This window comes from Jaculus jaculus, chromosome 17 (genome assembly GCF_020740685.1).
Source record: "Jaculus jaculus isolate mJacJac1 chromosome 17, mJacJac1.mat.Y.cur, whole genome shotgun sequence".
In the NCBI taxonomy this organism is placed as follows: domain Eukaryota; kingdom Metazoa; phylum Chordata; class Mammalia; order Rodentia; family Dipodidae; genus Jaculus; species Jaculus jaculus.
In genome coordinates this window covers 37,323,299-37,395,387 of record NC_059118.1, presented here as the reverse complement: position 1 = coordinate 37,395,387, position 72,089 = coordinate 37,323,299, and the positions used below count along the sequence as shown (strand labels likewise).

The 72,089-nt window shown below is 40.8% G+C and overlaps 1 protein-coding gene and 1 pseudogene across 1 annotated transcript; both read right to left on the bottom strand.

Moving 5' to 3' along the window:
* Positions 1-45,120: 45,120 nt before the first annotated feature.
* Positions 45,121-54,157, bottom strand: LOC123455523. Its single transcript, XM_045136351.1, is given in 3 exon segments — positions 45,121-46,634; positions 46,636-49,669; positions 54,103-54,157. Coding segments are annotated over 3 exon segments (3,630 nt in total). The 3' UTR covers positions 45,121-46,093.
* An 8,286-nt stretch (positions 54,158-62,443) lies between these two features.
* On the bottom strand, positions 62,444-64,117 carry LOC101600952 (annotated as a pseudogene).
* Positions 64,118-72,089: the final 7,972 nt, after the last annotated feature.

The following is a 72,089-nucleotide window of genomic DNA, read 5'->3' as shown; positions in this document are numbered from 1 at the left end:
CTTTTGTGTTTGGACATGTAATAATTTCCTCAATATTACTCAGAAGACTGTTCCTTCCTCTTTGCTAATATGTCAGGTGCATTTGAGTGATTTCTCTCAGGTTCTTTAGTCAGTTCCTCTTCTCTATAAGTCTATGTCTTCATCAGAAATGGACTATGGTCTTGATGAATGTTCCTTTGAAGAAAAGTATGAAAAAGTAGAAGTGTGAGTTAAATTTTGAATCACCCTGCATACTTGGACTCAATCTCATTTATTCATCATGTATAATTCTTTTTTATTTATTTTTGGATTCAACTTGACAATGTGTTTTGAAGACTTTCACATGTCTGTGAGATATATTAGTTTTTCTTTCTCCTTTCTTTTTGTTTTTATTTAGTTAGTGTAATTAACACTTTAGAAATTTCCTCAATTTGTATGGAAGATATAGTAGAATTTCAGTCTCAGTTTTTCAATCACTTAATTTTGGTGCTTTATGTTTTGACTCCTGATGATGAGCTTTTATAATAAATATAAGCCTGCACAAATTATGTTTTTTTTTCCTGTAATGAGTTGTTAAATTATAAGAACTGAACCATTGCAATTGAGTGATTTTCTGCACAAGCCCAAATCAGGACATTGCTATCATATTAGTTGACTCTCCATGGACTCGGTAGTTATAGCTACATTTCATTTGTGTTATTGATAAATGTGTTTAACTATATTTTTCATTTGGTGCCTGTGATGGTTTAAGTATAAATGGTTCCACTAATTCAGCTTTTATTTCATCTTTAGCAGGTAGAACAGGGTACTGTTGGTTGAGTCACTGGGGAAGGATCTTGAGTCCAGCAGAAGATATGTGTGGAGAGACAGTGTGAGCTCTGGCTGTTCACTCTTGCTCTGGCTGGAGCAAAGAAAGGGCTGCTGCTGAGGGCAGTTTCTTATCTGCAATGGATGAATGGTGGAGTGAGCCAGCATATCCCACCATGATGGAGCTTCCCTGAAATCATAAACCTTAAATCAACCCTTTCTGTGATAAAATGCTTCTTCTCAGGTGTTTGTTCCAGTGATGAGAAGGTAATTATAGCATGATACCCAGAGTGGAGTTGTTATAGCAATGAATCTGACCTTGTGGTCTTTTTGAATGTGTTTGCAGGATAAATGTGGAAACAGTTGGTACTTTGGACTAGAAAGTGCATGCAGTGATGTAAGCATATTTTTATTGGCTATTCTGGTGAGAGTTTGAAAATATTTAATGCAGAGAGAATTGTAGACTATAAATTCTTGGCTTATGAAAGGAAAGAGATAACTGTTGGAAATGGGCTACTGGAAGAAAGACTCCTGACATTCTTCCACCCATGCCCTAAGAATTTGAGCAAAGCTAAATTTAAAACTAATGGACTAGTGTACTTGGCAGATACAGTTTACCAAAGCAAAAATTGAAGCAAGTTTAAAGTTATAGTCATGGATACTGACTTTAAGTTAATTAAACTAAAATTGGTAAGCGTATTGCCATCATTAAAGATTGATCCTTCTGTTTTGCATTAGGCAATGGAAAAGATATGTCCTGAGGGTAAGCCAAGCCGTGCTCAAGTTAGTTAAGAATACAAATTCTTTTGAAAGGAGGAGGCTTGATAAAATACTGGTGAAGAAGTATCCTGTTCTTTAAGGTCAAGCTTTATTTCTCCCTGGACTTACAAATTTCACTTATAGTTGGTTTGGGAAGCCTGAAAAATGTAGGAAAGTAGGTTATGTGGGGTACCAACAATTCCAGGAGCTGAGTATATGTGGAAATGTTATTTGCATAGACATTCTGTTTCTTTTCATGCAGGTTCCTTCACTATTACCAATATTTCTGATTGCATCTTGGACAAAAACCCTCATGGCACATCGTCTATGCTTGCTAACCTATAGCCCACCTAGAATATGGCATGTTTAAGAAGGCATCATTAACTGTCATGATTTCCCATATGGAAATTTGGTTAGCTTTTCACATAAAATTTCCAAGCACATTACAATAAAATGTCAGGATGGTGGAGGAAGCTTTATGATTCCTACCTTGGAAAGTACCTTCAGCACCAGCAACATGTTTCATGTTCTTGACTTCAACTGAGGATTGAAAGAAGTCCTCTGCAGTACTATGATCACAAGTCTACCTAGTCATGCTACCTACTGCATTGGGCTTCTGTCACTAAGTCTGAAGGCAATTGCCATTCTAGTTGTACTTATTTAGAAATAATGTTCTTCAAGGTCACTTTTCATAGAGTGGGACAAGGTTGTTCTGAAAAACGAACTTGTGACTCTTTTTAAAATGGCTATTTTCTAGAAGTATTTCAAAATTATGATTGGGGTGTTTTTAAAAGCATAATATCATTCTAAGAATATTGATAATTTATCATTTCTGTAATGATTAAAAACTGGTATGTAGAAAGAAATAGATTTTTCATGTTATTATTCTCCTTCTCTTTAAGGGCTACAGTTTTCATTCTTCTTGTTGGTGGCTCTTAATTTTAAGAGTTAAACAGAGTCATTCAGACATTCTGTTCTTTGGAAAGATGTTGGTTCTAATTACAAATATCCATATGAGGCTGAATAACCCTTGAAAAATATTTACTAGGACAAAAATTTCATAGGCTTAGCAAAACTATGAAGATGTGGCCATTCATCAGATTTAGATGGAAATGCCTCTTTCAATTGCTATTGTACATTGCACATTGAATAATTGATCTTTAGTTTTTGTTTGTGCCCATTCTCTCTCTCCCCCTTGCAATAAATAAGTAAAATATTTAAAGTAAGAAAAATTGTACATTCCAGAAACTAGGACCCTGATCTTCTATTTTCATCAATTTTAACAATATAATACAAAAAGATAAGTATCATTTCATGTAAAAAGATCAGTTCCTGTTTTAGCAATGATAGTAAATGTTTAGATAAATCCTAATCCATTTCTTAATGCCAGATCAAATGTACAAATCTAATGTGGACAATTAAGAGTAATGTTTCATGAAAAGCTATCACATTGACAAATAAGTAAAAATACAAATTATTAAATTCTATACTTGACACCTGGATTTTACAATGATTATGAAGAATTATGAATCATGCTTAAAATATGGGTATGCATTTACTAATAGTGTGCTATGGTATATTAGCAAATCAAAATGTAGAAATGATATGATTGGGTAAGTCACCTTTCTGTTTTGTTCCCTATGGTTTGAAACTAATATTGTGAGACTAGTTCTAGTCCATTGTTGACAACTTAGCAAAGCAGGCGCCTTCAAGGGCAAACTTCTGTGTTAATGCCCTTTGAGGTACCTTTTCATTATTTTAATTTATGGTACAATTTGAACATGCCTAAAGGCAATTCTTTCATATATGTGCTCTATATCTTTGAACTAAGCATGCCTCAAAATAAGTCTGTCATCTTCTTTTAAATCATTATTTTAAGCTTATCATGCTTACAATTGCACTTCTTAACTGAGCATGCTAAAGAATGGGAAAAACCCACATGAATATGTATAGTCTATCTGAATAAAAGACAGGAAGGAAATACTTTTAAAATGTCTCTGGTGTTTTCCTTGTCTGCTGTAAGTAACAAAGCTGTGTTTACTCTTTTATGTCTTGGCTATGTTTATTTTGGTTTTGTACTCACCAAGATGCGAAACCATTGTGTTAGATTACACCAGACAAAGGTAAATTAAAAATCAGATGGTAGTAAACCTAATGGTGTGTATTACCAAATATGATGATTAAGATATCTGTCAGTATTATTTAACACTGTTTCTCATGATATCCACAAGACATGTCTTCTCTTATAATGAAGATGAATGAAACCTTTGAACTCTCGATTTAGCACAGCTTACTCTGCATCTTATTTCCAGATTTCTCCAGGACTGCTGTTTCCCAGTCACAACAACTGCCCAGCTCTGAAACTTCATCTCTATCACCACAGATGATGTGATGCAATGTAACTGTTTTCATAATTGTGCTCAGAGTAATGGCACATTGCTTTTCACACAGGTCATGGCAAATTAAATGACAATATGAGATGCCAACCAAGTGCACAATCTTGAAATCTCAAAATATTTTCATCAAATGCATTTTTAAATGGTTATAGCTTTTAAAAATATATGAAATTTTCTATCTTAAATTGGTCTCAAAGTCATAAAAACTTAAAAACTTTTGTATACTTCATCAAATATAAGTAAAATGTTTTCTTTGGTGTGTGGTTTACAAATATTTTATTCCTAAGATCAATTGCAAACAAACCCTAATTCTGCTGAAGTCCAATATGTTCCATATTCACTTTGAGGTTGGGTCTTATAGAACGGCCATGTAATAGGAAATATGAGAAAGACAGCCCCATTTTGAAGACAGCTAGTCGGGAATGCTGACTCCCAAGCATATTGGCTGGAAATTCAAAGACTCTTTCTAAACTCAAGCTAACAGCAGCCCTTTTATACATCCAAAGTAACCAATCCTCCACCTAGTTCATTAGCCTATCAGGAGTCCTGACATACATTCAAAGTAACTAATCCAATCCATCTCAACTCAGTACTTAAGTCCCATGCCTAAGGCTGTAAAAAGCCCCCATCCAAGTCACTGGGTAGCAGCCCATTCCACAGAGCCTTGCCAGTGTGAAATCTGTTCTATATATGTTTTCACTTCCTGTTTTGCTGACAAACTCTTGTTTAACTTGCACTTTTAACTTGCACTGAGTCTATACTTCTTATTTTTCACATATTGCAAGAGAAAAAGCTCAACAGCCATTGGCTTGGATAGTTTTAGTGACTGTTGAGTATCCTGCACTCTGATTCCTAAGTTAAGCCCATCAGGAGCTGAGAAAGGCTCCATTGCTCTCAAAACTGGTAACATATACTTCTAACTTCAAGTCTCACACAATGCCTCAGGTGTTTACTAAATGTTTGTATTATTTAACATTTTACTCTCAGTAAAATGTTGTGAAGTTTTAAATCTTGCCAATTCTGTGCAACTTCGATTAATTTGTAAGCATTTTTTAAACAAAATATATGATCAAAGACTTGGGTCTTCATAGACATGAAAATAAAGGTAAGTGTTTCAACTTTGTCAAAAAGTCTAAATTTTATATTCAACTTTAATGTAACATTTTGTCTTTAAGCTTTAAATGTACACTTTAAATTATTATCAAACCAGCAAATTTTATGATTGCATGCTGCTTACATAACTTGTCATAGAGGTGTCTTCCCTGGAATAACACAAACAAGAGTCTGTTCACCTTAAATAGGGCACAGATGACAGATCAAAGCGTGACTTCACCAAAGTAAGTATTTGTAAGCCAGTGAGTTTATTTGCATTACTTACAGTTCAGGGTGAGGGGTTGCTTACAGGAACAATGGATGACTGAAAGGTAGCTGCATCACCAAAGAGCCTACTCTGTGTCACCTATGGGTGACAACTCACAGAAGCTGCCTCTCTGGAGTTCACTTCTGCATGCACACTGCACACACAACCCGAAGGCAGCGTGGCTGATCAGAGAGCGCCAGCACACTACAGGATTTACAGGCAGCTTAGCAGGACAGTGTCCCGCCAAGCACTTGTTGTCCCTTTACACAAGGTGAGGCAGGGACTTGGAACCTTCTCCGAAGACTTGTTGACTTCCTGAAACTTTCTTTAAAGTGTTTCTAAATTTTCTAAACTTTCTTTAGTTTCCAACCCCTTGCCCTCCAGAAGGGAGTGTTTCAATTGCTATACAACATGGTCAAAGTGTCCACCTCAACAGTCCTTTACTGCTCCTACAACCTGGGAAAATAGTCATGTGACCTTTAAGTTTCAATTCTTCCAAACATTTTGATCCATTGCCTCCTTCCTTCCTCCAGGAGTGAATATTTTAATTGCAGGAATCTGCTATAAAAATTAATTGATTGGGCTGGAGAGATGGCTTAACGGTTAAGCGCTTGCCTGTGAAGCCTAAGGACCCGGTTCGAGGCTCGGATCCCCAGGTCCCACGTTAGCCAGATGCATAAGGGGGCTCACGCGTCTGGAGTTCGTTTGCAGAGGCTGGAAGCCCTGGTGTGCCCATTCTCTCTCTTCCACTATCTGTCTTTCTCTCTATGTCTGTCGCTCTCAAATAAATAAATTAATTAATTAATTCAAAAAAATTAATTGATTTAAAATATGTGGGTAAAAGATGAAGACATTTTCACATAGAATTATTTTATGTTCTATGATAATATATCAATTTTTCTCCATAAACTGATTTTTATATGAAGAAGAGCTTAAAACTCAAATGATAATCTTTACACTTTGATTGTCAGATTTTTTTTTAAATATTGATTTGAAAAGATTAGCTTCACATGTTACAAAATTATCTAAAACCACTAAATGATTATTTCTTGTCAAAATAACATAAAGCAATTGTACATTTATATATTTTATTTTGTAACTCGAACCAGATTTGTATAATTCATCTTTTACTGTTTATTTTACAGTTTCAAAGACAGGGGATGAAAAAGGCAACTAAAATGATTAATTATGAACATGAAGTAAGGATATCCCACTCATATAAATCACAGTCGTAGTTAATATTCAAAGCAACATAAGTATAAGTTTGGGCTCATTTTTAAATTAAACAATTAATTTTCAGAGAAATTAGGTACACTGATAGATTGTCAGTAAGTAACCTTACCAATATTTTAATGAATTCTATGATATTCTTGGGACTTTTGCTATTTAATATGTTAAATAATTTTGAAGTGTATTGAAACTAATATATTGTAGTGATAATATAGCAAATCATGATAGATGAATAAAAAAACAAGATAGAATATCTATTGCTGTCTATATCTTTGACATTTTTAGTTCATTAATAATTGACAACCAGTCCTTTGGAAACTTATATTAAACTTAAATTAAAACTTATGAATAAATAAAGAAAAATAGCAAAATAAAATGGAAAATTCAGAGGCCATTCATAAAATGAGATATAAAATGAATAGGCACATGAACTATGTTTAATATTTTTGGCTATAAAAATGAAATTAATTGGAGCGATGAGTCCACTAATGTACAGAAATATAACTGAGGGTTGAGTTAATCACTGTCAAGTTGAAGGGTTTCTGGGGCTTGGTTTTTTTGGAGCTTTATATGTTTTCATGTCTGTTATAGCTTTATTACTTTTTCTTTCCTGTATCTTCTGTAGTATCTTTGTTCAACTCTTCTTTGTGTAATAGTCAATGCAGCATTCTCTGTAGGATTTTCTTAGTGCTCTTTTGTTCATAAAGCTGCCTTTCATCATGGAATGTTTTTCTTTTACCTTTTACAATGAGGGATAATTTTGCTGTGTATAGTAGTTTGGGTTGGTAGACAGTCTTTTAAATTTTAAAATACTCCATATCAACCCCTGCTGGGTCTTTTTTTTTTTTTTCTTAGTTTATACTGAAAATTCAGAGGTAATTCTGATTGGCTTACCTTTGTATGTAATGACCTGCTTTGTTCTTGCAGCCTTTATAACTCTCTCTTTGTAGTTGGTGTTTTAACATGTTTAATGTGACATGGAGAATTTTTCTTCCTCTGGTCTTAACTGTTTGGTGTTCTGTGGTCCTCTGTACCTTGATGGGTCTCTATTTTATAATATTAGGAAATTTATTTTGATAATTTTGATGAAGATAGTCTCCATGCATTCGATCTGTACCTCTTCCCCTTCCCATATGCTGATGCTCTGAATATTTTGTAGTTTTAAAGTGTTCCATATTTCCCTCATATTCTGTTTACTCTTTTTGAACTTGCCATTATTTTGAGACTTGCAATCTGTTTCCTCTCATGTCCTAAAGTTATATTCTGTTAACAACATGGTCTATTCTGTGAGTGAGACTTTCTTGGGAGCCTTTTAAAAGAGTTACTTCATATTTGTTTTCCATTATGTTTTAATTTAGACTCATCATCTAATTATTCAATTCTGTTTACATTTCCTGTTTTAACTTTCTCATTGTCCCTTGAAATTCTTGCATTTGACCATGTTCTCTTTGAGTTTGCTCCATTGACCACTGAGTTTATTTTTTTTGTTGTTGCTTCTCATCCACTTTATTTGTCTTTTGAGATCTTTTTTATTCTCTTGAGCCTTTTAATCTGTTGGGCCATTTATTGAAGACTTTTTGTTGATCTTCTTCCATTTCCTCTAGCAGTCTTTGAGGTCTTTTTAAAATTATATTTATTTCTTTAACGTTCTTCCTTTTAAGTCAATCATCCCTTGAGTTCTTATGGTTGATTCTCTTCCATTTCATCCATCCATTTGTTCATGGTCTAATTATTTATTTAATATGCTTAATTTAATTTAATTTTTGGATTCAATATCTGCACTTGTCTCTACATTAACATTGGATGATTTCATTATGCAACTAGGCATTCTTGGTAGGGACATCTTGGTTTAATGTCATGCATTATTTGTTTGTGTTGAGGTTTGCCCTTCTCAAGGTAGTCCTGTTTTCCTAAGAATGCAGTAGAAATAGAACTGCTTGTGGAGCCTGTTTTACATAGACTGTCAGCTTTAATTACGTGATAAATGGGATGCTGTTGTATCTACTGGTTTGGGTGGGTGCATGTGAGTTTGAGTAAGGTCTTCCTTGTGTATGTATCCTGCAGGTGGGTCTGAGTAAGATGGTGGAAGTCCTGACCTTCAATGTCCGAGCATGGCTCTATTCTCCCAGTACTACTCACTGCCTGGGACTTTGGAATCAGATCAGCCCGGGACACTCCTGTGGGCCACAGTGGCTGGTGAAAAACTAATGTTGGGAAGGGAGATCCGTGCTCATGGTCTGGTCCATAATTCCACTGCGTGGTTGGCTGGGTACAAGCATTTAGATGCTAGCTCCTCCTGTATTCCTCATTGCCTGGTGCTTTGGAATGCAATCAGTCTCAGGATCCTCCTGTGGCCTGTGGTTTCTGGTGGTCACCAACAGTGTGAACAAGCAGGGGGTCCTACAACCTATGAAATCTTTCAACAAGGTAAGTTGTATATCTGTGTAATCATGGCATATAGCCTATGTAGCTTACCAGTGGCTTTATGATTGGGCATGAAACTGGATCAGTGGGAGAGAGCTCATACCTGGTTCTGAGAACCAAGTTAGAATCAAATGGACAGAAAGATAATAGACTCCAGACAAAAGTTCACAAAGGCTTTTGGCTAAGAAGAGTGGCCATACCCATCAAAATTCTTTTAAATAATTGCTTATCCCCTTTAGTCCATGCTTCTCTCATTCTTGGTTGGCTGGAGAGAGAATCTGGTGGTGCTATTGATGTCGTTATTGTTTTTACAAGATGATAGTGAAAACCAAAACCTATCAGTATGATAAGCAAAGTTAGCTAATTGCCTTGTATGAGATAAGCCACCTGTATCACATCAGATAAGGTTCAGGAGACACTACAGAAAAAAATGGCTATTTAAACAAGGGTGTTTTTCTCACTGCTATCCTGACACCTAGCTCCTCTGTGTTCATGGTGCCACAATAGACATTGAGAACACTCAAAACACATCAAAGAAAAAAATTCATAGGCTTCAAAGTGTTCAACATTAAAGTAGACTTACATTCACCAAGGCACAGGGAACATTATAGAAGAGGGGGTAGAAAAAAATTTAAGATTGTCCACTTACAGATTTGGCTGCTCAGCTTCCAGTATAATGGGACCAGATCATGGATACACCACCATCCCACACTTACTCAGATCAGGTTTCACCAGGTACATACAAAAGAGTGCAATACACCTCTATTATCACATTTTCAGCAACAGAAGATATTACATCTGAATGGTAAATTTCAAACAAACAAACAAACAAAAAAAAAAACAAAACAAGAAACCAAGGCAAGAAACTACATAGAGAAAACTGAAGATAAAGAATTCCATAATGCAATTATATTAAGCATATTCAACAAATTTAATGAGACTGTGCTCAAACAGATGAATAAGATGGAAGTCAGTAGACACCAGAATCAACTAAAAGATGGCATCATGAAATGCGTGAATGAATTCCAAAAGAAGCACAATGAACTAAAAGCAATAAAATAGTCAAATCAAAAATAAGAATGGAATTCAATAAAGAGCTGGAAATACTAAGAAAAAGAACATAATGGAAATCAAAGATATAACTCATTTAAAGGCTCCCAAGAAAGACTTGACAACAGAATAGATCATGTGGAAAACAGACTATCAGGGGCTTGAGGATAAAAATTTGAATAGATAAAAAAGACCAAATTCAGTGACAGGTTCAAAATAACATACAAAACATGAAAAACTTGTGGGTCACATTATAAAGGCCAAACATTTGAATCATAAGTATACATGATGGAAATAACTACAGGCTAAGGGCATAGAGAATATCTTCAATAAAATTAAAGCAGAAATTTTTTGGAACCTTATGAAAGACAAGCCTATTCAAGTACAAAGACAGAACATTAAATCAACAGTACAAGAGGAGAAATTCCCCACATCATATTAGAGTTAAAACACTAAGCAAAGAAAACAAAGTGAGAATATAGAAAACAGGAAAACAGCTGCAAGAGAAAAACAGCTCCTAATTTACAAAGGCCACCTCTTCAAAATTATATCTAATTGTTCAATGAAAACTACTCTAAAACCTCAAAGGCTAGGAATGGTGGATTTCAAATTTTGAAAGAGTTACTGCTACTTACCCAAACTACTATACCCAGAAAAATGATCCTTCATAATAGAAGATGCATATAAAATGTTCCACAATAAAAAGGCAGGTTTGTAAATATATGAACATCCAGAGAGTACTAGATGGACTACTTTGCACAGAAGAGAAGAAAAAACAATCTTAAGAGGTTACAGGATGGAATAAAACATGATCAAAAGTAGAACCAACATGAAAGCACATGAAGATCAAGATTCACACTCTCCAACTTCATCATCTTGAGAAAGATCAACACACACTTCTAAATTTTAACTCTGAATATCAATGGATCAGCTCCCTAATCAAGACATGTTTATAAGCTGAATCAGAGAACTGCCCCCCAGCTCCACTTGCAGCCTGAAAGAAACCTAGCTTACCATAGGTTTCATAAATGATAGCCACCACACTGGGCTTAAAGGATGGAAAAACATATTACAAATAAATGGAAATAAGAAACAAACAGGTGTGACTATACAAATATCTAACAAAATTGACTTTAAAACAAAAATAATTAAAAGAGATAAAGAAGACCCCTTTATATTCATCAAGGAAATGACTCACCAAAAGTATATGACAATCATAAACATATACATACCAAAATAGATATACCAAATTATATGAAGCAAAATCTACGAGATATTAAATTAGAACTAATTTCCAACACAATAATAGTGGGACACTACAATATTCCATTATTGTCAATACATAGAACGTCTAAACAGAAAACAGAAAAAATAAAATGGAGTTAAGCAACAGCATGTATAAAATGGGCTCAGCAGCCTTCTATAGAACAGTCCTTCCAAACTCTACAGAATCAGCAGCTTATGGAGCCTTCTCTGAAATAGATCCTACAATATGACACAAAGGAAATCTGCACAAATTTAGAAAAGTTGGCATAACTATCTGTATTATTTCTGACCACAATATAATAAAGTTATAAATAATAGATTATTGAAATAAGGCTATAACAGCTACCAATATCAAAGGAGTATTTTATAGCTTTCCAACCCAATATGCCCAGGCCTAAATAGATTTATCAGAATTCTACCAAACCTCTACAGAACTAAAACCATTACTTTTCCAATTATTTCACAAAATGTAAAAGAAGTGAATGTTCCCTATCTCCATCCATGATGCCAGTATTACACTAATATAAAAAATAAGATAGAGCACTGGAGAGATGTTTAAGTAGTTAAGGCATTTGTTTGTAAAAACTAATGACCCAGGTTCAGTTTCTCAGTACTCATGTAAAGCCAGATGCACAAAGTGGCACATGCTTCTGGAGTTGTTGTTGTTTCTATTTTTTACTTATTTTTGTAGTGGTTAGAGACCCTAGTGCTGTCTCTCTCTCCCTCTCTCTCTCTCTCTCTCTCTCTCTCTCTCTCTCTCTCTCTCTCTTTCTCCTTGAAAATAAACAAATAAAATTAGAAAAAATGTGTATACACAAGAAAGGTAAATTATATACCCCTAATAAGTTTAAACCCCAAAATTCTCAACAAAATACTTCAAAATTAAATCCAAAAACACAACACAAGGATCACCCACCTCAGTTAAGTAAGTTTGATCCCAGGGCTGCAGGAATTTTTAAGCATATAGAAAATGTAATACAACACATAAGCATACTTAAAGACAGAAATCACATGATAATCTCAATAATTAAAGAGAAATACTTCAACAAAATAGAAGGCCCTTTATGACAAAACACTAAGGAGAGGGCTGGAGAGATAGCTTAGTGGTTAAGCGCTTGCCTGTGAAGCCTAAGGACCCCGGTTTGAGGCTCGGTTCCCCAGGTCCCACGTTAGCCAGATGCACAAGGGGGCGCACGCGCCTGGAGTTCGTTTGCAGAGGCTGGAAGCCCTGGCGCGCCCATTCTCTCTCTCTCCCTCTATCTGTCTTTCTCTCTGTGTCTGTCGCTCTCAAATAAATAAATAAAAAATTAAAAAAAAAAAACACTAAGGAGACTACGATTTCAAGGATCATATATCAATATAAAAAATGTTTTATATACCTGATAGAAAGCCCATATCATTGTAAATGGGGAAAAACATGAAGTATTCCCACTAAGATCAGGAACAAGACAGGGGTGCCCACCATCACCACGGCTCTTCAGTAAAATACTTAAAGTCTTCACTCAAGCAATAAGGCAATAGAAAGAAGTAAAATAGATACAAGTTGGAAAGGAAGAAGTCAAACTAGCCTTTTTTGCACACGATATGATTCTATACTTAACAGACCCCCCCAAAATTTTCTAAAGCTGAAAAATAATTTTTAGCAAAGTGGCGGGATATGAAATTAATGTACAAAAATGAAGAAAGCAGTCCCCATTTGCAATGGATATAAAAAACAAATATATTTTAATATTTCTAACCAAGGTAGTGGAAGAACTCTACAAAGAAAAAAACTAAAATATTGGTGAGTAAAACTGGAGAAGTATGTAGAAGATGGAAAGGTCTTCCATGCTCATAAATTACAAAAATTTATATTGTGAAAATGGTCATCCTGCCACAAGCAATAGACAGCCACAATACAATTACAATCAAATTCTCAAGAAAATTCTTCACAGCTAGAAAAGATAGTCTCAAAATTAATATGGATACACAAAAGGCACTGGATAGTCAAAAATGTCTTCAGCAAAAAGAATACCCCTAGTGACATCACCATATCTTATTTCAAGATAAACTATGAAGACATATTAACAAAACCAACATGGTACAGCAATGAGAACAGAAACATAGATCAATGGAATAGAATAGAAGATCCACATATTAAGTTATAATAATTACAGCCATCTGATCTTTGACAAAGAGGACAAAAATATGCACTGGAGAAAAGACAAGCTTTTCAACAAGTAGTGCTGGAAAAAGTGAGTGAATTTTCCATAGGTGGAAAATTTCCACAGGTGGAAGAATTACACCTTTTTTTTTTTTTTTTTTTTTTTTTTTTGCCCAGCACAGAAACCAACTCTCAGTGGAATAAGGACTTCAGTGTAAGACCAGAAACTGTGAAACAAGGAAAGGGAAAAATAAGGAGAACTCTCCAAGATACAGGTATAAGGAAAGACCTCTGAATAGGTTCTAGTAGCACAGGGAGTAAGACAAACATTTACCCCTTGGGAATCTCATGACACTAAAGAGGTATTGTACAACTAAAAATAACATTGACACATAACCTACAGAATGGGAGAAATACATATCTGACAGATGTCTAATGTCAAGTATATCAAAATAACTCAAAAAACTAACTAACTAAATCAATCAATCAAGGCCAGAGAAGATTACTCAATGGTTAAAAGCACTTTCTTGCAAACCCTGCCAACCTGGATTTGATTCTCCAGTACACACATGAAACTATAGGTACAAAGTTGTGCATGCATCTAGTTTTCATTTCCAGTGGCAAGAGGCCTATTGTGCCCATTCTTTCCTCTCAACTTGCAAATAAATAAATAAAAATATTTTAAAAATAAATCAACCAATTCAGAAAATGAGGCAAGGAACTGAACAGTGAGCTCTCAAAGAAAAAAATATAAATGACCAATAAACATCTAAAAACAAATTTAACTTCTTTAGCCATCAGAGAAATACAAATTAAATCTATTTTGAGATTATCTTTTTTTTTTTTTAATGCTCAAGGTTCAAATTGTCCCAATTATGCAGAGTATACCTGAAAGGTGAAACCCTAGGAATCAAAGAGGAATAAGGATCAGGGACACTCTCTCTGTCTGCCTTTCTCTCCTCCATATAAATAAATATAAATACATTTTTTGAAAAAGATGTTAACTATGTCATAATAATATAGCAATTTTTATTACATACAAACAAGCTTATCTAGATTCTGGATGTTGTTTATTGGGGAATTGCATCACCTGTAAATTTTTTATTGTGAAAAGGACTTTTAATGTACATATTTTGGACACGTGCATATACTAAAACAAACACATATTTGAGACTTCTGTATTAATAATATTTTTGAAAAAGGAAGCCATCTAATAACCAATGTTAAATTGTAATAGCTTAATGAATATTTTGTCTTAAGATTCTATTGAATGTTTACTATAAACAAATAATATTATAAGGTTTATGAAACATTTAATAGACCCAAAGATGTATTTGGTAGGTAGGTTACAAGAAGTTAAGCATTTTTGTTTATAAATACTTAATTATCAAGTATTTAACATATCCTCAACACTTATATTCACATGTATTCATACACCTGATGTTGGTATGTCAAGGAATTAAGATCAAGGAAAAATAAATAAAAATAATGATGTTAGCATGCAATAGAGATGAATGTAAAATGATGTGACTATACATTTTCTCATTAAATTGTTTTGGAAATTCTAAGATGCTGAATGAGTTTTGTACTATATTGTGTTAACATAGAATGTCATAAATTTAAATGAATATAATTATGAACACACATGAAACACATTAATGTGGTAAAAGGTTATCCATGTTCCTCTTTGGAGGGAACAAGTTTAACTACTGGAGGATCAGCTAGGCTCTCTTTTGTTTTTATTTCATTCATCAGTCTGTGGTTAGGTACTATTCATTTTGTAAGACAGGGACTGGCTATTTATCTAGCTCTAACTGTTGATTCATAGGGTAAACATTCTTGTATCATTGAGAAATTTTAAATGATAGTGTTTTTTCTCAGGACACCTGTGTGAGAACTGAAATTCTCCATATCTTTCATTAGACCTTCTATGAAAGAAGACAAACCCACACTGCTTTGGCCTCAATATCTTCCATCACATTGACTTGGATCATGGAAATCTGTTCACTCCCTTTATTTTAGTTTGCCTTTCCCAAATTGGAAATGCATGCCCCATCTCCTTCCCATTTTTTACCCATAACTCTAGTGATTTTTGTCACGTTAGCACTCAGCATATCATGTTCTTTTTTAGAATATTTTTTTCTTGACAACTTCCAAAATTATAAAAAATATCCCATGGTAATTCCCTCCTTCCACCCACTTTTTCCTTTGAAGCTCCACTCTCAATCATATCCCCTCCCCCACTCAATCAGTCTCTCTCTTTTTTGATGTCACCATCTTTTCTTCCTGTTATGATGGTCTTATGCAGGTAGTGCCAGGCACTGTGAGGCCATGGATATCCAGGCCATTTTGTGTCTAGAGGAGCAGGTTGTAAGGAGTCCTGCCCTTCCTTTGGTTCTAACATTCTTTCCACCACATCTTCCACAATGGACCCTGAGGCATGGAAGGTATGATTGAGATATTTCAGAGCTGAGCACTCCTCTGTCACCTCTTCTGAGTACCATGATGTCTTCTGAGTCATCCAAGGTCACTGCCATCTGAAAAGAGAATGTTCTCTACCAAAAGAGTAGCATTAATATATGGGTATAAGCATTAAGAGACATGCTTACTGGGCACTTTGGTGAGCATAGTATATACTTTTAGCCAGACATCAGCAGACATTACACTCCTAGGGCTCATGACTAACCCTGTTGTAGGTTTTCAGTATCAGAGATATATTTCCTCCCATGTAGCAGGAACTCCAGTCAAAGTAGAGGGTGGTTGTTTTCCTCCATAACAGATGTGCCACTATTGTACCAGTAGGCTCATTTGGCCTGGCTGGCCAAATAGAAGGCTTGCATTGTCCACTGTTGTGTATCTTCACTAGTGATTTCTCTCTCTCCCATTGAATTGCATGCAGCATGGCCTTTTCTGGCTTTCTGTCAGTTGGTCTACATGGAGGAGGTTTTCAGCTCAGCTCCAGCAGGGTTTCCCAGTGATGTTAAAGCCCAATTATGTAGAGTCTTCAGCAATAGGGTCTTACCATCTATTCCTGGTGGGAAACCAAGGGCCTCGGCAATGGCATGTAGTGTTTGGGGGTGTAGCAGGACCTCCCTGGCTAACAACTCACTGGAAGGTATCCCATCCCTGGCACTGAAAATTTTGTAGTAACAATCTGTCTCCTGTGTGTTCCATTGTCCAAAAATGCAGGTTTCCATATGACTTATTTATATCCTCTTAGATTTGGGTTAGCCCTCCTTCCACCTTTCCTTACTCATCATAAATTTTTTCTTCTATCACTTTCATGATAACAAGTCTCCTTAAAGAAATGCTCCTCTTTTTTAATGAGAGGGGAAGATTGATTGAAACCTGTCCCAAAAATGTGGTGTTTGCTTCCCATTATCTTACATATTATACAACATCTTGCCCCAGCTGTTCATCTAATCCTGTAAGAAGTATTGAGAAAACCTGTTTTTCTTTGTGTGTGTGTGTTGTTTTTTGTTTTGTTTTAAAAAAAATAGGAAACATATCTGAAATTCAGATATGGTGGAACTTAAATGAAAAATATGTTGAGGAAATAGTGTTATCAAAAATAGGAAGACTGGGCTGGAGAAATGGCTCAATGGTTAAGTGCTTGCCTGTGAAGCCTAAGGATCTGGTTCAAGGCTCGACTCCCCAGGATTCACGTTAGCCAGATGTACAAGGTGGCACATGTATCTGGAGTTCATTTGCAGTGGCTGGAGGCCCTGGTGTGCCCATTCTCTCTCTATCTGTTTTTGCCTCTTTCTCTCTCTGTTTGTCACTCTCAAATAAATAAATAAAAGTAAAAATAAGCAAACTTTTTTTTTAAATATTAAGACCAATACATGTAACAAATATTTAATGATTTATACAGAAAGTGAAGGAACATCAAACAAACCCTATTCCTATATCCAAAGCCACAGTTAGTAAATACCATTCAAAATGTTTCAGCATGAAGTCACAGGATGCTACACACAAGTACAGGCATTGGACTAAGCACTGTGCTGGCTGCCTCCCTGCCATGGACCTGACTCAGAGAACTGCAACACTAAGCTTGTCAAGTAGGCTGATCTTACTAAGTGGCTTAATGCTTAGAATTTACTTAAGTCTCAAGATTCTCCCAGCTCTCTATTTTCCATTTATGCAATGAATTAATGATGATGGTGATGATGGAAATCTGTTGTGAAAAGTATTTTTGATGTATATGTCATAAATGTGAGAAGAATCAAAGAGTCATTAACAGTAGGCTGTGGATGCCTCATCTTGAGCCCTATTTCCCTGCATTATGCTTACATATATATAAGCACAGAGTTGAAAGATCTGAAGGAACCAGCTATAGAGGTGTGTGGAGATACAAGCATGTACCATGAGGGAACATAGGTGGAAGGGTGCTCTATGAGGCTTTTCAATGTAAATAAATTGGCACATTTCATACCATCTTGTAAGAGCTGCAGATGTCCACTCTGATTATCTTCTTACCATGCATGACCTATTTCACATCATGATGCAGGGCTAGAGAGATGGCTTGGCAGTTAAGCTCTTGCCTGTGAAGCCTAAGGACCCCAGTTTGAGGCTTGGTTCCCCAGGACCCATGTTAGCCAGATGCATGGAGAGGGGCATGCATCTGGATTATGTTTGCAGTGGCTGGAAGCCCTGGTATGCACATTCTCTCTCTCTCTGTCTCTCCCTCTCCCTCTTTCCCTCTCTTTCTGTCACTCTCAAATAAATAAATAATGAACAAATCATGATTCAATGTATGCTTGTACATTGTTACTCATTTGTGGCTTTAGAATATTTAATAATACAATTATGTTAACCTCTTATAGAAATAATTTTCCTTTCAAATGTTGTAGTATTCCATGTCTACCAAGAGCATGTGAATGAATTCAAAGCAGCTTTCACCAAACATATTTTATAATATAAACATTTTGGCTTCTATATCCTCTATATCCTCTACTTAAATAGGTATAAAGCATCTCTGAGGAAATAAACTTAAGAAAAAACCTTGTATATCATATGTTTTAAACCTTTTTCCAATGTACAATTTGTCTTTTAGTTTTTGTAACACACTTTATTAGACAGCAAATTATGTTTTTCAAGAACTCAGAAAGTCCAGTTTTATTACCTTTAATTTTATGTACTGCAAATCTGTGAAAAGGGTTTTGTTTGCAGCTTTTTAAAGTTTTCAGTTTGGCTAAAATATTCAGGTATTAGAAAAGGAATATATGTAGTTTGTTGTGGATTTTTTTTCAATCAAATTATAGAAGAAAGTATGCCAAAATTAAGCAAGTAGATATCAATAGAAATACAGAACACTAGAAAAGAATCTTTCTTCAACATATTATAATTGAACAAACAAACTTTAAAAAACATATTGTAAATAGTGAGAGGGAAACATCCAGTCACCAACAGACAAGCCTGTCAAAATAACAGCAGATTTCTCAATAGAAACAAAAGGTCGAAGAACTTGGAATGATATATTTCAACCTCTGAAGGACAATAACTCCCAACCCAGACTACTATATCCAGCAACATGATTTCACATAGCTAAAGGAAAAGGAATAACTTTCCCTGATTTTGTTTTAAAAGTCTAGAGAAATACATGACCACTAAGCAAACACTACAGAATATGCTTGAATGAATTATTTAAACTGAAGAGATGGCAAAGCACATACATGAGACCAAAGGAAAGATTACAACTTGCTTGAATAATACCAAATACAAGAGAGGAATAGAAAAATATCAAGCACTAAAAATCAATAAGAATTATAAGAATTTAAAAAACTTCTCAATACTAATAACTGTAATATTAATGGTCACTATTCTCTAATCATAAGACACAGGTAAGCAGAATGGATTAGTACGTGTTGCCTTTAAGATACTTGTCTCTTTACCAAAGGCAGATGCTACCTTAGGGTAAGATGATGGAAAATGTTATTTCAAGCAAATGGGCCTAGGGACCAAACAAGTGTTGCTTCTTGTTTATCCCATAGGATAGAATTCAAAGCAACATGAATCAGAAGGGATGAAGAAGGTTATTTTATACTAATAAAAGGCAAAACTCAAAAAGAGGACATTCCAATTCTAATTACATATGTACTGAACCTGTATGTACAAAATTTTATTTATAAATCACTCTTAGATATAAGGGCACAGAGCTTAACCCAATAGTGATGGAGGACTTCAATAACACACTCCCAACAATTGTCAGGTCTTATCAGAAAAAACAAACAAACAAACAAAAAAACCCACAGAGAAGCACCTGCATTAAATGACATTAGAGAACAAATGGACTTTTTATACAACATTGCATCCAAATGTTTCAGAATACCCATTCATTTCAGCAGCACATAATACTGTCTTTTAAATAGATCATATATTGGGACACAAAGCAAATCTTAGCAAAGATAGGAAAATGTATCATAATGGGACAAAATTACTAATAAAAAGCAAGAAATCCAGAGCATGCACAAGCTCATGGACACTGAACAGTACACTACTGAACAAGGAATGCAGCATGAAAGAAGTCAAGAACAAAATAAAAAACAATTCTACAATCAAATTAAAATAAAAATACTATATAAAAAAATCTATGGGAAAGAGACCATGTGTACACAGGCAAATGCAGCACATAGTGAGTAGTCCATACCCCAGTTTCTCGACTCCTCCCAGCTACCTGGTCTGGGATCCATGCACTTGACTGTGTGTAAGCAGGCAGTTCCCTGTTTCCAGCTCCATCCAGCTTCCTAGTCTAGGTATCTGGGGCAGGAGGGTGTGTTGTCAGCCACAGTGAGAATAAGTAGGCCAGATCGCTGTTCTTTGGCTCCTCCCAGTCCCCTAGCTCTAGGAGGTGCCATTGTACCTTGCTTGGGGAGGCTAAGTCTCTGAGTGAGCTATGGAATCAGGTTTTTTGCTCTGGTATCCTGAATGGCCACTGAGTACCAACATCTCTGCTCACCTGAATCAGAGGATGCATGGGCCAAAGAACAAAAACCTGCTTCCTCAACAATAAAATAGTCTCCCTAAAATGTGTAGACAACAGTGCAAAAAGGCCAACAAAACCCAGAAAACAGAGATCTACACCAATGATGCCTACTCCCACAATGGAAGCCTGCCCCCAACCTGCGGGACCAATGTTACGCGGGGTGGTGGAGGAGGGCTGAAACCTGAAAGAATGGGTGGAAAAGAAGAAGGAAACCAAGCAGAGGTTTTGTCAAGGTCTCGTTTAATGTTGGATTTTTTAGCTCTTTTATAATCAACCAGCAGGTAGGGCAATAAGGGGGGAAAAGGGGGAGGGGTACAAGGAAGGAGGAAGTAGGGCCACCTGGCCGTAATCTTCTCTGGAGCATCTTCTCAGAATCTCTCTTGTGTGTCTCCCAGAGCAGCTGTTTGTTCTTGGGGGAGGGGCTGCATGAGAGCTGCTAGTTCTCTTTTGTCCTCAGGGCAGCCAGGTCATGGTCTCTGACATTTCTTCCCTCTTTATATAATTGAAATGGGTAAAGTACCCTGTCTTAGGCTATATGGCATGCTTCCAATCACAGCACCAGTTAATGAAGATGGCCCTCCTGTCTTAAGCTATGAGGGCTGCCTCCACTCCTGGATCCACAATAATCCCGTCATTGGCCGCGATCACAGGTCATGGAAGGTGATCCACCTGTCTTAGGCTATGTGGATGGCCTCCAGTGAATGGGCCCTACAATCTTCTCATCTCTGGCTGTGGCCATAGCTTAGTGGTGTGCTCCTGGGCTTGGTACCATAATAATCCCATCATTGGGAGCCTCGCAGCCATTTAAGGAATTGAAACCATGACCTATTGTTAGCCAAGGAAGAAAAATCAAGTCAGGCCGAAGGAGAGCCAAGGGGTGCCTCATGTGTTTGGCCCTCTTCTTCTTGTGGCTGCAATCTGTGGTAATGGACAGACACCGAATTTCTGGTGGCAGAATCAACCTGTTCTTTGACAAAAGAAGTTAGTTGTTTAAATGCCCAAGGTCCAAAAGAAAGAAGAAGGAGGAGTCCTGTGAAGGAACCAAGAATAGAGGGGAGTAATGTGGAAAACAGAGGAGAATCAGTTTTGGTACCATGACTCCTGCTTTTCCCGGTTACGCTTTCGTTCCTCCAAAGTGGAATGGACCTTGTCAATACTATTTTGAACTAGGCCAGTTTTGTCCGTATAAAAACAACATTCTTCCTTAAGTGCAGCACAGAGTCCCCCCTCTTGTAGAAAGACTAGGTCTAGCCCACGTCTGTTTTGGAGGACTACTTCAGACAAAGATACCATAGAGTCCTTTAAGTCTTGAAGACCCTTTTGTAATTCCTGCAAGTCCTTATCTATTGCCAAAGAGGGTTGATTATATTGTTGTTGTGAGGTGACTAATGAAGCGATGCCTGTGCCTGCTCCGGCGGCACCCAACCCCAGGATAACAGCAAGAGTGATGGCAGTGATAGGCTCCCGTTTGGCAAGTGACGGAGATGTTCCTCCCTCCCAAAAATGGCGAGCTCATCTTTGGAATGTATTGTTAGCTTGGGGAAGAGTTGTACAAGGACACAATAATCTTTGTGAGCTAAGAAGGTGGAAGTTACAACGTAAGGAGTGAGACCAGTAGAGCATGCAAAGTAAGTGCCAGCAGGGGCAACAATATAGAGAAAGCTAGAGTTAACAACATGAGTGAGATTGCAGGTTGTTTGAAACTCTATAGGGGGAAGCATGGATGGACCCAGGAGGCACACCCCACACCCAGATACCTGGGCGACCGTGAGGCCAACCCCATCTTGCCGTTGCCACCATAAAGCCATGGTGTCATTGGTCACAGTTAGTTCTGCATATAAGGCTATCCCTTCATAAAAAGGGGGTTGAGGTGAATAACATACCCAGCATTCCTGAAATTCAGATATATTGGTCTGATGTATGGCTTCTATAGAGGCGTTAACCATGGTCAGAATAAGGTCTGCCGATGAAGGCAATCCTAACGGTAGGGTAGGTTGAAATAGAGTGACATCAGTAACAGCTTGTGGGGGGGGGGGTGTATGTTTTTAGCCTCACTGGGAGGGGGCTGATGAATAATGGGATTTGGTCCTATAGCAACTTTAGAGAATTGAGGGGGATTTTTAAGAAGTTTAATTTTAAAAGTGAGGCCAGGGTCTGTCCCAGAAACATATAACCTAAGGCCCCACTCAAATCCTCTATGGTTTTCCCATTGTGCTTCCTTTCCCTTTTCCGTGAAGGATATCAGTATGGGGTTGTACCAATTGTTACATTTTTTCAGGGGAAGTATCCTAATTCCTCCTTGCCTCCCAAGGAAGGTCCTGGGTAAGTCTTTTTCCTCTGTTGGGTATTTTCTTTTTACTGTACCCATCTCCAATAGTCTCACATCCCCAGGAAGCACAAAAATAATCTTTATTATAGCCGCAATAATTTGATGTTCTTGGCCCATGGGAAGGTCCAGGGCAGACATAAATTGGGGCCGTGGTGAGAAGGGTTCTATCAACCGCGCTGCTACACCCATACTGGGGAAGGTCTTGACCTCCAGTATTTATGGGTTTGTTTGTGGCCAGAAATGGTTTGGGGTGCCCCACAGTGGGTTGGCTCCTAAGGCAAGGGCACACAGGTCCACTTCTAGAGTGATCCAGGGGGTTTGATGACTTACCTGAGAGGTGGCGGTAACAACCTCATTGGCCTCATTTATTATTTGCCACGTGTAGTTAAATACCTGATATATTGTTCTTGTGGCATTAGTCAGTGAATGTAAGGTTGTCAATAGTAGGACCAGTATGTTGGTGGTCTCCATTGTTCTGACTTTCCTGTAACAGAGCACAATTAAGGAATTTCTCAGGGTTTTCCCTGGGTGGGTTATATAACTTTATTAATCTCTCAGGTAGCCACCTGGCATTGCTGCTTTGTGTATCATAGACACATGCGTGTCCTTTGCCCCAGATAAGCACAGGGTCAGGTCCCTGCCATTTGAGTGTCAAGGGGTCCTTCCAAAGGGCTTGTGCATAGTTATCAATAGTGGAGGGGTGCCATAGATGGGCTGCAGCAGATCTCCATTCTTGATCTAATGTAAGGAAGTTTATTACAAATAATGCATGATCAAGCAGATTTTTATAGTTTCCTGTAAGTGGGTATACTATTCCCCCACTTGACTGTAGTTTGGTAGTGGTATTTTTGAGAGTTTGGTGAGCTCTTTCAACAGTTCCTTGTCCCTGTGGATTATAGGGAATGCCTGTGATGTGTCTGATGCCGAGCTGTGAGCAAAATTGTTTAAATGTGTTACTTATGTACCTGGGCCCATTATCTGTCTTTATTGTTTTAGGTTGAGGGAGGACTGTTAGACAAGTGAGAACATGATTAATTACATTTTTTGTGGCGTCCCCAGATTGGAGGGAGGCAAAGATAAATCCACTATATGTATCAATGGTGACATGGATAAGCTTTAGTTTGCCAAAAGTTGGCATGTGGGTAACATCCATTTGCCATAGGTCCCCAGGAATAAGCCCGTGGGGTTTATGCCTAAATGTGCCTCAGGTAAGAAGATTAAACATCCTTTGCATTGATGGACTATTTGTCTGGCTTGTTCCCTAGTGATGTGGAATTTTTGCCTAAGTGTCTGAGAATTGAGATGGTGTAAATTATGGGCGGCCTGTGCTTATTGCAGGGGGTCTGGTGACTTAAGGTCAGGATTCTGCATGAGACCTATAAGTTGTGTAGCTTGGTCCACCTGTCTATTGCCTTGAGTCAGGGGTCCTGGCAACCCAGTGTGTGCCCTTATGTGTCCTATAAAAAATTGGTGGTGGGCTGGAGAGATGGCTTAGCGGTTAAGCACTTGCCTGTGAAGCCTAAGGACCCCGGTTTGAGGCTCGGTTCCCCAGGTCCCACGTTAGCCAGATGCACAAGGGGGCACACGCATCTGGAGTTCGTTTGCAGAGGCTGGAAGCCCTGGCATGCCCGTTCTCAATCTCTCTCTCTCTCTGTCTCTTTCTCTCTCTCTGTCACTCTCAAATAAATAAAAAATGAACAAAAAAAATTAAAAAAAAAATGGGTGGATACGGTTATGAATGAGAGACTGAAGAGTGGAAAACAGGGGGGCGGCATTGGTTGTGGGCTTAATATAGGGGGCTGTTTCTAAGAGGGTAACAGAGTAGGCTAGATAAGAGCTGTCAGTGTACAGATTAAAAGGCGAATGTGGTAACACCCTAAAGACTTCAATAATGGCTTGTAACTCGACTAATTGAGCTGAGGAATATGGTGTAATCAGTGGAGTATCTTTACCATTAATAGAATAAGCGGCCCTGCCATTGGAAGAGCCATCAGTGAAGAGCAGATCAACACCCGGGATTGGAAGATGTTTGGTAATATTTGGAAAAATAATAGGTGTTTTATGTAGAAATTGGATTAATTTATCTGTTGGGTAATGATTATCCATCCTTCCCTGGAAGGACACACAACTTATTGCCCATTGATCATCCTTCTGAAGTAACCAGGATAATTGGGATGTATTGTAGGGGGTTATTATAACTTCTGGATCCTTCCCAAATAGTTTTCGAGATTGTTCCCTACCCAAGCAATTCAGTTGTGCTACTAAGGACGTATGGGTGGGGAGGACCTTGGGAGGGGTGGCGGGTAAATGAACCCATAAAAGGGGGTTGCCTTGCCAGAAGAGTGCAGAAGGAGAAAAGAGGGTGGGAGGATTATGAAATGTAAAGGCTTGTCAGGGGAAAATTAGGTAATGAACTGGGCAGAGATAGCTTGCTCCACCAGACCCAAGGCATTAATGGTTTCTGGGGTAAAATGTCGAGGGGAGGAAGGATAGATTCTCCTTTAAGGAGATCAAACAGAGGTCTTAATTCGCCAGTGGTTAGTTGTAAATAGGGGCGTAGCCAGTTGAATTCCCCTAGGAGTGGCTGGAAGGCATTTAAGGTATGAAAGGAGTCTCTTCTTAGTTGCATCTTTTGAGAGACAATCTTATGTGGAAATAATTCAAAGCCTAAAAACAAATGTGGGGAATTTACTTGAACCTTATCAGGAGAAATTTGAAGGCCTCTCTGCTGTAAAGCTTTTATAAGCTGTTGTGAAACAGCATGAAGTTGGGAGGCATCAGGTCCTGCTAGTAAAATATCATCCATATAATGAATAATATAGAGAGAAGGCCAACGGAGGCAAAATGGGTCAATGGTTTGGGCGACATATTTTTGACAGAGTGTAGGGCTATTAGCCATACCTTGAGGTAGGACCCTCCATTGAAATCTAGGCATAGGTCCAACAAAGTTAGTAACAGGAAGGCTGAAGGCAAAGCGTTTACAGTCTTCTGGGTGTAGGGGAATGGAGAAGAAGCAATCCTTGAGATCAATGACTATTTTTTGTTACCCTTTAGGAATAGCCACAGGGGAGGGCAAGCCTGGCTGTAGAGCCCCCATGGGGACCATAGTTTTATTAATTTCCCTGAGATCTTGGAGTAGTCTCCATTTTCCTGTCTTTTTTTTTTATAACAAAAATAGGAGTATTCCATGGGGAAGTAGATGGCTCGATATGACCAATGGCTAACTGTTCCTGCACTAACTGTGTAGCCGCAGCCAACTTGACTGAGGAGAGGGACCATTGATCTAACCAAACAGGAGAGTCATTCTTCCAAGTGATTTTATCTGCCTGCTGTGCAGGAGGTGCAATGGCCCTTAATAAAAATGGTGACACCCCAAGCCTGAGCGAGTAGGTCTTTGTTGCTGAATAATAGGCTGCATAATGCCTTGATTATTTTTTCCTAGTCCAGTCCCTGGTATAAAGCCCTGAGATAGCATTTGATGAGTGATTGTCTTATTTGGGCTGTAAATAATGACCTTAATTTGGTCTAGTATATCACGCCCCCACAAATTTATAGGCAAGGCATCAACCACAAACGGTTTGACTGTCCCTGAGTTTCCTTCTTGATCCTCCCATGTTAGAAATTTAGAGCTCTGTAAAGTGTTCTGAGATTGACCAATTCCTTGTAAGTGGGTAACGGAGGACTGAAGAGGCCAAGCCGAGGGCCAATGATCTTTTGAAATTACAGTGGCATCGGCTTCTGTATCAATGATGCCTAGAAACCATTTTTTATCTAGTTGGAGGTGAAGGGTGGGCCGGTTGCGGGTGATAGCCTGGACCCAGTAGATATCAGAGGAGCCTGGGTTGGTGTTTCCACGAAGACCGTGAAGGGAAGGGCCATTGGTCTGTAAGGGTAGGGGGAGGGCTTGTGCCACTCTTTGGCCCCTGGATATAACTAAGGGTCCCAGGGTGGCACTGGCCAGGATTTTTATTTCCCCTGTATAATCATTGTCCACTATGGAAGGATGAATGGTGAGCCCCTTAAGGGTGAAGGACGCTCTTCCCAAGATTAAAAAGAACATATCAGGAAGGGGGGTCCAAAGGTTCCTGTGGGGAGGACCTGGACTCCATCCCCTGGTGTTAATATTGTTTCGTGGAGGAGCACAAGTCCAATCCTGTGCTTCCTGCTGTGGCTCGATAGAGGTGGGGGGGGGGGGTTGAGTAACTGCTGTCTGTTCCCCGAGGCCTGGCAGGAAATGGATGGGTTGAGGGGCCCAGGGCTGGCCCCTCAGCCCGTTTCCCTGGAGAGGAGGTAGGGGTTTCCTGAGATATCTGTCTTAGAACGGCAGGTATTGGTCCAGTGTTTGCCCTTTTTACAATGAGGGCAAAGAGTAGCAGGTTGGAGGGGGTGTGTTTGTGGCCCTGCGGACTGCAAGGAGGTCACGGCTGTCATGTTAGAATTATTGGGTCATTGTCTGGAAAAATGCCAATTTGGCCGCATTTAAAGCAGGCTTTGTTGGAAAAGGGTTGCTGAATAGTGGCCCCAATCACAAAATTGACAGCTTGAGAAATTATGTGGGTGAAGGTATCAACAGCTTTGCAAAGTTGAGTCATGTCCTCAAGAGAGGCTATCCTAACTTTGCTGTGCAGGACTGACCTGCATGCTGAGTTTGCATTTTCATAAGCTAATTGTTTTAGGAATTTAGATTCGGGGCCTCCTGGGCCAAGAATACGTTCTGCTGCTTCAGTGAGTCTGGCCACAAAATCAGTATAATTTTCTTGGGTACCCTGGGTGATTCTTGACAAGGGGGAGGTAACCTAGTTCCTTGTAGGGATCACAGGCCAGGCAGCAAGAGCCTCATTAGCGGTTTGCACCAGGAGGCCAGGGAGAAAGCCCCGTTGGCGAACCTCAGTGGCATACCTGCCTTGACCCGTTAGTTTATCAAGGGTCCAAGTTGCTGTGGGTGAGTTGGGGTCCCTTAGATTAACTGAAGCAATTGATTGGCATCTATCCATAAAGTCTGCCTTCCATGACAAAAAAATGTCCTCGGGTTAGAACTGACTGAACAACTCGGGTCCACTCTCCCAGGGTTAAATGACCTCCCCCAGAGAGATCCTCGAGAAGGGAGAGAGTAAAGGGGGCTGTTGGGCCATAAGCCTGTACTGCAGAGTTGAATTCTTTAACCTTTTTAAAGCACAGGGGGCGATAGTGAGTCTCTGGGGATTGGGCACCCAGAGTAGCGGTGGGAATTCTAACAGGGGGCACTAAGAGTTCCTCAGGCCCTTCCTCTGCCTCTGAGGTTTCCTCATTATCGGAGACCAGAGGAGAATATTCTAATGGGGCATCCGAGGAGGAAATCTGGGGTGTGGCAGTGGAGCGCGTTATCACTGGGAAAGCCAAGGGACGGCATAGGGCAAGAGATTTTTTAACTTTTTTTTGGAGACTGTTTAGGGGGCTTTAATATAGCCTCATTAATTGAATTTTGCAGTAAGTTTAAATCTGAAGAGAGTAGGGCAAAATCCTTTTGTAGTTTAAGAACATCCTGTAATTCAGTTATTTGTTTAGTGAGATTTTCCTTAGCGCCAGTGAGGGCAGAGGGAAAAAACCCCGAGGCTAACAAGGTGGGAGCGCAAATTGGAGAGGGATAAGGAGGGGGTCTAAAAGGGAGTGCTGATGCAGTCGGAGGCCAGTTGGAATTGTGGTATTTAGCAACCTCATCTTCAAGAGAAGCAGCATCACCCGGATCGAGTGGCTCGGGATCACAGTTTTTTGAAAAAACTGGGTTAATGAGGGGCCTACACCGAGAAGCAGTCTCTGGGTGAGCGGGCTCGGGCAAGGGCGGGTACAACCTTTCTATTGCTTGGGGAACACCAGAGTTATTGGAGTTAGAACCCATATCGATAATGACTGATGGGCAAGGGGATTTTCCAGGAGGAGAAGAAAGCAAAACTAAAGAAACGCCGTGCGAGAGAGGGCGGAGGCAGTACTCAGCGACAGAAAGTTGTTGTTTATCTGGATCTGAATGCGCTTCCTCCACTATGTCTCTTATGAGTCCCCAGTAGGAAAAAATCGTGGAAGGAACGGAATCAGGTCCCTCCTCTAGAATACGGCAATTTAGGTCTTTACCAACCTTTTGCCATTTTTCAGGATGAATATCAGGACCAGAAATAATGAACCAGGGACACACTTTTTCAATGAAAACAAAACAATTAACGAGGTCCTTTTTTCTTAACTCTAGTTCCTCTTTCCCTGAGTGAGCTCTTTAAATCCTTAAGAAAAAGAGCCTCTTTACTAAGCTTTTGGCCCATTCTGAAAATCGGACGAGAATGAAAAATAAGGGCCCTGACTTACCGTGTCCCGTAGCCGAAATCGCGAGCGACGAAATGGCCGGGCACTCTTCAAAATGTCTCTCGACCTCCCGAGGAGATCTCCAGTGCGGTTAGTCATACGGTTGAGACCTGTGCCTTGAGCCCCACGTTGGGCGCCACTTGCCTCCGACCGGCGGGGCCAGTGTTACACGGGGTGGTCGAGGAGGGCTGCAACCTGAAAGAATGGGCAGAAAAGAAGAAGGAGACCAAGCGGAGGTTTTGTCAAGGTATAGTTTAATGTATTTTTTTAGCTCTTTTATAATCAACCAGCTGGTAGGGCAGTAAGGGGGGAAAAACGAGGAGGGGGTACAAGGAAGGAGGAAGTAGGGCCACCTGGCTGTAGTCTTCTGGAGCATCTTCTAGGAATCTCTCTTGTGACGTCTCCCAGAGCAGCTGTTTGTTCTCGGGGGAGGGGCTGCATGAGAGCTGCTAGTTCTCTTTTGTCTTCAGGGCAGCCAGGTCATGGTCTCTGACAGAAGCCTCAAATAAAATCATAGAGGAATCAACAGAAATTCATTCCTAAAATGAAAACACAACAACCAATGAAACCCTGATCAAAATAATTGCTGAGCCTGAAGTAAACCATCAAAGAACCAATAATCAAATCAATGAAATTGAACAGAATTGTCTCTTACAGTGTTCAGCTTTTGATAGTGCGCTCAACTTGATTAAAGAAAATGTTAGAACCCTCAAAAGTGATATGAAAGTATTGAAGGTGAGTCAAGAAATGGAATATTTCAACAATTATTTGATTAAACTAAATGAAGAGTTGATCAAATCCAAGAATGAATTGTAGGAAGCATCAAGAAAATCAGAACCACAACTGAATTATACCTTAGAAAGCAGATGGACATGATGCAAAATAAAACAACAGAAAACAAAAATTAAATACAATTTATGAAAACCTCTCTAGAACCCCTCACCAACAGAGTTAACAATATGGAAGACAGAACCTCTCACCTGAAAGACAAGGCAGAAGAAATTGATCTGGAGGAAAAAATTTTCTTAAGTTCAAAAAATCAAGGTTGCCTAAAAGAGAAAAAAAAAAAAAAACAGATTTCTGTCAGAGTACTTGATGACCCACCAAAGGCCCTACTGTATGTGGTTGACATATAAAATGCAATGGTTGGAAGCTGGAAGAGAGTCAGTCCCCAGGCAGTCAGCACATCTAGTGCCAGAAGGTGCTACATGGGTGACTGGCGGAAAATGACCAATATCTGTCCAAGCAATTCATGGTCTTACCTACTTAGCAGCAAATAATCTGTCATGATGCTTACACAAGTGCAATAGTGGTATACCAGCCATGGTGGGAAACCAACTACTCTTGATTCAGCTAACTTATCCCCTATAGCTGGAGCTTGGAAACAAGTCAGAACCATATTCAAACATGAGCCCGCTCTCCATTATCAAGCTACCACCAACTGTGGGCTACAAAGGCCCTACACCTATTAAATTCTCTATAAAATAATAAGGATTATTCCATTTGTCTGGTGCTAACTTTACTCTCTGTTGGAGAATCTACTTCTCTTTTTCAGATAGACACAGGTCCTAAGGAGAGAACCAGTCCGTCATACCCCAAAAGGAAACCAGCTGAAGCTAAGAACAATGGGCAGAACAAGCAAGGGTGCTGTTCTCTTGGCGAAATGGGTACCAGCACAAGGGTGAAGGAGATTGACACTGAGAACAATCAACTCCTACCAAATCAGATATCCAGAGACCCAGAGGGCCCCATGACCTCATCACTGAAGCAGACCAAAAATGAACCGAACATGGTTCAGGGAAATTTTGCAGAAGAGGTGGAGGAAAGAATGTCAGAACCATATGTTGGGTCATGATATACAGGAACATTTCTCCTACCCATAACTGTGGGCTAAATCCACAATGCATGACACATCTACCTCAACAAGAAGGGGCCAGGGGGAGGGAGTGGTACATGGATGAGCCTATCAATAGTACCAACTTGACTGTATTCACTGAGTACAAAACTAAATAGTAAAAAAATTAAAAAATTAATAAATTTTAAAAAATTCCTAAGTTCAAAAAATCAAGTGAACAGAATATGGGGAAACTGTGGGATACCCTAAAATGATGAAACATCTGGGTCATGATTATATTAGAAGGAGAGAAAATCCATGCCAGATGCATAGAGAACATATCCAACAAAAATTATTGAGGAACATTGTTTGAATCTCTCAAAAGAGAAGTCCATCCAGATACAAGAAGTCCAGAGAACACCAAAAAGACAGGACCAAAGAAGAAACTCTCTAAGGCACATCATAGTTAAAAGTATTAACAAAGAAAACAAACAGAGAGTGATAAAAGTATCAAGAGAGAAATAAATGACAACATACAAATGCAATCCCATCACAGTTATGTGAGGTTTCTCAATGGAAATCCTAAAGGCCAGAAGGATCTGGAAAGGAACATTTCAAAGTCTACAATCTATGGCTTCCAACCCAAGGTACAATATTCAGCAAAAGTACCCCTCAAAGTAGATGGTGAAAGGAAAATTTCCCATGGAAAAAGTCAACTCTATGATTATAGGAACACAAAGCCAAACCTACATAGAATACTTGAGGGAATACTCCACACAGAGTAGTCAACCAACCATTCTCATGAGCCAATAACAATAAGAAGATCAAAATAACCAAAATAGACCAGGATCAACATAATACAAAATACAAGAAAGCACCAAAACCCATAAATCACCTCATGTTGGCAGGGATTAATTCAAACTTCACAGTAATATCCTTAAAAATCAATGGTTTTAACTCATCCATCAAAAGATATACACTATCACAGTGGATCAAAAATGTGGACCCATGCAGTCCTAGACTTTTCCTTTGGATAGGTTTTTGATTAACTTTTCAATCTCCATGGATGTGATAGGTTTGTTTAGGAGATTAATCTGCTCTGGGTTAATTTTGGTAGATGGTATGGGTCTAGGAATTCATCTATTTCTTCCAGATTAGTTAGTTTTGTGAAATAGAGGTTTTGGAAATATGCCCTGATGATTCTTCCAATTTCATTGATGTCTGTTGTGATCTGTGATTTTGTTAATTTGAGTCCTCTCTTTATTTGCTTGATCTAGTTGGCCAGGGGTTTGTCAATCATGTTTATTTTTTCAAAGTACCAGTTCTTTGTTTCTTCAGTTTTTTAAATTGTTTTCTTAGTTTCCAACTCATTAATTTCTGCTCTAATCTTGATGATTTCTTTCCTTCTGGAGCTCTTTGGGTTGGACCCTTCTCTCTGCTGTCCTCAAGATACCCACCTCAGCACTAAAGATAGACACCTCTCGGGGTGAAAGGATGGAAAATGATATCCCAAGCAAGTGGAAATTAAAAAAAAAGTGGGTATTTCTATATTAATATCTGATAAAATAGACTTCAAACCAAAAGTAATAAAAAATGACAAAGAAAGCCATTTCTTACACATCAAGGGAATGATCTAACATGAGTACATCACAATCATATATGTTCCAACACAGGTGCACCACAGTATATAAAACAAAACCTACTCATCAATGAAACAGAAATAAATCCCAACACCATGATAGTCAGAAACTTCAATACTTTACTAACTTCAATAGACAGATTATCCAAGCAGAAAATCAACAGGGGAATAGTAGAGATCAACAGCATCATCAGTCAATTAGTCCTAATGGATAGCTACAGAACTTTCTACACCAACTCTACTGAATACTCTTCTGAGCAGCACACAGAAGCTTCTCCAAAACTGACCATATATTAGGCCATAAAGCATGCTTCCATCAATAAGGAAAAGTGAAGTAACTTCCTGTATCATGTCAGATCACAATGTTTTAAAACTAGAAATTAACAAGAGATACATTAAGAACTCCACCAGCTCCTGGAGATGAATAGCATACCTTTCAACTATGAATGGGACATGGAAGAAATAATAAAAAAAGAAATTGTAATATTCTTATATTTGAACAATAATGAAAACACAACTTACTAAAATTTATGGGACACTGTGAAACTAGCATCATGATGATACCAAAACCAGGCAGACATGCAACAAGAAAAGAAGACTGTAGGCCTATATCCCTAATGAACTCACATGTAAATACCCTAAACAAAATCCTTGCAAACCAAATTCAACCACACATTAAATGCATAATAGGTTTCATCCCATAAATCACCAATTTCTGGTTCAACACACAGAAATTGGTCAGCATATTCTGCCACACAAATAAACTTAACCATAAAAATCACCTAATCATCTCAGTTGATGCAGAGAAGGCCTTTGACAAAATACAACACCACTTTATTATCAAAATCCTGGAAAGGTTAGGTATAGAGGGTTTACATCTTAACACAATAAAGGCTATATATAAAGCACCTAAGGCCCAGGTAATTCTTAATGGGAAAGACTCAAGGAGTTTTCACTGAGAATGGGAACACGACAGGAGTACCCCTCTCACCACTGCTCTTCAATATGGCCCTAGAAGTACTAGCACAAATGATAAGATAGGAGAAGGAAATAAAATGGATTCAAACACTAGACCCTTACAGGAAACACCTGAACCACAAGACACTGGAGAGGGTAGGATCAAGACTAACCTAAATCTTCTATATCTTCCCTCCCTCCCTCTCCCCCTCTCCCCTCTATCTCTCTCCTCTATAACTCTTGTATATTAGTTATGTTCTTCCTCAATTTCTTAGTGGACACTGACCTGTAACCCCCACTTCCAACTTTGGTCTACCATCCACAATGAGCTTTTGATCAGAGAAACCTACAAGGTTTCCCAAAACAATGACAGACTTCTGTCAGAGTACTTGATGACCCACCAACGGCCAGTGGTAAGACCCTATTGCTGAAGACTCCATACGCAGCTGACAAGTAAAATGGAATGACATGGCTGGAAGCCAGGAGAGAGTCAGTCCCCAGACAGTCAGCATGTCTAGTGCCAGAAGGTGCTACATAGGCGACTGGGGGAAACGACCAAGATTTGTCTAAGCAACCCATTGCCTAACGTAATTAGCAACAAATAACCTGATGTGATGCCCACACAAGTGCAATAGTGGCACACAGCCATGGTGAAGAACCAACTGCTCTTGATTTGGCTAACTGATCCCCTCAGTGGTGCTAGACCCATAGCTGGAGGTGGGAAACAAGTCAGAACCATACCCAAACACAAGCCCACTCTACAATATCAAGCTACCATCAATTACGGGGTATAAGAGGGCCTACACCTATCATACTCTCTATCAAAAAAGTAAGTGTTATCTCAATTTTCCGGGTTCTAACTTACTTACCATTGCAGAATCTACTTCTCTTTTCCAGATAGATGCAGATCCTAATGAGAGAGCTGCCCCAACATACCTCAAAAGGGGCCCAACTGAAACTAAGGACAATTGGCGAAACAAGCAAGGTTGATGTTTTCCTGTGAACCGGATACCAGCACAAAGGGGAAGGAGACCAACACAGAGAAAAATCAACTCCTACCAAATCAGAGAGCCAGAGCCTCAGAGGCCCCCAACACCTCAGCACTGAAGCAGACCAAAAATGAACCCAACATGGCTCAGGGAAATTTTGCGGAAGAAGGGGTGGAAAGAATGTCAGAGTCACATCTTGGGTCATGATTTGCAGAGACATTTATCATACCAATAACTGGGGGCTAACTCCACAATGCACGACCCATTTACATCAACAAGGAGGGTCCAATGGGAGGGGGTAGATCACAGATGAGCCTAAACAATGGTACAAAACTGCCTGTATTTACTGAAAAGAAAACTAATAAATTAAATTAAAAAAATGGATTCAAACTAGATAGGAAGAAGTCAGATTAGTTCTATTGGTAGATGACATGAATGTGTAAATAAGTGAGCTGAAAGTCTCCATCTCAGAACTTCCAAAAATGATTAATTCCTTTAGTAAAGTGGCAGAATTCAAAATCAATGCACAAGAATGAGTAGCTTTTCTATATGCAAAGGAAAAATATACAGAGGAAAAAAAAAAATCAATGAGGCTGCCCCATTTTCAATAGAAGCAAGAACAACAATAACAAAATTAAATACCTTGGAATTACACTAACCAGGCAAGTGAAAGACCTATGTAATGAAAACATAAAAATGCTCAAGAAAGAAATTGAGGAAGACTTGAGAAGATGGAAAGGCCAGTTATGCTCCTCAATAGGTAGAATTAATATTGTACAAAGGGCAATTCTACCAAAAGCAATATACAAACTCAACACAATATGAATAAAAAGACCAGCACCATTCTTCACAGATATTGAAAAACTGATCACAAAATTCATATGGAAAGGTAACAGGCCTTGGATACCCAAATATATCCTCACCTCAGGGGGAAAAAGAAAACCCTTGGGAGGTATCACCATCCCACCTTAAAGCTCTATTGCAAAGCCATAGTAACAAAAACACCATGGTATTGGAGTAAAAACAGAAACATAGACCAATGAAAGAGAATTGAAGACTCAGACCTTAGGTCAAGTAAGTACTTGATCTTTGACAAAGCTGCAAATAATGTAGACTGGAGAAGAGAGAGCATCTTCAACATTCATTTCAACATGCACAAAAATCAAGCCCAAATGGATTAAGACACTGGAGAGGGTAGGATCATTATGAGATCTGAAGCTCTTTAACTACTGGAAGAAAAAAATAGGAAGCACTCTCCCTGGTATAGGACTGGAAAAAGACTTCCTGAACAAAAGCACAGTAGCCTAGGAAATTAAACAAACACTCAACCAATGGGATCTCATGAAGCTAAAAAGTTTTTGCACAGACAAACTACTATAAGCAGAGCCAATATATTACCCAATGGTTGGGAGAAAATCTTTGCCATCTATGCCACTGACAGAAGCCTAATATCTAGAATCTACAAAGAACTCAAAAAACTAAGCAATAAAAAAAAAAAAAATCAAACAATCTACTTCAAAAGTGGGGCATATAAGTGAATAGGGAGTTCTCAAAGGAAGAATTACAACTGGCTATCATACATTCAAGAAAATGTTCAACACCCCTAACCATTAGGGAAATGCAAATTAAAACATCTATGAAATTCGACCTTATCCCAGTAAGGATAGCAATCATTTAAAAATCAAATGAAAACAATTGTTGGCTAGGATGTGGAGAAATAGGAACACTCATTCACATTTGGTGGGAATGTAAGCTGGTATAACCACTATGGAAATCAATATGGAGACTCCTGAAAATGATAAATATAGAGTTACTAACAGACCCTCTTATTCCCTTACTGGGCATGTACCCAAAAAGCTCTACACCTCAGTTCAACGATATTTGCTTCACCATGTTTATAGCTACTCAATTCATAATAGCTAAGAACTGGAATCAACCCAGGTGCCCATCATTTGATGACTGGTAACCAAGATGTCATACATCTACATGATGAAATTCTACTCAGCAGTAAGAAAAAACAAAGATTACACCTCGGGCATGGTGGAACATGCCTTTAGTCCCAGCACTCAGGAGGCAGAGGTAGGAGGGTCACCATGAGTTCAAGGTCACCCTGAGACTACATAATGAATTCCAGATCAACTTGGACTAGAGAGAAACTCTACCACAAAAAAAAAAAGAAAAAGAAAAGAAATTTGGAGAAAAATGATTGAAGTTGGAACAGATCATACCAAGCAAACTCACAGAGTCACAGAAAGACAATCATCACATGCTCTCACTCATCTGCAGTTTCTGCCTGGATTAGCCCAAGTTGCTGACATATCTGAACAGCATCTAGAGGCTTGGCCAATAGGGAAGGTATGGTTTGGGGGAAGGGGAAAGTTTAGGGGGAACACAACTATGAACCAAAATTGAGCTGACATCATAGAATCCTATATCTTGGAAGTTAGACTAAAAGGTTGAACCATCAACAGGACCTTAGGGGAGCCCCTGAAACGATGGGCCCAGTAGAGGGTTAGATGAAGCCTAACCTTGAATTTCTTCTATTTATTTTTGCTTTATATGTGTTTTTCTTTTTTTCTTTTCCCTTGGCGCTGGCCTGTAATTCCCTGTACCATGACACAGTTAACATCAACAATGAACTGTTGATTAGAGAGCCCTCTGAGGTCTCCCAAAACAAACAAAAGATAGACTTCTGTCAAAGCACTTGATTACCCACTAGAGTTTAATGGTAAGACTCTACTTCTGAAGACACCATATGCACAAACCATGGAGAGACTTGGTTGGAATCCATAAGAGAGCCAGTCCCCAGATAGTCCAACTAGTGCTGGAAGGTGCTACATGAGCTACTGAGGTAAAGTGGCCAACATTTGTCTGAGCAACCCAAAGTCTAAGCTACTCAGAAGCAAACAACCTGACATGATGCTGACACAACTGCAATAGTGGCTCACAGCCATGGTGGGTAACCAACTGCTCTTGGATTGGATAATTGATCCACTCAGTGGAAAGGAAACCATATCTGGAACTTGGAAACAATTCTGAATTATATCCAGGTAAAAATTTTGCTTTCCATTGTCAAACACCCACTAATCTTGATTGACAAGAGGGTCTGCACCCTTTAACTTCTCTCCAAATTAATAATGGTTACCCTGTGGTTTAACTGATGCAGACTTCACTGCCAGTTGGAGAGTCTGTTTCTCTTTTCCAGATGGAAGTAGGGCCTGAGGAGATAAAAGACCCAGTGCAGTTCACCCTGGCCCCAGTTGGAACCCCAGAACAATTGAGGAAATGAGCAAAACTGCTGCTTTCTCGATGAACCTTATATTAGCACAAGAGTGAAGGAGATACACAGTGAGGACACTCAACACCTGCCAAACCAGAGATCCAGAAGCCCTAAGAACCCATCACTGAAATAGACTGAAAATTTACCCAACAGGGCTCTGGGAATTTTGCAGGAGGGGTTTAGGAAATATTGTTACAACCACAAATTGGGACATTATGCACAAAGCCATTGCTTCTCCCCAGTAACTGACTGCTGTACCCACAATCCCTGTGGGTTGATGTGCATCCCCAATGAGGATGGCCTCTACAGAAAAGGGGCAGGGATGAGGGATATGATGATACTAGCAGGTGTTGTTTACATATGAAATATGTCCATATCTTTAAAAAAAAGTCTATGGGACACAAGGAAGGCAACCCTAAGAGGAAAATTTATTGTTTAAAGGGGTTCCACTAAGAAATTAAAAAGGTATAAATAAATAAGTTAATGATAAATTTTAAGGGCTTGTAAAGGGTCCCAAGCTAAAATAAGTAGGCAGAAAGAAAGAATTAAATCAGGGAAGAAATAATAATAAAGAAACAAACAAACAATAACAACAAAAAGAATACAAAGTGTCAAAGAAGGAAAGAGCTGGTTATTGAAAAGGATAAACAAGATGATTAAAGCTTTAGTAAAGCTAACTAAAAGAGAGAAAAAAACACAAATTGATAAAATTAGAGATGAAAAGAAAGCTAGTACACCATATATCAATGAGGACCTAACTTAAAAATGCAGACCAAAAAAGAGGGACTAACAACAGTACTTCTTAAACAGATAAGGGACTTTTGGAATATATTTAATGCAGCTTAATGTTGGCTCTTAGGCAGACAGTGACTCAGAAGCTGAGGCATCAGATATTCAGTGGTCACACAGACCTTTAAGTGAGTCCTCTTTTCTTATGTTAAGAACGCATTTTGTGTTGATACGTCATGTGTTGATACAAACTCCCTTCTCCCTGCCCCAACTCTGGCGGAGATCCTCCTTGGTGGGGATGCTGGTGTTCCTCATGGGGTTGTGGGTTATGTGTTGCAGGAGTAGCAGTCAGGAATTGGGGTGGAGAGAGGCAGTGCCTCTGAGCATGACATCCCAGCCTGAAGCTCTGACAATCTTTCTGCCCCTTCTTCCACAAACCCCTCTGAGCCTTGGTGGATGTTCTAAGTCTACTTCAGTGATTAGCTCTTAGGAGCCTCTGGATTTTTGCGTTAGTATATCTTGGTTATCCTCAGCATCTGTCTCCTTCACCCTAGCACTTATTGCCAGGCTCACTATGGAAGCAGCGCTCTTGTTCATCTCACCAATTCCTCTGTGGTTTCAGCTGGGCATTGGGTGAAGTGTGAGGGATGGTTTATGTATTTAGGTCTCACTACCTTCTGAAAAAGTAAAACCAATTCTGTGGAGAGTAGTCAGCATAGGTTAATTAAGTGCTACTAATTTAGGGTTTTTTTTTGTTTTTTTTTTTTTGATGATATAGTCCCTCTTTTAGCCAAAGCCTAGTGGCAGTTTTGAAATGAAGGACATAACATAGTCTTTGTCTCCACAGGATTCTGACTCGGTTCCCTGTTCCAGATATGGGTTCCTTTCCCCTGAGAGGATCTTTGGCCAATTATGAAGCCATATGTTACCTACAAGGCTGTGCTCCACCACTGCACTAGTGTGTATATCTTGTCAGGCTGGTTGTTTCTGAGTACTTTTACAGCCCTGCTTGCTCACATCTTGATGCCCTCTTTCCCCCAACAGCTCATGCAACACTTTCTAGCACTAGAAGGCCTGTCTAGGAACTGGCTTTCTCCAAGATTCCAGGCAGGTCTCTCCATGTTCTGTGTCAGCAGTATAAGGTGTCTTCAGAAATAGGGTCTTGCTTTTTACCTCAGGTTGGTAAAGTGCTTTGACAGAAGCATGCCCTGCTTAGGGACCTTGTAGGTCTCCCTGATCAACAGCTCAATGTGGGTAGCAATGGTTTCTATAACTGGGAGATACAGGTCAGACCCAAAATTTTTAAGGTTAGGCTTAATCTCACCCTTCCAGTGGCCTTCTTTTCAGACACTACCTTATTCTGTGGTTGAGTGTTAAATCTTTTAGTCTACCTTCATAGAGAAAGGTTTGTATGGTACAAGTTCATTTTGGGTTTAGTTTTGTATTTATTTCTCCCTGTCCTCCCCTTTCCCTTCCCCAAACCCTTTCATCCCTATTGCCTGTCCTCATGTTGCCTATCCAGTGTGCCAGCAAATCAAGCTGATCCAGGTAAGGAACTGCAGGTGAGTGAAAATATGCAGTATTTGTCCTTCTGTGATTGTGTGTATTCACTGAGTATGATCTGTTCTAAGTTCATCCATTTTCATGCAAATTTCATTGTTTCATTTTTTTTCTTACTGCTGAGAAGAATTCCATTGTGTATATATCAAAACATTATTATCCAGTCATCCAGTGATCAGCACCTGAGTTGATTGCAGTTCTTAGCTATAATGAATTAAGTATTTATAAATATGTTTGAGCAAATATCTCTTTAGTGAAGCATGGAGCATTCATGATAAATGTGCAGTAAGGGAATAACTGGGTCTGCTCATAGTTCTATGTACACCATTTCATAGGAATCTCCACATTGATTTCCATAATGGTTGGACAAGTTTGCATTCCTGCCAACAATGAATAAGGGTTCCGTTTTCTCCACATCCACACCAACATTTGTTGTCATTTGAACTTTTATGATTTATTTTTTGAGGTATGGTCTCACTCTAGCTCAGGCTGACCTGGAATTCACTGTGTAGTCTCTGGGTGGCCTCAAACTCATGGTGATCCTCCAACTTCTACCTCTCAAGTGCTGGGATTAAAGGCATGTGCCACCACGCCCAGCAACTTTTTTGATTTTTAAAACATTATATATATAATATAATTTATATACACATATATATATATGGAAAGGTTGAGAGAGGGAAGAGAGAGAGAGGGAGAGATAGAAAGAGAATTGGCCAGCAGAGGTCTCAGCCATTGTAATCGAATCCCAGACACTGGTGCCTCCTAGTGATCATGTGCCACCTTATTTAACCTTTGTGCATCTGGCTTACATGGGATCTGGAGAGAGATCTAACATGGGTCCTTAGGCTTTGCAGGCAAGCACCTTAACTGCTGAACCATCTCTCCAGTCATTATTGGATTTTTTTAATGAGTGTGATCCTTACTGGGGTAAGGTGGAATCACATAGTTGTTTTAATTAGCATTCCCCTGATAGTTAGGGATGTTGAATGTTTTCTTAACTGTGGATTAGCCATTTGTACTTCTTCCTCTGAGAACATTCTATTCAGTTCTGTATCCCATTTTATGAGTTGGTTGTTTGATTTATTATTGTTTAGTTTTTTTTTTGAGTTCTTTGTAGACTCTAGCTATAAAGCCTCTGTCAGTGGAATAGCAGGCAAAAATTTTATCCAATTCTGTGGGTAATCTATTGAATCTCCTTATGGTATGCTTCTCTGTGCAAAAGCTTTTTTAGCTTCCTGAGATGCAATTGATTGAGGGATTGTTCAATTTCCAGGAAGTCTTTCCCCACTCTAATAATACATATATATATGTGTGTGTGTGTGTGTGTGTGTGTATGTATATATATGATATTAGATATGTATAAAATATATGATATTAGATATACATATATGTGTGTGTGTGTGTGTATATCATATATTTTTTTCCAGTAGTTGAAGAATTTCAGATCTCATACTGAGGTCTTTAATCCAGTTGGATTTGATTTTTATATATGGTGAGATGAGTGGGTCTAGTTTCATTTTTCTACATGTGATTTTCTAATTTGTCCAGCACCAATTGTTAAAGATGCTCTCTTTCTACAGCCTATGTTACTGGATTCTTTGCAAAGATCAAGTAGCTGTAGTGCTTGACCTAATGGCTGGTTTCTTCAATTCTGTTCCATTGGTCTATATGTCAGTTTTTATGCCAATACCATGCTGTTTTTTGCTACTATGGCTATGTAGCATAACTTTAGATCACATATGAAGATATCTCCAAAAGTGTTTCATTTGCTGAGAATTTGGATATCTGAGGTCTGCTGGCATACCATATGAAATTTGAAATAATTTTATCTATATCTTTGAAGAATGATTTTGGGATTTTTTTTATTGGTATTGCATTAAAACTGTATATTGCTTTTTCGTAGAACTACCATTTTCACATTGTATAGGTCTTTCACATCCTTGGTTACTCTTAATACTAGGCACTTAATTTTTGTGGCTATTGAAAATAGGACAGCCTTATTTATTTCTGTTTCTGTATATTTGTCTTTTGCATATAAAAGTGCTACTAATGTTTGTTTGTTGACTTTGTAACTTGCTACATTGCCCAAGGAATTAATTACCTTTAGCAAATTTGAAGTGGAGACTTTTCAGGTCATTTATGTATAGGATTATGTCATCTGAAAATAGGTCTCATTTGACTTCTTCATTTCCAATTTTTATCCCCTTTATTTCTTTCTTCTGACTGACTGGGCTAAAACTTCTAGCATTATGTTGAGGAGCAGTGGTGAGTGGGCACCCCTTTCTTGTTCCCAACCTCAATTGGAACTCCTTGAATATTTCCCAATTATGTATTAGTTGGGCTTTAGGTGCATTCTGAGTTTAGTTTTGGTAGGTGGTATGTGTCTAGGGCTTCATCTGTTTCTTCCAGGTTATCCAATTTTGTGGAATAGAGGATTTGGAAGTAAGTCCAGATGGTTCTTCCAATTTTATTTATGCTTGCTGTGACCTCTCATTTTTCATTTCTGATTTTGTTAATTTGAGAGGTCTTTTTTCTTTTAATCAAATTGGCCAAGGGTTTATCCATCCTGTTTATTTTTTTAAGAGCCAGTGTTTCATTTGATCATTTTTCTTAACTGTTTTCTTAATTTCCAGTTCATTAATTTCTTCAATGATCTTAATTATATCTTTCTGTCTGGACTTTTAGGGTTGTATTATTCTTGTTATAACAATGCCTTTAGGTGGATGTTGTTAATTTTGAGATTTTTCCATATTTTTTGTTAAGGTATTTATCACTAAGAATTTTCCCCTTAAGGTTGCTGTCATTGTGTCCCATAAATTTTGGTAAGTTGTGTTTTCATTATCTAGACAGTCTAGAAATTTTATAATTTCTTTTTTAAATTTCTTCCACAACCCATTGTATGACTTTTTGAACTTAGCAAAGTTTTTTGTCTCCTAATGAATTTCTTCTGTCTTATCTTCCATCTCAGAGATTGGTTCCTCCTCATGACTAACTTTGTTAGTTAGGTTTTCTAGAGAGATTTTTAAAAGCACTATTTGATTTTTGTTTTCTGTTGTGTTTTCTATGTTTTTGCATTGTGTCCATCTCTTTTTTGAGGTACAATTTCAGTTTAAGATCTGATTTTATTAATGCTTACTGGAATTCATTCTTGCATTTGATCATGTCTTCATTGTGCTTAATCAGCTGGTTGCTGAGATCCACTATTTGTTGGGAGCTATGAACCAAACCTCAGCCATGTTAACAGAGACTGCCATATAGCAAGTTAAGTTTCTACTCACTCACCTAATACTCAACTACCACAAGCAAAGATTGCCATATAGCAAGTTAAGTTTCTACTTCCTCACCTAATATTCAACTACCAGAAACAATGGGATCGTACACCTGGCCAAACACTTCCCCCATCCTGCCAGTAGCTGATGAAGAAACAAAGACATTGTGGTTTAACCAGTAACTCTGTGATCTTTGCCCTAACTACGTCCCCTTTCCCCTACAACTCCTTGCCCTGACCATGTCCCCTTCCTCCTACTGTGGGGTTTCCCGGAGGGGTCCCCGCTCAGGGCTGTCTATGGGACCCCAAGAACACTCACGCAGGACGCTCTCAATGCAAATTGCACGAGGTTTATTGAATCTGATGCATCGGGGCTCAACACAGATTCCTCTCGCAGGAGGGGTGAAGAGCCCCTAGCAACGGGTTTGGTCAGCTTATAAAGGCTAAAACCATAGGTATACATATTCATAGGGGCTTTCCAGTCGTGGGTCCCTTTGATTGGGTGGGGCCCACGGGGCGGGCTCGAGTCTGGGGGCTTCAGATATGTGTTGACCGTTGATTGGTTGTGTCCAGGTGGGGAGTTATCTTAGTGAGGAACTAGGAGTTGTTTGTTCAGCTCGAGTCCCTGGAATTTAGGCATTGTGTAAGGCGCACAAAGGGTCAGGTTCCTCATGGCATGCTTTTTACAAAATGGAGGCGGTTGTAAAATGGCAGTTCTGCGGTTCAATGCAGCAGCAAGCAAGCCTTATTACAGAAGCTTAAAAAGGCAGGTTAGCGGAGCAACTAGAAAACAGGGCAACTTTTATCCTTTCATTTCCCCCTTTTCTTTGTCATAATTCCAATCATGGAATTTCAGTTTCTGCAAGAGACTGGTACTGTTGTTTAAGTATCATGACTTGGACTGTGCTGATCCTTTCTCTAATAAAGGTAACTAATTTATTTATTATGCACGGACCAAAGGTGAAGAGGAGAATTAAGATGATGAGTGGCCCTAGCAAGGTGTAGATTAAAGTAGTCATGCAGGGGGACCTGGTGAACCAGGATTCATACCAAGACTGGTTCTGTTGTCTCTCTCGTTTACGTTGTTCCAGGCTTTCTCATACTTTCTGCAAGCTGTTTTCTACTAATCCAGTCTTGTCTGCATAGAAGCAGCACTCTTCTTTTAGGGCTGCACAGAGTCCCCCCTGCTGTAAAAACAATAAATCTAGGCCTCTTCTGTTCTGTAACACAACCTCTGAAAGTGAAGAAACCGAGTCCTTTAGGTTCTGCATTCCTGACTGTAACTCTTGTAGATCTTTGTCTATTGCTACGCTAAGCTAAGCGTATTGTTGGTTAGAGGTGACAAGGGAAGCTATGCCAGTGCCTGCTCCTGCCACACCCAACCCCGTTATTAAGGCTAATGTAAGAGTAGTTATGGGCTCTCTCTTATTCCTAGAGGGGGCAGAGAGGTCAGGATTCCAGATTCTTTGAAAATCATCAGTTTCTTATAGTAAGCCTGGGCAGCAAGTTGATAAGCACACAATAGTCCTTTTTGTCTAGGAAGGTTGTTATTTCTATATAGGTAGTTAACCCTGTAGAGCAGGCGAGGTAGGTGTCCAAGGGGGCCGAAGCATATGTGTAACTTTTGGAATCTATGGTGAGAGTCTGATTACAGATCTCTTGGAGGGAGGTAGGGGGCAACATATGAGGGCCTACCAGACAGAGTCCTACTCCAGAGACAAAACTCATAGTGAGTCCTTGAGTGCCAGGTGGGGGCCTCCACCGTAGGCCAGAGGTCTCATGGGTAAATGTTACTTTTCCTGAGGTGGCTAGTCCTTCATAGAAGGGGGGGCTGGAAGAATAACAAATCCAACATTCCCCCAGAGCGTGGTTGACAGAATTAAAGACCTGAATAGAGGAATTGATCAGAGTTAGGATGAGATCGGCAGAGGAAGGGGACCTTGGGGGAACTGTGGGTCTGAAAAAGGTGGAGGCAGCTGCAGTTGGGGAAGTAGAGGGGAGTGATTGCTGGGGTGGTTCAGGTTGAGCTGGGGATTGTGGGTTATGGAGTACAGGGTTGGGGCCTATACTGGCTTTTTGGGAATCTGGGAGAGTTTTGGTTAGCTTAATCTTAAAAGTTAGGCCGATGTCCTTCCCTGACACGTACAAGCGAAGGCCCCACTCAAGTCCTCTATTATTTTCCCATTTTGCCCTTTTTCCTTTTTCTGTAAAAGATATCAGGATGGGGTTACACCAGTTATTACATCTCTCCTGGGGAAGTACTATAAGTTGTCCCCCTACGACGTGGTGGGCTAAGTCTTTTTCTTCTATGGGGCTTTTTCTTTTTATTGTAATATAGTCCCATGAAGAGTAGGGGCGCCAGGACCCATCTCCAGTAGTTTCACATCCCCAGGAGGCACAAAAATAGTCGTTATAATAACCGCAGTAATTTGATGTTCTTTGTCTATGGGAGGGTCCGGGGCAGACATAAATTGGGGCCGTATTGAGAAGGGTTCTGTCAACCGTGTTGCCACACCCATACTGGGGAAGGTATCGATTTCCAGTATTTATAGGCTTGTTTTGTGGCCAAAAATGGTCGGGGGTGCCCCACTGTGGGTCGGCTCCTAGTGCAAGGGCACACAGGTCTACCTCGAGAGGGGGCCAGGGAGTAGACGTTGATAGTTGAGATGTGGAATTAGCTACATCTCCTGCTTGGTTAATGATTTGCCAGGTATAATTGTAAAGTTGATAGGGTGAAGAGGATAGAGAACAAGGCAACAATATAATTAACAATGTCCAAACCTTAAGAAACTTCATCGCAGCTGACAGAGACACGGCGAAGACGCAGTTTAAGGGGGTTATCAGTCTTTGTCAGCTGCCAGCGGGGGTCAGGTGATGGAGCTGGTTTCACGTGGGATGCGTGGATCCAGACAGCGATCCCGTCTACCTTCACGGCGGTGGGTGTCGTCAGGAGTACCGTGAAGGGCCCTTTCCAACGAGGTTCGAGGTTTGAGGGTCGGTGTCGCCTCACGTAGACTGAGTCCCCCGGCTGGTATGAATGCGGGGCTGGGTCCTTAGCAGGCAGATAGCTCTCCTTCAGTTTTGGCCATAAGTCCTTTTGGAGGATATATAGCGCCTGGAGCCTGTGGTTCAGATCAGAGGAAGAAATTATATCTGGGGTCTGCATTAACAACTTATTAAGTGGGGTTGGGACACCAAATAAAATCTCAAAAGGAGTTAGGTTAAACTTGTAAGGGGTGTTGCGAACTCGGAAGAGGGCCCACGGAAGGAGCATCACCCAATCTGTACAGCCAGTCTCCAAGGACAATTTAGTTATGGTCTCTTAATGTTCTATTCATTCTTTCTACCTGCCCTGAGCTCTGGGGTCTGTAAGCACAATGTAATTTCCAATTAATCCCCAAAGTTTTGGCCACCTCCTGACTTACCTGGGCAACAAAGGCAGGACCGTTGTCTGAGCCTATTACCTGAGGTACCCCATATCTGGGGATGATTTCTTCTAAAAGTTTTTTGGTTACCATTGTGGCAGTCTCTTTCTTAGTGGGATAGGCTTCCACCCATCCAGAGAATGTGTCTATAAAAACTAGAAGATATTTATTCCCGTAGCGAGCAGGTTTCAGCTCAGTGAAATCAGTCTCCCAATATAAGCCTGGTCGATCTCCGCGAAGTCTCTTTCCAGGGTCCGTCTGGGAGGTCTGGGCATTTACTTTTTGACATGGGATGCATTGTTTTACCAGCTTCTCAGCCATTTCTTTGAGTCCTATTATGTGATAGTCAGTCTTTTTGAGGGTTTTTATTAATTTTCTAGCTCCAAAATGAGTTAGCCTATGCAGCTGTTGCAGAGTGGATTCTGCTTGTTGTCTAGGTAGGATATGTTTTCCTTCTTCTGTCTCCCATCTTTGAGTGTCCTTATTAAATTTCTTTTGTATCCTAGTCATATCTTCTAGGTCCTGTTCAGTATATTCTGAAGGCTGTAACTTTGGGAGGCCAGTTTCTTTTTCAAATAAGGGGAGCAGACACGCTCCTTGAGCAGCCTTTTTGGCCTCTACATCAGCCATCCTGTTTCCTCTTGCCACTAGAGAGTTTCCTTTCTGGTGCCCCGGACAATGGACTATGGCCAGCTTGGCCGGCCGATGCAGGGCATCGAGTAAATCTAAAATTTCTTGTTTGTTTTTGATTTCTTTTCCTGCAGAGGTTAATAATCCTCTCTGTTGGTATATGGCACCATGTACATGTGCAGTTGTAAAAGCATACCGGCTGTCTGTATATATGGTAGCTTTTTTTCCCTCTGCCATATTTAGGGCCTGGGTTAATGCAATTAGTTCGGCCTTCTGGGCTGAAGTCCCTTCAGGCAGTTTGATAGCCCAAATCACCCTGTCTCCGTCAACAATTGCCGCCCCCGCCATCCGCTTACCTTCAAGGAGGTAGCTACCGCCATCAGTGAACCAGGTTACCTTGGCGTCCGGTAGTGGCTGGTCCGTCAGATCAGGTCTCGTTCCGGTAACCTCAGCCAAGATGTCCCCACAGCTGTGGATTACTGTGGAGTCGGGGTCTGGCCAGAGGGTAGCCGGGTTTAGTTGAGTAGGGGGTGCAAACTTGACTCTATCCGAGTTAAGAAGGAGACTCTGGTAGTGGGTGACTCGGGCGTTTGAGAGCCATCGGTCTGGAGGCTGGCGGATGACACTCTCCAGTGCATGGGATGCAATGACTGTGACAGTCTGCCCCAGAGTTAATTTATCAGCATCCTTCAAAAGTAAAGCCACGGCGGCAATAATCTTAAGGCAAGGGGGCCACCCAGCGGCCACAGGATCCAACTTTTTTGATAAATAGGCCACTGGCTTTCGCCAGGGCCCTAGTTTCTGGGTCAGTACCCCTTTTGCAATGCCTTTCTGCTCATGTATATACAAGTAGAATGGCTTGGAGGTGCCAGGAAGGGAGAGAGCGGGTGCCTTTAAGAGGGCACGCTTGATGTCGTCAAAAGCCTGTTGTTGTTCCTCTCCCCATTGGAAAACTGCAGACGTCTTGGTCAAGGGGTAAAGGGGGGCCGCCAGGGCGGCGAACCCCGGTATCCACAGTCTACAAAATCCTGCAGATCCCAGGAATTCCCATACTTGTTTGGCATTTGCAGGCACTGGGATCTGTTCCACAGCCTGTTTACGTGCTTCCGTTAGCCATCTCCGCCCTCCTTTCAGGGAATACCCCAAGTAGGTTACTTGCCTTTTGCAGAGTTGGGCTTTCTTCGCCGAGGCGCAGTAACCCAGGCGGGCCAGTTCCTCTAATAGTGCCTTTGTTCCCTGTTCACATTCAGTTTGGGTTCCAGCCACAAGGAGTAAGTCGTCAACGTATTGGAGGAGAGTTACCTGGGGGTTTGAGGTTCGGAAGGAGGCCAGGTCCTGGTGAAGTGCCTCGTCAAAGATGGTGGGTGAATTTTTGAATCCTTGAGGCAACCTAGTCCAAGTCAGCTGTCCGGAGATTCCAGAGTCTGGGTCCTTCCATTCAAAGGCAAAGATAAGTTGACTTTTTTCATGCAGTGGCAGACAGAAAAAAGCATCTTTTAGGTCCAAGACTGTGTACCAGTCTCGGTCCGGAGGTAGTGAACTCAGGAGGTTATAGGGGTTATGCACGGTTGGGTGTAGGTCTTCAACCCTCTTATTAACCTCCCTTAAGTCCTGAACTGGGCGATAGTCATTGGTATTTGGCTTGCGCACTGGTAGCAAAGGGGTATTCCAGGGAGATTGGCACCTTCTTAGGACTCCTAATTCTAAGAGCCTCATTATGTGAGGTTTTATTCCTTCTCTGGCCTCCTGACTCATGGGGTATTGACGTACCGAGACAGGTGTTGCGGAAGCCTTTAGATCAACAATTATTGGTGGTTGATGGGTGGCCAATCCCATCCCGGCAGTCTCGGCCCATGCTCCCGGGACTTTGGTGAGCCATTTGCCAATGTCTGCATTGGTCTGAGGCCTTTCAAATAGCCTATGTTCATCTTCTAGTTTCATGGTTAGAACATGGATAATTTCCCCATGTTGGTCAGTTACTTAGGGGCCCTTCTTTGTGAAGGTAATTTGGGCTCCTATTTTTGTTAATAAGTCCCGTCCCAATAAGGGAGCGGGGCAGCCTGGAATCACGAGGAACGAGTGGGATACCCGGCCCACGCCTAGGTCCACCATTCTTCGGGTAGTCCATGAAAATTGTTGATTTCCGGTAGCCCCGAGCACCCATGATTTCTTGTTAGAAAGGGGTCCTTCTGGTTTCAGTAGGACCGAGTGTTGGGCGCCAGTGTCCACTAGGAACCGGATGGGTTTCCCCTCCACCTTCAAAGTTACCCTAGGCTCGGGGAGGGGATCCGAGCCCCATCCCCCTCATTCATCATCTTCTAGGGTCAGAACCTCTTTTGGTTTCTTTTTGGGGCAGTCCTTAATCCAGTGTCCCTTTTCTTTGCAATAGGCACATTGGTCCTTTTCTAATTGGTGCCTGTTGCCCAGGTTTTGTTTCTGTCTAGTATCCCTAGGTCTGCCTGTGTCTTTTCTATTCTGGATTACGGCGGCCAGAATTCGAGTCATGTTTTTCTCATGTCTCTTATCACGTTTATAGTCCCTTTCTTCCTGTTCTTTTGTCCTTCTCTCTTCTCTTTCCTCTTCAGTTTCTCTTTTATTATAAACCTTTTCTGCTTCCTTAACTAAGTCTGACAGAGTATAGCGGCTTAACCCATCTAGTGTTTGCAATTTCCTTCTGATATCTGGTGCTGACTGGTCTACAAAATACATCAGCACTGAAACCCTTTGTTCCTCCGCCATGGGGTCAAAGGGCGTATATCTACGATAGGCCTCCATGAGGCGCTTGAGGAACAAAGAGGGGACCTCATTAGGTCCCTGAATGACTTCCCTTACCTTGGCCAAATTGGTAGGGCGTCTTGCAGCCCCGCGGAGACCAGCCACCAGAGCCTGGCGATAGATTCAGAGATGCTCCCTACCGTCAGGGGTGTTGAAGTCCCAGTTGGGTCTGATCAGGGGGAACCCGTCGTCTATAACGTTCTGGAGTTGGGTTGGGCGCCCGTCGTCACCAGGGACGTTCTTTCTGGCCTCCAACAGGATACGTTCCCTCTCCTCAGTCGTGAAGAGGGTCTGGAGTAACTGCTGGCAATCGTCCCATGTGGGCTGGTGGGAGAAAACTAGGGATTCCATGAGTGCAGTTAATTTTGAGGGGTCCTCCGAGAAGGGAGGGTGGTTGGCCTTCCAATTATAAAGGTCTGCAGAGGAGAAAGGCCAATATTGTAGGGGTGACAGAGGTCTCTGAGTTGGGTCATCTCCTGGTCCTAAAGGGGGTGGGGGTCCTATAGCCCTGAGTGGTAGGGCAAAGGTAGTATCAGGAGACAGAGCTCGCCTACCCCGGGTCCCCGTGGCTGGGCCCCCCTGTGTCCCTTCTTGTGAGGGGGCAGGAAGAGGAGCTGTGGGGGTGTGGGTTGGCGGGTAGGGAGGTGGTGAATCCAGGAGGAGCTCCGTCTGAATGTCCGGGTAAATCTTCTTTTCCTTCCAGGGGGGTCCTGCAACGAGAACTTTTGAATCCCCCGAGGGGCTACTGTTAGTGGGTTGGGGAGGAATCCAGGGCTTCAACCAGGAAGGCGGGTTTTGGACAAGATCCTGCCAAGTAAAAATGTAAGGCATTTGGTCAGGGTGGCCTCCGGGCTCCTGCAAGATGATCCGTTTAACAGCCTGAATAAGATCTGGGTTGAAGGTCCCTCCTCGGGGCCATCCAACATTAAACATAGTCCATTCTCCCTCACATAGAGTTTGCCATTTTCCTTTCTTTATTTCAACAGATAAACTATGAGCTCGGCTCTTAACCTCAGTCCAGTGAGCTAATGTCAAGTCCAAAGGGGTTGAGATAGTCTGTCCCATGTTAGAAGAGAAATAAAAGAGATAGGAGAGCAAAAGGATCTGGAGAGCACCGAGAACAAAGAGACAAAGGCGGCCCGCTCACTGCTCAAGTAAAAACGAAACTGAAGCAGATGGCGGCGAGCGGGACCCAGATGATGCTTCCCGACAGAGGCGAACTCGATCCGAGTTCTTCAGATAGGAGACAGAAAAACCTGTCTCCTGGGGGCAATCAGGAGCGTCCTCCAGATTGCTGGGTGGTGGTCCTCAGGCCCGTCAGCCCCGACTCAGAGCACCCAAAGGGAAAGCATCCAGATACTGAAACCGGTTGAAATCGAGAATTTTTCCAGAGGACAGATAAAAGTACAGACATACACAGAGAAGACGGGAGGCGCCTCTTACCTCTGAGGGGTCCTAGATGAGGTCTGGGGTCCTGTAGAGTCTCCTGGCTGGCTCGCCAAATGTGGGGTTTCCCGGAGGGGTCCCCGCTCAGGGCTGTCTACGGGACCCCAAGAACACTCACGCAGGACGCTCTCAATGCAAATGGCACGAGGTTTATTGAATCTGATGCATCGGGGCTCAACACAGATTCCTCTCGCAGGAGGGGTGAAGAGCCCCTAGCAACGGGTTTGGTCAGCTTATAAAGGCTAAAACCATAGGTATACATATTCATAGGGGCTTTCCAGTCGTGGGTCCCTTTGATTGGGTGGGGCCCACGGGGCGGGCTCGAGTCTGGGGGCTTCAGATATGTGTTGACCGTTGATTGGTTGTGTCCAGGTGGGGAGTTATCTTAGTGAGGAACTAGGAGTTGTTTGTTCAGCTCGAGTCCCTGGAATTTTTAAAGGCGCACAAAGGGTCAGGTTCCTCATGGCATGCTTTTTACAAAATGGAGGCGGTTGTAAAATGGCAGTTCTGCGGTTCAATGCAGCAGCAAGCAAGCCTTATTACAGAAGCTTAAAAAGGCAGGTTAGCGGAGCAACTAGAAAACAGGGCAACTTTTATTCTTTCACTACAACCCTATATAAACCTACATGTAAGAATAAACTCTCGAGGCTGTGACAAACATCTAGCATGATCTCCTTCTTGTGTCTGTTTGTCTTTCACCCCGTTTAGCTTCTCCTTGAGTCCTTGTTCAACTCCCCACTGGCTGGGGCATTTGTTGACTCACCTTTGTTAGGAAAGTAGAAGATAAAAGCAATTGAATACACCAGACTTTATCTCAACTGATAGAAACTGCTTATTGAAGCACAGTGGGGGGCTGCAACCTTCCCATGGGATGGAAGCTGAAGAACTGAGCTAGGTTGGGGTTCAAGCTTATAAGGGAGATCCTAATAAAAACAGCAAATCCAAGGGAAAATAAGGAGCTAAAGCTATTTGTGTCCTTTCTCAGAATAGGCTTTTTTTAAAAAAATATATAATTGTCTAAGGGAGAATAACCCTGATGGATTTTTGTTCCTTCAAGGCTTTTGCATTAAGGGGAAGCACATCAGTCAGGAGAATTGTAGTTGCCAGGCTTGTCTAGAAATGACTGCCACTGATGTTTTTTTAAGGTCTTCTTGTCTTAGGGACAGTTGTTAACTATGTAGTTCCCTCTGGTTTTCAGGAAGAGTCACTAACCTTCAACCTTCTATACATTTATAACTATTTTGAGGCCACTCTGTTTGTCTTTAGTTAAGCTAAGCCTAGTAACAAAAGCTGTGATCTCTAAGAGGTGATTCTGTTCAATTTTATTTATGTGATTGTTGGTTTTGTGATTATTTCCTTCCAGTTTAGCAATTTGCTTGTTCATGACAACACAGTTTTTTATGTTTTCGTTTTGAGATTCAATTTCTGTTGTTTTTCTCTGTTTTTATTGGAGGCTTCCATTGTGACTGGAAATCCTTCATGGAGATCTCTGTTTCCTTTTTCTTTTTCTTTTCTTTTTTTTAAATTTTGATCCACCCATCTCATATAAAAGTCTTATTATATTAAGGAGGAAGCAAATATTCATATTTTTAGGACCTTTAGTGAACATTTTATTTTAAATGTGAACTGGATTGGAGTAGGATGGTAATATAACCACAGATGCCGTAGTAGACAATTTCAGATCACTGAGATTCAGGTCACTTTCAAAATAGGAGCAGTTAAGGAAGGAGGGATTTATTCAAGTATACAAATCCAGGAGCAGTTACATAATGGCAGAAGAAGCTAACATGATTTTCAAAGGTCTGAGCAGAGTGAGAGAAGCCCTAAGCCAAAAACTCCAAAAGCCACATCACACAGTACATTTCAGAAACTCCAGGCATAACTCAGGAAATTTGTTTATCTTTAGATTTGAATTCCAAATTCAGCACCACACCTTTGGGCTGGACCCTAAGATCCACCCAGTGACATCTTCTCCAGCCATGTAAGTGGAAACTTAAGAAGTTTCAATAAAACTCCTGAATCTATTGGGAGACATTTATTTAAACTACCACATTCCACTCCTGGACCCTAATAGTTTCATAACCATCTCACATGGGAAATTGTACTTGTTAGGTCAGACCAAGTCCCAAGATGAACTCAGTGCAGGTGAAAAAATGGCAATGAGAAGAGGCCTTATGGGAAAATACAAGAACAAACCTGACTACATCCCTCAAAAACTACCTGACCCATTGTTTTCCCTTGCTCCTAGGCCACAGTTTCCTGTTTACCTTATCTCAAGGGCTACATGACTTCTGTGTTGTTGACACACCCTAACTGCTTAACTGTAATCTTGTGATTAACAGAAATATCCCCCTCCAAAAAAACCTCCCCTTTCTAACTTCACAAACAAGCATCCCATTACCCTACCCCCACCCAGCAGAAAGGTCTTAGAAAACCTAACCTTTGCAAACCTAGGGGTACTGTGACACTTACAAGACAGCCTGGCAGCTTGTATCTTTCCTGTATAAAACTTTACTTCCCTTCAGAGTGTCCTCAGTACTCAGTGCAATTTCAAAGGTTCCAACAGTCATTATCAACTTGAGATAGTTCCAAAGTCCCAAGTCTCATCTGAGATTTAAGATTGTCTCTTAACTGTCAGTCTGTAAAATCAAACAAAATATATACTTTCAACATATAAAGGCACAGAGTAAACATTTTCAACTGCTATAAGGCATAACAGGGAGAGACTGGCAAAAAATCAAACTCAACAACCATCAAGCAAACATCAAAATTTGGCAGGTCAAGTCTGATATAACAAGTGATGTACAGTCTCTAGATTTTCTAGTTCTGCCCCTCCAGCTGGGCTGAGTAACAATGGAAAACTTCCATCCCTAACCATAGCCTCTATGATAGCCCTTGCACATTCCTGGAATATCCAAGACATCTTTGGGTCTCCATGCAAACCATGGCCAATTTTCCAAAGCCTGTTCTATGAGCTGCATCTCAGCTATGAATCCTGAATCCATGTGCATTTAATGACTAATCCACACATTTTTCATACTTATAAACCCAATACAAGGTGTGCAGGACACAGCCATATTTTTTAATTCAAAGATGAAATAAAGCATGACCTTGAAAAGCAAGTTCCTTATCCAGTCAACTCTTTTCCAAAAGAATTTTCATTTCTAACATAGTCTTTCCTCAGGCATCTTCTCCATTGTTTTAATGTAAATTAGTTTAGCTATCTTCCTTAAAATTGCTAATGTGTTTGACAATAGCAGCTTCAGTGACCTAATATAGGTGTTACTGTCTGTAAATTTAACTTTCTTGAAGTTTTCCAAATGAAAATCTTAAATCTCTAAGTCAATATATTTAGCCATGCAATTCAGAGCATTACAAATTTAACCTTGATCAATCTCTGTGGACCTGGGCAGCAGAATGTAGCCATCCCTTATGCCAGTAGCCCAGTTCCAACAAAATCCTCTAAAGTCTTTCCTTCCCCTTAGAAATTTCATATGACAACCCTTGAAGTTCAACTTTTTCTGCAGTTAGCATTTTCAAACTCTCTCCAGAATAGTTGACTTACTACTCCAGAATGCACCTTCAGTTGCAAGCGCCAAGTTTCCTATTCCTTCAGCACACAAATTAAAAAAAAAAAAAGATCCACATGGTCAGATTCATCTCAGCAATCTATCCCACTCCTTGGTACCAATTTCTATACTAGTTAGGTCATTGAGCTGGAATTCCAAACCAGGCACAGTTATGGAGGAAGGGATTTATTGAAGCTTACAGATCCAGGAGATGTTACACATGGCAAAATAAACTGGCCTGCCTTCCCAGGTCCAAGCAGAGAGTGAAAGAGGCCCCAAGCCAAAAAAACCAATAGCCACACTACACAGCACACTTCAGGCCCTCCAGGCAGAACTCAGGCACTTTTCATATCTTTAGATTAGAATTTCAAATCCACTCCCTCACCTTCGGACTGGACCCTAAGATCTACTCAGTAACATCTCCTCCAGTCATGTAGCTGGAGATCTAAGAAGCTTTTAATAAAACTCCTGAATCTACAGGGGGATACTTATTCAAACTAATGTGGTAGAAAAGAAGCTGAAAGTTGAACTGATTCACCGAGTAAATGTAAAATTTAATTGCTGAGGAACTAAAACTAATCTTTGTCAGCAGATGGAAAAATTCCAAAGAAGGAACTGTCCAGAAAGGCCCAGAGGGACAATAAGAAGGAAAGATAGTTTATGCTAAAACAAAGATAAATGGAGTTCATTGTGAGGGTGGCTTGAGTACAGAAATGATTGATATGCAAATTGTCACATTGTTCACTTACCCCTCCCCTTGGCTATGAAAATAATAAAATGGAAATAAAATCTCAGTTCAGGGCTAGAGCATTTTATGAGGGCAATCTCAAGCTCTTTGGTTCCAGCAAATAAAGTGCCCTACATTCACTCATACTGGCATTGGAGTGATCTTTCCAGAGAATTTCTAAAACACTAGCACAAATGTGCTGGTTGTGGAGAATACAAGTGTATTCAGGGTACCTGGAGAACTTGGAGGTGGGGTACCGGTAGGTCAAGCAGGCCTACTCAATCCACTTGCACACATTCTTCACAATAGGAGAACCTGGGGTTGGGGAACTAGGAGCTTGGAAGCTGGGAAGTCAGGAGCAATAAGCCAGCTCCCACAGTGGGCCATGCACCCTCTGGCTCAGGGAACAGGGAGTTGTGGACCCAGGGTCTGGTCAATCTGGAAGCTGGAGCAAAAGGCCTGTTTCCATGGCATGCATGCAGGGTCCAGGTTGTCCCAAGACAACAGGGCTACTGGGGCCAGGAAACCGGGAGGTGGGATCCAAACTGGTTGCTCTGGCCTACTCACTCCTCCAGAATACCATCAGCTACAGACATCAGAGAGTTGGGGACCCAGGGACTCATCAATGAGGAAGCTAGTGCAAAAGGCCTGCTTTAGCAGAACTCATGCAGCATCCAAGGTACCACAATTCAACATCAGGGAAACCACTGGCCATTTTGGCTTCTTGTCTTGTGAACTGGTCAAACAAAATTTACAGACCACAGGAAAGGTAAAATACAGAATTTGGAAGAAGATCATTAGAACCTGAAGGAGAGTAAGATCTGCTGTTGGACAGCAGGGAGTTTCCAGGGAAGATTGGAACTCATAAGGTGACCTTGTTGTGCCAAGACCCCTGACCAGGAGCCAAGACCCCCGGTCACCCAGGAGTCACCTAGAGGACTGCCACAGAAGCCGAGACACTCGAATGTAAAAGCAACAAGTTTCTCTTAATGTCAAGCTTAAGCAGGGACTCAATCCACACAGACCAACGCAGCAGGAGTGGGAGAGAGCCTCGACCTTCTAAAAGTAGGGGTTTATTAAAGGAAAAGAGTGGGAAGGGGAAAATAGGGTTACATCACATAGCATCTTTTAAAATGATTGGTTCCAAGAAGGCATGCGCGGGAACATTTCTAGTTGCTCATCTCTGGTCAGCAGACTGCTTGCAGATCCTATCTTTTGCAAGGGGCTGGAGGCCCCCAGAGCTAAGTATTTCTGGAATGTCCTGTTGAGCAAGCAAGCATGAGTTACAGAAGCAAAGGTCGGCACTTTAATCAGCTAGTTCCTTATCTGAGCCGAGCTGGGATCCTCCTTTGTTCACAATGGTTTGTCCTACAATGGTAGTGTCATTGTTTAATTAGTTATGTGTTATTTCTTTTTGGTCTCTCAACCTTAGTTAAGGTTTTTATGGAAAATGCAATTCCCTTAGGGAAAAAAGAGCAGGTTTAGCAGGTCTCTGGAAGAGGGGCAATGTTCCCAGAGTCTTATGTACGAATCAGGGTTTCTATAAAAGGGTGACATTCCCTGAAATGTTAAGATTCATCTAAAAAGCGTGTAAGCCTAAACTAGAAATCTTTTCTGAAGTGTATAGTGAAGGATTTATGAATCCCTGACCTCACTGGAAAAAACCTCTTGAACCATAAAAGTTATAAGTTGGAAGTTAGCCAGATTCTAGGAGTTATCAGGCCTCCTAGGAAACAGCCCTTGTCTTAGAGGAGGAACAGAAAAAAAAAAAAAAAAAAAAAAAAAGAGGTTTTGTCTTCCCATTATTCACTCCTATTCACTCCCAAAGAAAAGTTAACAGTGAATGGGGATAACCTAAAGTTTGTGTAACTCTACCTCTGATGATCCATCTCACACTGTCCTGAAGCCTAACTCCTTAAAAATCCTCAATGCCTACTCAAGGGGGCCTCAATTCTCATTTCCCAGGGGAAAAGGCAGTCCATTGGTATATGACATTAAAGTCTGTGCTGTTGAGGTTGGCTCTTCTGTCTTTCTTAAATTCCTCAAGTATCTCTGCTCAATCCCGAATTCCAACATACAGAACTAGAGATAAAAAGATAAGGAAAAATCCAGGCTTTCCTTGCATGCTTAATGGCATTTTGTACTTTAAGTCAAGGATAAAGCTGTTTATTTGGGCATCTTATTACTTTAAACTTCCTAGCCATCTTCTATCTTCTATCAAAACTGTTCCATAAAATAGAATAGTTTTTTTGAAGCTGGTATTAGTCTGACACCAAAACCAAATACAGACACAACCAAAAAAGAGAATTATAGACTAATATCCCTCACTAGCATAGATGTAAAAATTCTCAAGAAAACACTTGCAAAGAGAACACTTGAACACATCAAAAAGACCATTTACTCTGATTAAATGGGTTTTATTCTAGAAATGCAGGGATGATTCAACACATGCAAAACAGTACATGTAATGCATTGTTAAAAATGGACTCAAGTACAAAACTCACATTATCATCTCAATAGATGAAGAGAAAGCATTTGACAAAATTTGAGATCCCTTTATGATAAAAGTACTAATAAACTTGGAATCAAAGGAATAAATATCATAATAACAAATGTGATATCTGACCAACAAATAGCTAACATTATACTAAATTTTGAAAAGTGAAGCATTCTCACTGCATTAAGAAAAATACACAGGTGTCCACTTTATCCACTATTATTCAAAATAGTGCTGTAAGTCTTAGCCAGATAAATAAGACAGCCACAAACAAATGGGAAATGATATTAAAAAAGAAATCAACTTATGTTAATTAGCAGATGACATGATACAATAGGTAAGAAATCCTAAAGACTCTACTAGAAAACTGTGAGAGCTGAAAAATAAATTCAGTAAAAGTAGCAAAATTTAGGATACCAAATAAATACACAGAAATCAGTAGCATTTCTATATGCTAACAACAAGCACACAGAGAATGAAATCAGAGAATCACTCCCATTCACAATTGCATCAAAAAAAAAAAAAATTAAAGTACCTTGGAATAAACCTAACCAAGGAAGTAAAGGATTTCTACAATGAAAACTATAAAATACTCAAGTGAGAAATTGCAGAAGACACTAGGAAGTGGAGAAACATCTCTTGTTCCTGGATTGGAAGAATCAATATTGTGAAAATGGCAATCTTACCAAAAGCAATCTACACATTTAATAAACTCCCCATCAAAATTCCAATGGCATTCTTCAAGTAAATAGAGAAAGCAATCCAAAAATTCATCTGGAATCACAAAACACCTCAAAAATCAAAAATAATACTGAGCAACAAAAATGAGGCCAGTGGTATCACTATACCTGATTTTAACCTATACTACACAGCCACAGTAACAAAAACACCATGGTACTGGCACAAAAGCACACATGTAGAGCAATGGAACAGAATAGAGGATGCAGGTGCAAGTCCAAGAAGCTACAACCACCTGATATTCGATAAAAATGCCAAAAATACTCATTGGAGAAAAGACAGCCTTTTCAGCAAAAGGTGCTGGGAAAACTGGATATTTATCTGTAGAAAGATGAAAATAGATTTTTCTCTTTCTCCATGCAGAAGAATTAAGTCCAAATGGATTAAAGACCTTAACATCAGACCTGAAACTCTGAAACTGCTAGAGGAAAAAGTAGGGGATAACCTTCAACATACTGGTCTTGGCAAAAACTTTCTGAATATAACCCCAGTTGCTCAGGCAATAAAGCCACAGACTGACTTCTGGGACCTCATGAAATTACAAAGATTTTATACAGCAAAGGATACTGTGAATAAAGCAAAGAGGCAACTTACAGAATGGGAAAAAATGTTTGCCAGCTATAAATCTGATAGAGGGTTAATACCTGGATACACCAAGAATTCAAAAAATTAAATAATAATAAATCAAACAAGCCAATTAAAAAAAGGGCTATGGAATTAAATAGAGAGTTCTTATGCCCCCAACCTGCGGGGCCAATATTACGCAGGGTGGTCGAGATGGGCTGCAACCTGTAAAGAACGGGCGGAAAAGAAGAAGGAGACCAAGCAGAGGTTTTGTCAAGGTCTCGTTTAATGTTGGATTTTTTAGCTCTTTTATTATCAACCAGCAAGCAGGGGGATCAAGCAGGGGGGCACAAGGAAAGGAGGAGATAAGGCCACCTGGCCGTAATCTGGAACAGCCTGTGGCTTCTCTCGGATTGTAACAGCTTGTAACATTTCTCAGAGCAGTCGTTTGTTCTCAGGGGAGGAGCCACACAAGGGCTGCTTTTCTTTTTGTCCCAGGGCAGCCAGGTCATGGTCTCTGACATTCTTAAAAGAAGAAATATGAATGGCATATAAGCATCTACAAAATATGTCCTATATTCCTAGTCATCAGGGAAATTAAAACTACATTGAGATTAAAACTACATTGAGATTCCATCTCACTTCTATCAGATTGGCTACCATCATGAAAACAAATGACCATAAATGCTGGCGAGGATGTGGGAAAAGAGAAACCCTTCTATACTGTTGATGGGAATGCAATCTGGTCCATCCATTGTGGAAATCAGTGTGGAGGTTCCTAAGACAGCTAAAAATTGATCTACCATATGACCCAGCTATAGCACTGCTATCATATATATATATGTATGTATATCTCACATATAATATATCCTAAGGACTCATCTCATTTCCGTAGAAGTACATGCTCTACCATGTTTATTGTTGCTCAATTCACAATAGCTGGGTAATGGAACCAGCCTAGATGTCCCACAACTGATGAATGGATAATGAAGATATGGCATATTTATACAATGGAGTTCTACTCAGCATACTCAGCAGTAAAGAAAAATGAAGTTATGAAATTTGTGGGAAAATGGGTGGATCTGGAAAGGATTTTACTAAGTGAGTTAACCCAGGCCCAGAAAGCCAAGCATGAAATGTTCTCTCTCATATGTGGATCCTAGCTACAGATAACTGGACTTCTGTGTGAGAAGAAAAAAAACTCAGCAGCAGAGGCCAGTAAGCTACAAAAGAGATAGAAAGGGAAGAGAAAGGGAGGGAGGTACTTAACAGGATGGTATTGTATATATGTAAGTAGAAGAATAGATTAATGGGGGTGAAAAGGCCCAAAGTGTGGTCTGGGGAAGAGATTGAGTAAAGGAAAGGTTGAGGGACAGCTAATCAAAATCTAAGAGGATATAAATAAAACATATGTAATCCTACTTTTTTGGATAATGGAACACTCAGGAGTTATAGATTGCTGCTAGAAAATTTTCAGTGCCATGGATGGGATATCTTCCAGTAAGTTGTTGGCCAGGGAGATCCCTGATGCCACAAAAACATTATAGACCATTGCTGAGGCCCTTGGTTTCCCACCAGGAATAGATGGTAAGACCTTATTGCTGAAGACTCCATATACTTGGGTTGCAAGGCCACTGAGTAATCTTGCTGGAACTGAGCTAATAACCTCCTCCATGTAGACCAGCTGACAGAAAGCTGGAAGAAGCCATTCTGCATATAGCTCAAAGGGAGAAAGAGAAATCACCAGTGAAGATACTCAACAGTGGACACTGCAAGCCTCATAATGGGCCAGCCAGGTCAATTGAGCCAAAGGGTGCAATAGTGGCACACCTGTTATGGGGGAAACCAACTGCCCTCTAATTGGACTGGAGGCCCACTCCATGGGAAGGAATACATCCCTGATACTGAAAACTTAAAACAGGGGTAGTCATAAGCCCTAGAGATGTAATGTCTGCTGTTGTCTGGCCAAATGTATATACTATGCTTATCAAACTGCCCAGTAAGCACTTCTGTTAATGTTCACCCCTTATATTAATACTACTCTCACTTTTGGTTGAGAATCTTCTCTTTTCAGATGGCAGTGACTTTGGGATGACTAAGAATGTATTATGGTGATAGAAAGAAATGACCACAGTGCTTAGTACTGTGATCTGTATAGCACCTTCCAAGGCTCAGGGTATAATGCGGAAGAGGTGGTGGAAAGAATGTAAGAGCCAAAGGAAGGGCAGGACTCCATACAACATGCTCCCTCCAGACACAAAATGGCCTGGATATCCATGGCCTCACAGTGCCTGATACTACCTGCATAAGACCATCATAAGAGGAGGAATAGATCAAGACATCAAAAGTAAAAGAGAAACTGATTGAGATGGGGAGGGGATGATGGAGAGTGGAGTTTAAAGGGGTACGTGGGGGGAGGGAGGGTATCACCATGGGGTATTTTTTATAATCATTGAAGCTGTTAATTTTTTTTTTTTTTAAGTAGCAGAATTTAAAACACATAGTAGTCAGTGGCATTCCTATATACCCAAGTCAGTTATGCTGAGGACGAAATCAGGGAAACCATCCTAGTCACAACTGCTTCTAAAAGTATCGTAAAATATAACCAAGGAGACAAAGGACTTCTGCAATTAAGAGTTTCAACTAGGCAAGAGAGAATTTTTTTTTAAACTTTAAAAGAACCACTTGTTTAATACCATATAAATATCTTGATTAAGAATGAAGCAATATGACCCAATAGAGTGTAGAATTCTTGGGTTAATTATAATAACATGGTTATAGGTTTTTCAAGGTATTTTCTGAATTCAGCTAGCCACTGGGCTCCAACTGCTCCATCCACAATTTGATGATCACAACTGAGCGTAACAGACATCATGCTAGCCACATCAAATCCTCTTTCATTATCTGCTGGAATCACCTTATCCTCGGAAGCACCAACTGCCAAAATACATGCCTGGGGTGGGTTAATAATGACAGGGAAATTCTTAATTCCAAACATTCCTAGGTTGGAGATTGTAAATGTGCCACCCTGGAACTCATGTGGCTGTAGTTTACCCTCTCTTGCTCTGGTTGCTAATGAAACATCATTAGCAATGGTTTCCAGTCATTTTATGTGTGCGTTAAACACAATAGGGTGATGAGTCCTGCAGGAGTACTTACGGCAACACTGACATCAACCACTTGATTTTGTCTTATAACTGTGTCCATCCAAGAAGAATTTGCTTCAGGAACTTTTAAACATGCCAAAGCTTTTATGATGAAATCATTGACAGAAATTTTGCTTTTCCCTTGTAACATCTTATTAAGTTCTTTCTGTACCAACAATACTTCTCCCATATTTACATCAACAGAAAGGTAATAATGGGGTATAGTTTGCTTTGATTGCATTAACCCCTGTGCAATAACTCGAATGTTGCTTATTGGGATGTCTGTGAAGACTCCTGTAGGAACTGGTGCCACTCCTGGACTTGGGGAAGGCACAGCAGCTGCTGGGACTGGCGCAGCTTTTGCAGGCACAAAAGAATCAATATCCTTCTTGATGATTCTGCCTTCTGGTCCCCTCCCTTTGACTTGTGTAAGGTCAGTTCCTTTCTCTGCTGCCAACTTCTTTGCAAGAGGCTGACAAATACCCTTCCGTTTGGTCCTGCAAGAGCTGCTGGTGCAGGAGTGGCTGATGGTGTAGGAGCTAAAGGCTGGGGAGTTGGAGGAACAGTGGCTACAGGGGGTGGGGTAGGTGGTGGTGCTTGTGGTTTTAAGTCAGTTACTCCAGTTGGCCTATAGTCTGCAAATGCTGCTATATCTGCCTCTTTTTCGACAATAATACAAAGAGGGGTTCCTAGAGGGATGTCTCTTGTGCCTTCAGGGATCAGGATTTTTGCCAGATAACCTTCTTCCTGTACTTCAAATCCTATAGTGGCCTTGTCAGTCTCTATTTCTGCCAGTAAATCTTCACTTAGCTTCTCACCCACTTTTTTTCCCCATCTCTGAACTGTGCCCATGGTCTTTGTGGGAGAGAGGGCGGGAAGAAGCACTGCATGTGAATGGGATACGAGCTGCCAGGAGCCTGAGCAGAAGGTGTAGGTGGTACAGCAGCAGCTGGAGTTGGTACTGGGGCTGCTTGTTGGGGAGGTGCTGCTGAAGCATCCAGTGTGTAATTTTTAAAGGCATCAATATCCTCACGCTTTCCAACTGTGATGCAGATGATGGCTCCAACTGGAACATCCCTGGTACCTTCTGCAACAAGTATCTTTGCCATATAGCACTCCTCTAAGCTCTCAAATCCAGCAGTGGCTTTATCAGTTTCAACTTCTGCAATTAAATCACCCTCATTGATCTTTTCCCCTTCTTTTTTTTTTCCCATCGGGCTATAGTGCCTGCCTGCATTGTAGGGGAAAGAGAAGGCAATGGAACCTTCTGATGAGGCGGGAGACTGTACCAGCGGTGGCTGGACGATTCCAAAAGCTGCCGCAGAAAGCGGTTCCGTGGAGCGGCGCCCGAGCTGGGCTCCAGCTGCTCAGCGACCGGACCCCGCCACACCCCGTGGTCGCGCTGCTGCAGCAGCGAGCCGGAGCGCGGCCGGACCACCGACTCCCGCCGGCAGCGCCCGGGCCCTCCTGCAGGGCGGTCCACCGGCCCCGAGCCCGGCCCCCGGGGGCCGCACGTTGAGCCCGTCGCGCACAGACGCGCCCAAGAGAGAAATTTTAAAAGACACTAGGAAATGGAAGACATCTCATGTGTGTGGGCTGAAAAATCAGTGTTATGAAAGTGGATATTTTACCAAAAACATTTTGTAGATTTAATGCAAGTCCTATAATAATTTTGGTGCCATTTTTCACTAAAATAGAAAAAACCATAAAATTCTGATTTCAATACATATTATATATTAAAGAAACATAGTAACAAAATAGCATGACAATGGCACATAAGCATACTTCACGATCAAAAGAAGAGATTGAAAACACAGATGGACATAAATATCTACATTTTGATAAAAATGCAGATAATATTCACTGGAAAAAAGACAGGCTCTTTAATAAATGGTTTTGGGAAAACTGGATATCTATAGCAGAAGAATAAAACTACATCATCATCATCTCTTCATGCACAAGTATTGAATCTTATTGGATCAAAGTCCATAGTATCAGACCTGAAATTTTGCTAGAGGACTAAGTGTATGTAGGCATAAGAAAGAACTTTTGAGGTCAAACTCCATTTACTAAGGAAATAAGGACACTTCTCAACCAAATGGACTTCATGAAAAGAAATAGGTTCTTATTTATTTCTTTAAAAGGTTATATTCTTGGGCTGGAGAGATGGCTTAGTGGTAAAACATTTGCCTGTGAAGCCTAAGGGCCCTGGTTCGAGGCTTGATTCCCCAGGACCCATTTTAGCCATATGCCCAAGGGGGCGCACGTGTCTGGAGTTTGTTTGCAGTGGCTGGAAGAGCCATACGTTCGTATTGCAGTCAGCTTCACGCTGCAGGCAGAAAGCACGGCATCAAGAACAGCTTGTGGGTGGAAAGAGTAGTTTGGCTTGCAGACTGGAGGTGAATCTCCATGATGGTAAGGGGACAACGATGACATGAACAGAGGATGGATATCTCCTCCTGGCCAACATCAGGTGGACAACAGCAGCAGCACAGTGTGCTGCTTTAAGACCCATGAGCCCACCACCAGCAATACATCACCTCCAGGAGGATCCAGTTCCTAAACTGCCACCAGGTGGAGATCTAACATTCAGAACACATAAGTTTATGGTATTGGGACACCTGAATCAAACCACCACAGTTGGGTAGGAATAGCCTGAAATAGCTTTTGTATAGCAATGGACACTTTTAATCAGGAAGCAAAGATGCAGCGTATAGAGTGGGAGCAAAATCTTTAACAGCCATGAATCTAACAAAGGACTAATATCTAAGATTTCAAAGATCTAAAAAATAAAACTAAATAAAAAGAAATTAACTTGCTCAATCAAAAAGTAATCTTAGAAAGCTGGGTGTGGTGTCACATACCTTCAATCCCAGTACTTGGGAGGCAGAGGTAGGAGGATCTCTGTGAGTTTGAATTTGAGGCCAGCCTGAGACTACATAGGGAATTCCAGGTCAGTCTGGGATATATCTAGATTCTACTTTATAAATAGATAAATAAATAGCATAGAAATGAATAAAGACTTCTCAAAAATGCAATACAATTGTGCAATACGAAAAAAATGTTTAACATCCTTAGCTATCAGGGAAATTAAAATTAAAACTACTTTTAGATTATATCTCAGTCCATTGAGAATAATTATCATCAAGAAATCTAATGACAATCAATGCTGGGGAGGGTGTGGGAAAAGAAGAAGCCTTATTAGTTATTGGCAGGAATTTAAACTGGTGCTGAAATTATGGAAATCAGTGTGGAGGTTTCTGAGACAGCTAAATATAGACATATCATATGAACCGACTATACTACTCCTGGGCATATTCCCTAAATACTCTAGAATCTACTACACAAATACCTGGTCATCAAAGTTTATTGGCATTCTAATCACCATAGCTAGGTAATGGAATCAGCATAGATGCTCATCAACTGAAGAATGAATAACATATATGCTACAGTGAGATTCCTGTAAAAGTGTAGGTTTACAAATCAAAAGGGCAGAAAATCCTTAATCAGTTGTGTATTTTGCTGGAAGTCTCCTTTTTCTGCTTGTGAGAAGCTTTATCCAAACTCCTAAGTGAGGTTTCCCTTTCCTTTTTCATGTCCCCCAAATTTTCCATTTCTTTCCTGCCTCATTTTGGCTGTATAAAAATTCTTTCACTTAATAGTGTCTAGATGATTTTTCTTATGCTTCCATGCTGAATGAATTTAAAGTATATCATATATTCCATTTTTGCAGTAATGTATGCCATAGTCTTTACTTTTGAAAATAAAGGTGATAATTAAAAGTTAAAAAATGTAAAGGTTAAAAGGTTAGTTCATAGTTAAAGTGTCTCAGTATATGATGCCTAATTTTTTCAAATCTCACCAGTTAGCTCTTTAGAAAATGTTTAATTTGGGCTGGAGGGATTGCTTAGCAGTTAAGGCATTTGCAGCAAAGCCAAAAGACCCAGGTTTGATTCCCCAGGACCCACATTAGCTAGATGCACAAGGGGGCACATGTGTCTGAAATTCATTTGCAGTAGTTGGAGGTCCAGTGCACCCATTCTCTCTCTCTCTTTCTCTGTCAAATAAATAAATAAATACAACTATTGTAACTACCCATTCTATTTCCCAGTCCTCCCCCGATATTAGAAAGAAAGTAAAGAGGGCAGAAGAGGACCCTCAAACTCCCATTCAGGATCTGATGAGGATGGCTTTTAAGGTCTTTAATGGCCAAGAAGAGGCAGCTGAGTCCTCCGGACAGGCTCGGATGCAACAGACAGTAACCCTACAAGCCCAAGCCTTGGTAGCTGCCCGAGGCCATGGGTCTTTCTGTAGAGGGGAGACAGAGGTTCTTCTAAGCCCCATCCCATCGGGGCACAGTCATGGTCCATCCCACCAGGAGCATGCTTCAAATGTGGCCAGAAAGGCTACTGGGCCCATAAGTGCCCTAATCCACTGCCACCCACCAAGCCATGCCATATATGTAGGCAATCAGGTCACTGGAAATCAGACTGCCCACATACGGGTTCATCCTCCACACCAGGCCATGGAGGTCCAGCCCCACAAAGCAAGGCTCTTCAAACTCTCCCAGTGTTGGGCCCTGAAAAGCCCAGGCGTGTGGCCTAGTGGAACTTCCTGAGCCTAGCTAAAGTTTGGCGACCTGTCTCTGGCCAGCCAGAACTCAGCAAATCACCAAATGGCTTCTGGCCTGCTACTTCTGCACAGGAGTTGGAATTATTATTTCAATAGTCACAGTTTACTATTGGCCCTTACCTCTTCCCCCATCCTAAAATCCCCACGTTCGTCCCCAACATTATATAGGCAACTGTTTTTAACAATAAAGTGAGTTCCTGTGAGTTTCTGCTTCCACAAGACTCCCGACTGCATGTGGTTTTTCTCTGGTGACTAGGAGAGATTCTGAGTCGTCTGATGTCCCTCTTCCTCAACCCCTTGGGAGGAACCAGCTGGCTTGGTCCTTCCTCAGCACTACCTGCCCACCGGCAGAGCCCGGCATCTCAGCAGTAGAGCTTCTCGGGTTGACAGAGAACTGATGACGCCCAGACTCAGAGACAACCATTACCCTTGCCAAGCCCAGGGTAAAGCTTCAGGTACCTGGTAAGCCCATCACCTTCCTGGTGGACACAGGCTGCCTTATCTGTTTTGTCTGCCCACTTGGGCCCCACCATCCCTTCATCCATCTCTGTTATAGGAGTTAATGGGGTTCCCTCTTTCCCACCAAAATCCTTACGTCCCCTCTGCTCATTAGCTGGACTCTTTCTCACATTCATTTTTAGTCATGCCTATCTGTCTAATTCCCCTGTTGGGCTAAGACATTCTCAGCCACTTCGGGGCCACACTCTCATTGCCCCCTCAGCCTCCCTGGAAAAGCATATCCTCCTTCCTTTAATAGCGTCTCAAACCTTCATCCCCTACTGCCCTACTCCCTTCCTCCCTCTTAAATTTTCTTGGCAATAAGAGCTATAGGGTGTCTCCCTCCAAAGCTCAGCTTTGCTCTCCTACTGTAACCTATAGTCCAGCTCAGTCCCAGCTCAAAGGCCTTAACAGTTGACAAAACCCAAGCTCTCCATGACCTCCAGCCTCCAGAAAATACAGATCAAATCCTCTTTCTTGGGTCTCATGGGATTTTTTCATCATTGGATTCATAAAGCTCACACTCATTCAGTCCTCTGGAAGCAGAGAGGATTCCTCGCTACTAAAGGTACCTCAATTATTAATGGGCCCCTCATAGGCAAGCTTCTGGAGGCTCTCCAACTCCCAGCAGAGGTGGCCATTACCCACTGCCGAGGACACCAGTCCTCTAAAGACCCAAGAGCCCAAGGCAATGCCAGGGCTGACTCTGTAGCATGAAATTTAGCCCTGTCCTCTGGCCCCAACACAGGCCTATCTGTTTCCTGTCCCTGACATAGCAACCCAATTACTTACCAGACAACGAAAATGAACTCCTCAAAAAGGGGGCCACCTGAGCTAGGGATGGTTGGATTTTTAAAAGCAATTGGCTAATTCTCCCCCCAAAACAGGCCAACACAATTATCTCTGACATTCACCAAACTTTACATATTGGCCCTAAAGCCCTTTTTCAGGTACCTGGAACCCCTGCTGGACACAGATGGCCTCCAAACACACATTTCACAGGTCCAGTCCACCTACTGGGTATGCGCTCAAGACAATCCAAAGGGGGCCTGCACCTCCATCAGCCCCTGCACCAATTATGGGAACAGCAGCAGGCAAAGATTGGCAGATAGACTTTACCCTGCTTCACTAACCAGGCATCCTCCCCAAGCTGGTGGCAATCTACCCCTCTGCCCTGGCTCACCCCACTTATGAGTCCATTAATAATGATTTGTTTTTTTCCTTCTTCTAATAGCCCCTTGCCTCCTCCACTTTCTCCAGGAGCACATCTGGAAAGTTTCGCTGCCAACCAGATGCTCTTGTATGTTCCCTTGAACCTTTCAACTTCTGACTCCCCCCTCCATACACACGTCACCCCAACCAGCTTGAAGAAGCTAAGACTTGAGTTGGCATCCATATACACAAAAAGGTCTGAATGTTAAGCAGGACCGTGCTCAGAACAAAGGACCTCACAAGATGGCCAATAACCTATCACCCACATTCCTGAGCATGATCGGGACCAGCAGCTTCAAGACTCCCTGCCGGCCACCGGCTATCCTCCTCCCTAGTTGAAACGTTATAAGGAGACCTCTGCTTTCCCCCATCCTTGAAATAGTTACTTTCCTCAACCTTCCCTTGGTTGGTAACATCTCTCCCCACTCTCCTCTTTAAAAGACCTGCACCTTAGGTCCTGCCTGTGACTTCTCTGGCCTCACGTCTTGGGACCAGTGAACTTTGCCCCAGAGCTGTGCCAATAAACCTGAACTAGCTTTACAAATCTGGTGAGATCTGGTTATTTGCGTAGGTCAAGCTTTTCATCCCTATCTGCCTAAAGGATCCTTGCAGAGGATCCCAAATGATCCTTGCTAGAGGGTAGGAAGAGGAGAATCTACTTTGTTTTTATCTGACTTTTCTAGGAGAAAAAAGATAAAGCGGTGAGATCATCCTCTTTCCTGAATACCTGGGAGCATGTAGACGCCTGGCATATGTGCTATGCAGCCCCATCCAGTAAAATCTCACAAAAGACCCCAATTTGGGCTACAAGTTAAGCTTTCCCATTTATGGAAACCCCCTCCTGCCTAGTTGGATAGGAAAGGAACCCTGTATTCTTTCTTTATCAGAAGCTCGGTAATAAAATCTTTCTAAACTTTATGGCTTCATCTCTTGGCTTCATTCATCGAAATTCAGAAGACAAGAACGCAGAGAACACTAATTCAGTGGAATCTCTCTGTGACTGTGTCTGTCACTTTAGCTCCTGAGTTACTCTCCCTCTGAGTGCCAAGCAAGACCCTGTCACTCTGAAAGCCACCCACAGATTCCCAAACCAAGAAATTCAGAGGGCAAGTGCACAGACCATAGCCCTTTTGTACTGATTTGGGCCTTTCTCAACCAGCAGCAAGTCTGCTCTATTCTCTCTTCTTCTCTTCCACTGTAACTCTCTTTGCTTGGTAACTGGGGACATTTGGAACTAGTATACTAGATAGTATGTATGCAAAATGTCTGTGGAAGGCCAGATTAAGCATTTTAGTTTTCTCTTTATCATACTTGTAAATCTAGAAACAGTATGTATATGTGTGTGGAACATTGACTGAGTTTATGCTTGCTTGTTTGCTTTCTTTTTTTTTTTTTTTTTTGAGGTAGAGTTTCAGTCCAGTCCAAACTGACCTGGGTGGCCTTGAACTCACAGCAATCCTTCTTCTACCTCTGCCTCCCGAGTGCTGTGATTAAAGGTGTGTGCCGCCATGCCCAGCTTAGTTCATGTCATGATAAAAAGAAGCAGCTTATTGACCAGTGCTAAAGGAACTAACACTCTGAGGTGACTGGAACTAGGAGGCCCATGCTGAGTCTTGGGGAAACACAGATCCTGCCTGGAATTATTATCCTGAATTTGTGCCTGGAAGGCGCAAAGGGTAATCTAGTGGTTTGACAGAAAAGACCCACACAAATTCACATGCTGACATGTGAACCCCGGCAGCAGCGAGACCATGCAAGGCAGCCAGACCCACCCTAGGAATAAGACCGTGCATGGAAAGACAGCACACAGTAGCTGTGACCCTTCAAAGCCACGCACAAAGGGCATGTTTTTGCAGTAGTTCAGGGGCTAGAGAGAAACTGCCGAAAAGGCAAAATGAACAGGAGTTAGATACACACACTTCTATTGGGTCCTAATGCTAGTTTCCTTGAATATAAGGAGATGATTTAATAGTTAAAGGCATTTGCTAAAATAAATAAATAAATAAAATGTCTGTCTGATGGTTTCTTATCTTTTTGTTTTAGGTGAATAGGATGATTTATCTCTAGATAATTTTGTTTTCTATATTGCATGTGGTAAATGACTGTATGATTTTCCTAATCCTGGCAGCCTGACAGACTTATAAGGGGAATTCACCCTGTGTGCTATTGTACTTACTTACTGTATAGATTAAGGAAAACTGACAAATTATAAATATAAGTAAAAGTCAAAAACGTCTTAAGAGAATATTAGAGGCTCAACACACAAGGTGTCAAGGCTTTCCTTGACCTGTGTAGTTATTAGGCTTCCCTGACATATGAGGCTTAATAGGTACTCCAGAAGTTTGTTATTGTTTTAATTTGCAGGTCAGATTTAGAGGTTAATACCTTTTATAGAAGATAAATATGCAGCTGAGATGGGCCATAAGTGCAGCTCTGAAGGATACAAGAGATCCAGTGTGTGTGAGAGGAGAGATGGGGTGGTACCATTTTGAAAGAGATCAGGATGGGTCCTACACAGGACTAAGATCAACCAGGCAAAATGCAGGAAGTGGTCATTAGATTGTAGGGTATTAACAAAGAGTCATAATGGTCATCAAGTGGCTAAATTTGTAGACTCTAACCCCTCTCATTGTTGCTAATGAGGGGAGGCAGGTTACAGGGAATCCCAGACTAAATAGGTAAGAATTACTAACCACCCCTCCCCCAAAAGAAAACAATGTCTGGCTCTTGGTGGCATCTCACACATGGTGCTGTTTAAAACTCCTGCAGAGCTGGATTTTGAGAAGGGTAGGTCTCTAGGCCTCACACCTTAAACAGGATTAATTTATGTGTCCTCTAAGAACCTTCCCCAGAGACAGGCTTCCACTGGCTTCATTACAATGAAAAAAAAAAAAAAGAGTGACAAACAGCTCAAAGGTG